Genomic DNA, 72,089 nt, shown 5'->3' with positions numbered 1-72,089 from the left:
GGACAGGTACAGGCTAAACAACAGGTTATAAGTCCTTCACAGCAGTACAGGTGGAGGTACAGGCTAAACAGCACGTTATAAGTTCTTCACAGCAGGACAGGTAGAGGTACAGGCTGAACAACACGTTATAAGTTCTTCACAACAGGACAGGTAGAGGTACAGGCTAAACAACACGTTATAAGTTCTTCACAACAGGACAGGTAGAGGTACAGGCTAAACAACACGTTATAGGTCCTTCACAGCAGGACAGGTACAGGCTAAACAACAGGTTATAAGTCCTTCACAGCAGTACAGGTGGAGGTACAGGCTAAACAACACGTTATAAGTCCTTCACAGCAGGACAGGTGGAGGTACAGGCTAAACAACACGTTATAAGTTCTTCACAACAGGACAGGTAGAGGTACAGGCTAAACAACACGTTATAAGTCCTTCACAGCAGGACAGGTACAGGCTAAACAACAGGTTATAAGTCCTTCACAGCAGTACAGGTGGAGGTACAGGCTAAACAACACGTTATAAGTCCTTCACAGCAGGACAGGTGGAGGTACAGGCTAAACAACACGTTATAAGTCCTTCACAGCAGGACAGGTACAGGCTAAACAACAGGTTATAAGTTCTTCACAGCAGGACAGGTGGAGGTACAGGCTAAACAACACGTTATAAGTCCTTCACAGCAGGACAGGTACAGGCTAAACAACACGTTATAAGTTTCACAGCAGGACAGGTAGAGGTACAGGTTAAACATGTTATAAGTCATTCACAGCAGGACAGGTAGAGGTACAGGCTAAACAACACGTTATAAGTCCTTCACAGCAGGACAGGTAGAGGTACAGGTTAAACAACACGATATAAGTCCTTCAGAGCAGGACAGGTAGAGGTACAGGCTAAACAGCACGTTATAAGTCCTTCACAGCAGGACAGGTGGAGGTACAGGCTAAACAACACGTTATAAGTCCTTCACAGCAGGACAGGTAGAGGTACAGGCTAAACAGCACGTTATAAGTCCTACACAGCAGGACAGGTGGAGGTACAGGCTGAACAACACGTTATAAGTCCTTCACAGCAGGACAGGTAGAGGTACAGGCTGAACAACACGTTATAAGTCCTTCACAGCAGGACAGGTGGAGGTACAGGCTGAACAACACGTTATAAGTCCTTCACAGCAGGACAGGTAGAGGTACAGGCTAAACAACACGTTATAAGTCCTTCACAGCAGGACAGGTAGAGGTACAGGCTGAAAAACACGTTATAAGTCCTTCACAGCAGGACAGGTAGAGGTACAGGCTAAACAACACGTTATAAGTCCTACACAGCAGGACAGGTGGAGGTACAGGCTAAACAACACGTTATAAGTCCTTCACAGCAGGACAGGTAGAGGTACAGGCTAAACAACACGTTATAAGTCCTTCACAGCAGGACAGGTAGAGGTACAGGCTAAACAACACGTTATAAGTCCTTCACAGCAGGACAGGTGGAGGTACAGGCTAAACAACACGTTATAAGTCCTTCACAGCAGGACAGGTAGAGGTACACGCTAAACAACACGTTATAAGTCCTTCACAGCAGGACAGGTGGAGGTACAGGCTAAACAACACGTTATAAGTCCTTCACAGCAGGACAGGTGGAGGTACAGGCTAAACAACACGTTATAGGTCCTTCACAGCAGGACAGGTGGAGGTACAGGCTAAACAACACGTTATGAGTCCTTCACAGCAGGACAGGTAGAGGTACAGGCTGAACAACACGTTATAAGTCCTTCACAGCAGGACAGGTGGAGGTACAGGCTGAACAACACGTTATAAGTCCTTCACAGCAGGACAGGTGGAGGTACAGGCTGAACAACACGTTATAAGTTCTTCACAGCAGGACAGGTAGAGGTACAGGCTGAACAACACGTTATAAGTCCTTCACAGCAGGACAGGTAGAGGTACAGGCTAAACAGCACGTTATAAGTCCTACACAGCAGGACAGGTGGAGGTACAGGCTAAACAACACGTTATAAGTCCATCACAGCAGGACAGGTAGAGGTACAGGCTAAACAACACGTTATAAGTTCTTCACAGCAGGACAGGTAGAGGTACAGGCTGAACAACACGTTATAAGTTCTTCACAGCAGGACAGATGGAGGTACAGGCTAAACAACACGTTATAAGTCCTTCACAGCAAGACAGGTAGAGGTACAGGCTAAACAACACGTTATAAGTCCTTCACAGCAGTAGAGGTACAGGCTAAACAACACGTTATAAGTCCTTCACAGCAGGACAGGTACAGGCTAAACAACACATTATAAGTCCTTCACAGCAGGACAGGTAGAGGTACAGGCTAAACAACACGTTATAAGTCCTTCACAGCAGGACAGGTAGAGGTACAGGCTAAACAACACGTTATAAGTCCTTCACAGCAGGACATGTAGAGGTACAGGCTAAACAACACGTTATAAGTCCTTCACAGCAGGACAGGTGGAGGTACAGGCTGAACAACACGTTATAAGTCCTTCACAGCAGGACAGGTAGAGGTACAGGCTAAACAACACGTTATAAGTCCTTCACAGCAGGACAGGTAGAGGTACAGGCTAAACAACACGTTATAAGTCCTTCACAGCAGGACAGGTGGAGGTTCAGGCTGAACAACATGTTATAAGTCCTTCACAGCAGGACAAGTACAGGCTAAACAACACGTTATAAGTCCTTCACAGCAGGACAGGTGGAGGTACAGGCTAAACGACACGTTTAAAGTCCTTCACAGCAGGACAGGTGGAGGTACAGGCTAAACGACACGTTTAAAGTCCTTCACAGCAGGACAGGTGGAGGTACAGGCTAAACAACACGTTATAAGTCCTTCCCTTCACAGCAGGACAGGTAGAGGTACAGGCTAAACAACACATTATAAGTCCTTCACAGCAGGACAGGTAGAGGTACAGGCTAAACAGCACGTTATAAGTTCTTCACAGCAGGACAGGTAGAGGTACAGGCTGAACAACACGTTATAAGTCCTTCACAACAGGACAGGTAGAGGTACAGGCTAAACAACACGTTATAAGTCCTTCACAGCAGGACAGGTACAGGCTAAACAACAGGTTATAAGTCCTTCACAGCAGTACAGGTGGAGGTACAGGCTAAACAACACGTTATAAGTCCTTCACAGCAGGACAGGTGGAGGTACAGGCTAAACAACACGTTATAAGTCCTTCACAGCAGGACAGGTACAGGCTAAACAACAGGTTATAAGTCCTTCACAGCAGGACAGGTAGAGGTACAGGCTAAACAACACGTTATAAGTCCTTCACAACAGGACAGGTAGAGGTACAGGCTAAACAACACGTTATAAGTCCTTCACAGCAGGACAGGTAGAGGTACAGGCTAAACAACACGTTATAAGTTTCACAGCAGGACAGGTAGAGGTACAGGCTAAACATGTTATAAGTCATTCACAGCAGGATAGGTAGAGGTACAGGCTAAACAACACGTTATAAGTCCTTCACAGCAGGACAGGTAGAGGTACAGGTTAAACAACACGATATAAGTCCTTCACAGCAGGACAGGTACAGGCTAAACAACACGTTATAAGTCCTTCACAGCAGGACAGGTAGAGGTACAGGCTAAACAACACGTTATAAGTCCTTCACAGCAGGACAGGTAGAGGTACAGGCTAAACAGCACGTTATAAGTCCTTCACAGCAGGACAGGTGGAGGTACAGGCTAAACAACACGTTATAAGTCCTTCACAGCAGGACAGGTAGAGGTACAGGCTAAACAGCACGTTATAAGTCCTACACAGCAAGACAGGTGGAGGTACAGGCTGAACAACACGTTATAAGTCCTTCACAGCAGGACAGGTAGAGGTACAGGCTGAACAAAACGTTATAAGTCCTTCACAGCAGGACAGGTGGAGGTACAGGCTGAACAACACGTTATAAGTCCTTCACAGCAGGACAGGTAGAGGTACAGGCTAAACAACACGTTATAAGTCCTTCACAGCAGGACAGGTAGAGGTACAGGCTGAAAAACACATTATAAGTCCTTCACAGCAAGACAGGTAGAGGTACAGGCTAAACAGCACGTTATAAGTCCTACACAGCAGGACAGGTGGAGGTACAGGCTAAACAACACGTTATAAGTCCTTCACAGCAGGACAGGTAGAGGTACAGGCTAAACAACACGTTATAAGTTCTTCACAGCAGGACAGGTAGAGGTACAGGCTGAACAACACGTTATAAGTCCTTCACAGCAGGACAGGTGGAGGTACAGGCTAAACAAAACGTTATAAGTCCTTCACAGCAAGACAGGTAGAGGTACAGGCTAAACAACACGTTATAAGTCCTTCACAGCAGTAGAGGTACAGGCTAAACAACACGTTATAAGTCCTTCACAGCAGGACAGGTACAGGCTAAACAACACGTTATAAGTCCTTCACAGCAGGACAGGTAGAGGTACAGGCTGAACAACACGTTATAAGTCCTTCACAGCAGGACAGGTAGAGGTACAGGCTAAACAACACGTTATAAGTCCTTCACAGCAGGACAGGTAGAGGTACAGGCTAAACAACACGTTATAAGTTTCACAGCAGGACAGGTAGAGGTACAGGCTAAACATGTTATAAGTCATTCACAGCAGGATAGGTAGAGGTACAGGCTAAACAACACGTTATAAGTCCTTCACAGCAGGACAGGTAGAGGTACAGGTTAAACAACACGATATAAGTCCTTCACAGCAGGACAGGTACAGGCTAAACAACACGTTATAAGTCCTTCACAGCAGGACAGGTAGAGGTACAGGCTAAACAACACGTTATAAGTCCTTCACAGCAGGACAGGTAGAGGTACAGGCTAAACAGCACGTTATAAGTCCTTCACAGCAGGACAGGTGGAGGTACAGGCTAAACAACACGTTATAAGTCATTCACAGCAGGACAGGTAGAGGTACAGGCTAAACAGCACGTTATAAGTCCTACACAGCAAGACAGGTGGAGGTACAGGCTGAACAACACGTTATAAGTCCTTCACAGCAGGACAGGTAGAGGTACAGGCTGAACAAAACGTTATAAGTACTTCACAGCAGGACAGGTGGAGGTACAGGCTGAACAACACGTTATAAGTCCTTCACAGCAGGACAGGTAGAGGTACAGGCTAAACAACACGTTATAAGTCCTTCACAGAAGGACAGGTAGAGGTACAGGCTGAAAAACACGTTATAAGTCCTTCACAGCAGGACAGGTAGAGGTACAGGCTAAACAGCACGTTATAAGTCCTACACAGCAGGACAGGTGGAGGTACAGGCTAAACAACATGTGATAAGTCCTTCACAGCAGGACAGGTAGAGGTACAGGCTAAACAACACGTTATAAGTTCTTCACAGCAGGACAGGTAGAGGTACAGGCTGAACAACACGTTATAAGTCCTTCACAGCAGGACAGGTGGAGGTACAGGCTAAACAAAACGTTATAAGTCCTTCACAGCAAGACAGGTAGAGGTACAGGCTAAACAACACGTTATAAGTCCTTCACAGCAGTAGAGGTACAGGCTAAACAACACGTTATAAGTCCTTCACAGCAGGACAGGTACAGGCTAAACAACACGTTATAAGTCCTTCACAGCAGGACAGGTAGAGGTACAGGCTGAACAACACGTTATAAGTCCTTCACAGCAGGACAGGTGGAGGTACAGGCTAAACAACACGTTATAAGTCCTTCACAGCAGGACAGGTAGAGGTACAGGCTAAACAACACGTTATAAGTCCTTCACAGCAGGACAGGTAGAGGTACAGGCTAAACAACACGTTATAAGTCCTTCACAGCAGGACAGGTAGAGGTACAGGCTAAACAACACGTTATAAGTCCTTCACAGCAGGACAGGTAGAGGTACAGGCTAAACAACACGTTATAAGTCCTTCACAGCAGGACAGGTAGAGGTACAGGCTAAACAACACGTTATAAGTCCTTCACAGCAGGACAGGTAGAGGTACAGGCTAAACAACACGTTATAAGTCATTCACAGCAGGACAGGTGGAGGTACAGGCTGAACAACACGTTATAAGTCCTTCACAGCAGGACAGGTAGAGGTACAGGCTAAACAACACGTTATAAGTCCTTCACAGCAGGACAGGTAGCGGTACAGGCTGAACAACATGTTATAAGTCTTTCACAGCAGGACAGGTACAGGCTAAACAACACGTTATAAGTCCTTCACAGCAGGACAGGTGGAGGTACAGGCTAAACAACACATTATAAGTCCATTACAGCAGGACAGGTAGAGGTACAGGCTAAACAGCACGTTATAAATTCTTCACAGCAGGACAGGTAGAGGTACAGGCTGAACAACACGTTATAAGTCCTTCACAACAGGACAGGTAGAGGTACAGGCTAAACAACACGTTATAAGTCCTTCACAGCAGGACAGGTAGAGGTACAGGCTGAAAAACACGTTATAAGTCCTTCACAGCAGGACAGGTAGAGGTACAGGCTAAACAGCACGTTATAAGTCCTACACAGCAGGACAGGTGGAGGTACAGGCTAAACAACACGTTATAAGTCCTTCACAGCAGGACAGGTAGAGGTACAGGCTGAACAACATGTTATAAGTCTTTCACAGCAGGACAGGTACAGGCTAAACAACACGTTATAAGTCCTTCACAGCAGGACAGGTGGAGGTACAGGCTAAACAACACATTATAAGTCCATTACAGCAGGACAGGTAGAGGTACAGGCTAAACAACACGTTATAAGTCCTTCACAGCAGGACAGGTGGAGGTACAGGCTAAACAACACATTATAAGTCCATTACAGCAGGACAGGTAGAGGTACAGGCTAAACAACACGTTATAAGTCCTTCACAGCAGGACAGGTAGAGGTACAGGCTAAACAACACGTTATAAGTCCTTCACAGCAGGACAGGTAGAGGTACAGGCTAAACAACACGTTATAAGTCCTTCACAGCAGGACAGGTAGAGGTACAGGCTAAACAACACGTTATAAGTCATTCACAGCAGGACAGGTGGAGGTACAGGCTGAACAACACGTTATAAGTCCTTCACAGCAGGACAGGTAGAGGTACAGGCTAAACAACACGTTATAAGTCCTTCACAGCAGGACAGGTAGAGGTACAGGCTGAACAACATGTTATAAGTCTTTCACAGCAGGACAGGTACAGGCTAAACAACACGTTATAAGTCCATTACAGTAGGACAGGTAGAGGTACAGGCTAAACAGCACCTTATAAATTCTTCACAGCAGGACAGGTAGAGGTACAGGCTGAACAACACGTTATAAGTCCTTCACAACAGGACAGGTAGAGGTACAGGCTAAACAACACGTTATAAGTCCTTCACAGCAGGACAGGTAGAGGTACAGGCTGAAAAACACGTTATAAGTCCTTCACAGCAGGACAGGTAGAGGTACAGGCTAAACAGCACGTTATAAGTCCTACACAGCAGGACAGGTGGAGGTACAGGCTAAACAACACGTTATAAGTCCTTCACAGCAGGACAGGTACAGGCTAAACAACACGTTATAAGTCCTTCACAGCAGGACAGGTAGAGGTACAGGCTGAACAACACGTTATAAGTCCTTCACAGCAGGACAGGTGGAGGTACAGGCTAAACAACACGTTATAAGTCCTTCACAGCAGGACAGGTAGAGGTACAGGCTAAACAACACGTTATAAGTCCTTCACAGCAGGACAGGTAGAGGTACAGGCTAAACAACACGTTATAAGTCCTTCACAGCAGGACAGGTAGAGGTACAGGCTAAACAACACATTATAAGTCCATTACAGCAGGACAGGTAGAGGTACAGGCTAAACAGCACGTTATAAATTCTTCACAGCAGGACAGGTAGAGGTACAGGCTAAACAACACGTTATAAGTCCTTCACAGCAGGACAGGTAGAGGTACAGGCTAAACAACACGTTATAAGTCCTTCACAGCAGGACTGGTGGAGGTTCAGGCTGAACAACATGTTATAAGTCCTTCACAGCAGGACAAGTACAGGCTAAACAACACGTTATAAGTCCTTCACAGCAGGACAGGTGGAGGTACAGGCTAAACGACACGTTTAAAGTCCTTCACAGCAGGACAGGTGGAGGTACAGGCTAAACAACACGTTATAAGTCCTTCCCTTCACAGCAGGACAGGTAGAGGTACAGGCTAAACAACACATTATAAGTCCTTCACAGCAGGACAGGTGGAGGTACAGGCTAAACAACACGTTATAAGTCCTTCACAGCAGGACAGGTAGAGGTACAGGCTAAACAGCACGTTATAAGTTCTTCACAGCAGGACAGGTAGAGGTACAGGCTGAACAACACGTTATAAGTCCTTCACAACAGGACAGGTAGAGGTACAGGCTAAACAACACGTTATAAGTCCTTCACAGCAGGACAGGTACAGGCTAAACAACAGGTTATAAGTCCTTCACAGCAGTACAGGTGGAGGTACAGGCTAAACAACACGTTATAAGTCCTTCACAGCAGGACAGGTGGAGGTACAGGCTAAACAACACGTTATAAGTCCTTCACAGCAGGACAGGTACAGGCTAAACAACAGGTTATAAGTCCTTCACAGCAGGACAGGTAGAGGTACAGGCTAAACAACACGTTATAAGTCCTTCACAACAGGACAGGTAGAGGTACAGGCTAAACAACACGTTATAAGTCCTTCACAGCAGGACAGGTAGAGGTACAGGCTAAACAACACGTTATAAGTTTCACAGCAGGACAGGTAGAGGTACAGGCTAAACATGTTATAAGTCATTCACAGCAGGATAGGTAGAGGTACAGGCTAAACAACACGTTATAAGTCCATTACAGTAGGACAGGTAGAGGTACAGGCTAAACAGCACGTTATAAATTCTTCACAGCAGGACAGGTAGAGGTACAGGCTGAACAACACGTTATAAGTCCTTCAAAACAGGACAGGTAGAGGTACAGGCTAAACAACACGTTATAAGTCCTTCACAGCAGGACAGGTAGAGGTACAGGCTGAAAAACACGTTATAAGTCCTTCACAGCAGGACAGGTAGAGGTACAGGCTAAACAGCACGTTATAAGTCCTACACAGCAGGACAGGTGGAGGTACAGGCTAAACAACACGTTATAAGTCCTTCACAGCAGGACAGGTACAGGCTAAACAACACGTTATAAGTCCTTCACAGCAGGACAGGTAGAGGTACAGGCTGAACAACACGTTATAAGTCCTTCACAGCAGGACAGGTGGAGGTACAGGCTAAACAACACGTTATAAGTCCTTCACAGCAGGACAGGTAGAGGTACAGGCTAAACAACACGTTATAAGTCCTTCACAGCAGGACAGGTAGAGGTACAGGCTAAACAACACGTTATAAGTCCTTCACAGCAGGACAGGTAGAGGTACAGGCTAAACAACACGTTATAAGTCCTTCACAGCAGGACAGGTAGAGGTACAGGCTAAACAACACGTTATAAGTCCTTCACAGCAGGACAGGTAGAGGTACAGGCTAAACAACACGTTATAAGTCATTCACAGCAGGACAGGTGGAGGTACAGGCTGAACAACACGTTATAAGTCCTTCACAGCAGGACAGGTAGAGGTACAGGCTAAACAACACGTTATAAGTCCTTCACAGCAGGACAGGTAGAGGTACAGGCTGAACAACATGTTATAAGTCTTTCACAGCAGGACAGGTACAGGCTAAACAACACGTTATAAGTCCTTCACAGCAGGACAGGTGGAGGTACAGGCTAAACAACACATTATAAGTCCATTACAGCAGGACAGGTAGAGGTACAGGCTAAACAGCACGTTATAAATTCTTCACAGCAGGACAGGTAGAGGTACAGGCTAAACAACACGTTATAAGTCCTTCACAGCAGGACAGGTAGAGGTACAGGCTAAACAACACGTTATAAGTCCTTCACAGCAGGACAGGTGGAGGTTCAGGCTGAACAACATGTTATAAGTCCTTCACAGCAGGACAAGTACAGGCTAAACAACACGTTATAAGTCCTTCACAGCAGGACAGGTGGAGGTACAGGCTAAACGACACGTTTAAAGTCCTTCACAGCAGGACAGGTGGAGGTACAGGCTAAACAACACGTTATAAGTCCTTCCCTTCACAGCAGGACAGGTAGAGGTACAGGCTAAACAACACATTATAAGTCCTTCACAGCAGGACAGGTGGAGGTACAGGCTAAACAACACGTTATAAGTCCTTCACAGCAGGACAGGTAGAGGTACAGGCTAAACAGCACGTTATAAGTTCTTCACAGCAGGACAGGTAGAGGTACAGGCTGAACAACACGTTATAAGTCCTTCACAACAGGACAGGTAGAGGTACAGGCTAAACAACACGTTATAAGTCCTTCACAGCAGGACAGGTACAGGCTAAACAACAGGTTATAATTCCTTCACAGCAGTACAGGTGGAGGTACAGGCTAAACAACACGTTATAAGTCCTTCACAGCAGGACAGGTGGAGGTACAGGCTAAACAACACGTTATAAGTCCTTCACAGCAGGACAGGTACAGGCTAAACAACAGGTTATAAGTCCTTCACAGCAGGACAGGTAGAGGTACAGGCTAAACAACACGTTATAAGTCCTTCACAACAGGACAGGTAGAGGTACAGGCTAAACAACACGTTATAAGTACTTCACAGCAGGACAGGTAGAGGTACAGGCTAAACAACACGTTATAAGTTTCACAGCAGGACAGGTAGAGGTACAGGCTAAACATGTTATAAGTCATTCACAGCAGGATAGGTAGAGGTACAGGCTAAACAACACGTTATAAGTCCTTCACAGCAGGACAGGTAGAGGTACAGGTTAAACAACACGATATAAGTCCTTCACAGCAGGACAGGTACAGGCTAAACAACACGTTATAAGTCCTTCACAGCAGGACAGGTAGAGGTACAGGCTAAACAACACGTTATAAGTCCTTCACAGCAGGACAGGTAGAGGTACAGGCTAAACAGCACGTTATAAGTCCTTCACAGCAGGACAGGTGGAGGTACAGGCTAAACAACACGTTATAAGTCCTTCACAGCAGGACAGGTGGAGGTACAGGCTAAACAACACATTATAAGTCCATTACAGCAGGACAGGTAGAGGTACAGGCTAAACAGCATGTTATAAATTCTTCACAGCAGGACAGGTAGAGGTACAGGCTGAACAACACGTTATAAGTCCTTCACAACAGGACAGGTGGAGGTACAGGCTAAACAACACGTTATAAGTCCTTCACAGCAGGACAGGTAGAGGTACAGGCTAAACAACACGTTATAAGTCCTTCACAGCAGGACAGGTAGAGGTACAGGCTAAACAACACGTTATAAGTCCTTCACAGCAGGACAGGTAGAGGTACAGGCTGAACAACACGTTATAAGTCCTTCACAACAGGACAGGTAGAGGTACAGGCTAAACAACACGTTATAAGTCCTTCACAGCAGGAGAGGTACAGGCTAAACAACAGGTTATAAGTCCTTCACAGCAGTACAGGTGGAGGTACAGGCTAAACAACACGTTATAAGTCCTTCACAGCAGGACAGGTGGAGGTACAGGCTAAACAACACGTTATAAGTCCTTCACAGCAGGACAGGTACAGGCTAAACAACAGGTTATAAGTCCTTCACAGCAGGACAGGTAGAGGTACAGGCTAAACAACACGTTATAAGTCCTTCACAACAGGACAGGTAGAGGTACAGGCTAAACAACACGTTATAAGTTTCACAGCAGGACAGGTAGAGGTACAGGCTAAACAACACGTTATAAGTTTCACAGCAGGACAGGTACAGGCTAAACAACACGTTATAAGTCCTTCACAGCAGGACAGGTAGAGGTACAGGCTGAACAACATGTTATAAGTTTCACAGCAGGACAGGTACAGGCTAAACAACACGTTATAAGTCCTTCACAGCAGGACAGGTAGAGGTACAGGCTGAACAACATGTTATAAGTCTTTCACAGCAGGACAGGTACAGGCTAAACAACACGTTATAAGTCCTTCACAGCAGGACAGGTAGAGGTACAGGCTAAACAGCACGTTATAAGTCCTACACAGCAAGACAGGTGGAGGTAGAGGCTGAACAACACGTTATAAGTCCTTCACAGCAGGACAGGTAGAGGTACAGGCTGAACAACACGTTATAAGTCCTTCACAGCAGGACAGGTGGAGGTACAGGCTGAACAACACGTTATAAGTCCTTCACAGCAGGACAGGTAGAGGTACAGGCTAAACAACACTTTATAAGTCCTTCACAGCAGGACAGGTAGAGGTACAGGCTGAAAAACACGTTATAAGTCCTTCACAGCAGGACAGGTAGAGGTACAGGCTAAACAGCACGTTATAAGTCCTACACAGCAGGACAGGTGGAGGTACAGGCTAAACAACACGTTATAAGTCCTTCACAGCAGGACAGGTAGAGGTACAGGCTAAACAACACGTTATAAGTTCTTCACAGCAGGACAGGTAGAGGTACAGGCTGAACAACACGTTATAAGTCCTTCACAGCAGGACAGGTGGAGGTACAGGCTAAACAAAACGTTATAAGTCCTTCACAGCAAGACAGGTAGAGGTACAGGCTAAACAACACGTTATAAGTCCTTCACAACAGGACAGGTAGAGGTACAGGCTAAACAACACGTTATAAGTCCTTCACAGCAGGACAGGTAGAGGTACAGGCTAAACAACACGTTATAAGTTTCACAGCAGGACAGGTAGAGGTACAGGCTAAACATGTTATAAGTCCTTCACAGCAGGACAGGTAGAGGTACAGGTTAAACAACACGATATAAGTCCTTCACAGCAGGACAGGTACAGGCTAAACAACACGTTATAAGTCCTTCACAGCAGGACAGGTAGAGGTACAGGCTAAACAACACGTTATAAGTCCTTCACAGCACGACAGGTAGAGGTACAGGCTGAACAACATGTTATAAGTCTTTCACAGCAGGACAGGTACAGGCTAAACAACACGTTATAAGTCCTTCACAGCAGGACAGGTAGAGGTACAGGCTAAACAGCACGTTATAAGTCCTACACAGCAAGACAGGTGGAGGTAGAGGCTGAACAACACGTTATAAGTCCTTCACAGCAGGACAGGTAGAGGTACAGGCTGAACAACACGTTATAAGTCCTTCACAGCAGGACAGGTGGAGGTACAGGCTGAACAACACGTTATAAGTCCTTCACAGCAGGACAGGTAGAGGTACAGGCTAAACAACACGTTATAAGTCCTTCACAGCAGGACAGGTAGAGGTACAGGCTGAAAAACACGTTATAAGTCCTTCACAGCAGGACAGGTAGAGGTACAGGCTAAACAGCACGTTATAAGTCCTACACAGCAGGACAGGTGGAGGTACAGGCTAAACAACACGTTATAAGTCCTTCACAGCAGGACAGGTAGAGGTACAGGCTAAACAACACGTTATAAGTTCTTCACAGCAGGACAGGTAGAGGTACAGGCTGAACAACACGTTATAAGTCCTTCACAGCAGGACAGGTGGAGGTACAGGCTAAACAACACGTTATAAGTCCTTCACAGCAGGACAGGTAGAGGTACAGGCTAAACAACACGTTATAAGTCCTTCATAGCAGGACAGGTAGAGGTACAGGCTAAACAACACGTTATAAGTCCTTCACAGCAGGACAGGTAGAGGTACAGGCTAAACAACACGTTATAAGTCCTTCACAGCAGGACAGGTAGAGGTACAGGCTAAACAACACGTTATAAGTCCTTCACAGCAGGACAGGTAGAGGTACAGGCTAAACAACACGTTATAAGTCCTTCACAGCAGGACAGGTAGAGGTACAGGCTAAACAACACGTTATAAGTCCTTCACAGCAGGACAGGTAGAGGTACAGGCTAAACAACACGTTATAAGTCATTCACAGCAGGACAGGTGGAGGTACAGGCTGAACAACACGTTATAAGTCCTTCACAGCAGGACAGGTAGAGGTAGAGGCTAAACAACACGTTATAAGTCCTTCACAGCAGGACAGGTAGAGGTACAGGCTGAACAACATGTTATAAGTCTTTCACAGCAGGACAGGTACAGGCTAAACAACACGTTATAAGTCCTTCACAGCAGGACAGGTGGAGGTACAGGCTAAACAACACATTATAAGTCCATTACAGCAGGACAGGTAGAGGTACAGGCTAAACAGCACGTTATAAGTTCTTCACAGCAGGACAGGTAGAGGTACAGGCTGAACAACACGTTATAAGTCCTTCACAACAGGACAGGTAGAGGTACAGGCTAAACAACACGTTATAAGTCCTTCACAGCAGGACAGGTACAGGCTAAACAATAGGTTTTAAGTCCTTCACAGCAGGACAGGTGGAGGTACAGGCTAAACAACACGTTATAAGTCCTTCACAGCAGGACAGGTGGAGGTACAGGCTGAACAACACGTTATAAGTCCTTCACAGCAGGACAGGTGGAGGTACAGGCTAAACAACACGTTATAAGTCCTTCACAGCAGGACAGGTAGAGGTACAGGCTGAACAACACGTTATAAGTCCTTCACAGCAGGACAGGTAGAGGTACAGGCTAAACAACACGTTATAAGTCCTTCACAGCAGGACAGGTACAGGCTAAACAACAGGTTATAAGTCCTTCACAGCAGGACAGGTAGAGGTACAGGCTAAACAACACATTATAAGTCCTTCACAACAGGACAGGTAGAGGTACAGGCTGAACAACACGTTATAAGTCCTTCACAGCAGGACAGGTAGAGGTACAGGCTAAACAACACGTTATAAGTTTCACAGCAGGACAGGTAGAGGTACAGTCTAAACAACACGTTATAAGTCATTCACAGCAGGACAGGTAGAGGTACAGGCTAAACAACACGTTATAAGTCCTTCACAGCAGGACAGGTAGAGGTACAGGCTAAACAACACGTTATAAGTCCTTCACAGCAGGACAGGTAGAGGTACAGTCTAAACAACACGTTATAAGTCCTTCACAGCAGGACAGGTAGAGGTACAGGCTAAACAACACGTTATAAGTCCTTCACAGCACGACAGGTAGAGGTACAGGCTGAACAACATGTTATAAGTCTTTCACAGCAGGACAGGTACAGGCTAAACAACACGTTATAAGTCCTTCACAGCAGGACAGGTGGAGGTACAGGCTAAACAACACATTATAAGTCCATTACAGCAGGACAGGTAGAGGTACAGGCTAAACAGCACGTTATAAATTCTTCACAGCAGGACAGGTAGAGGTACAGGCTGAACAACACGTTATAAGTCCTTCACAGCAGGACAGGTAGAGGTACAGGCTGAACAACACGTTATAAGTCCTTCACAGCAGGACAGGTGGAGGTACAGGCTGAACAACACGTTATAAGTCCTTCACAACAGGACAGGTGGAGGTACAGGCTAAACAACACGTTATAAGTCCTTCACAGCAGGACAGGTAGAGGTACAGGCTAAACAGCACGTTATAAGTTCTTCACAGCAGGACAGGTAGAGGTACAGGCTGAACAACACGTTATAAGTCCTTCACAACAGGACAGGTAGAGGTACAGGCTAAACAACACGTTATAAGTCCTTCACAGCAGGAGAGGTACAGGCTAAACAACAGGTTATAAGTCCTTCACAGCAGTACAGGTGGAGGTACAGGCTAAACAACACGTTATAAGTCCTTCACAGCAGGACAGGTGGAGGTACAGGCTAAACAACACGTTATAAGTCCTTCACAGCAGGACAGGTACAGGCTAAACAACAGGTTATAAGTCCTTCAAAGCAGGACAGGTAGAGGTACAGGCTAAACAACACGTTATAAGTCCTTCACAACAGGACAGGTAGAGGTACAGGCTAAACAACACGTTATAAGTCCTTCACAGCAGGACAGATAGAGGTACAGGCTAAACAACACGTTATAAGTTTCACAGCAGGACAGGTAGAGGTACAGGCTAAACATGTTATAAGTCATTCACAGCAGGACAGGTAGAGGTACAGGCTAAACAACACGTTATAAGTCCTTCACAGCAGGACAGGTAGAGGTACAGGCTAAACAACACGTTATAAGTCCTTCACAGCAGGAGAGGTACAGGCTAAACAACAGGTTATAAGTCCTTCACAGCAGTACAGGTGGAGGTACAGGCTAAACAACACGTTATAAGTCCTTCACAGCAGGACAGGTGGAGGTACAGGCTAAACAACACGTTATAAGTCCTTCACAGCAGGACAGGTAGAGGTACAGGCTAAACAACACGTTATAAGTCCTTCACAGCAGGACAGGTAGAGGTACAGGCTAAACAACACGTTATAAGTCCTTCACAGCAGGACAGGTAGAGGTACAGGCTAAACAACACGTTATAAGTCCTTCACAGCAGGACAGGTAGAGGTACAGGCTAAACAACACGTTATAAGTCCTTCACAGCAGGACAGGTAGAGGTACAGGCTAAACAACACGTTATAAGTCATTCACAGCAGGACAGGTGGAGGTACAGGCTGAACAACACGTTATAAGTCCTTCACAGCAGGACAGGTAGAGGTAGAGGCTAAACAACACGTTATAAGTCCTTCACAGCAGGACAGGTAGAGGTACAGGCTGAACAACATGTTATAAGTCTTTCACAGCAGGACAGGTACAGGCTAAACAACACGTTATAAGTCCTTCACAGCAGGACAGGTGGAGGTACAGGCTAAACAACACATTATAAGTCCATTACAGCAGGACAGGTAGAGGTACAGGCTAAACAGCACGTTATAAGTTCTTCACAGCAGGACAGGTAGAGGTACAGGCTGAACAACACGTTATAAGTCCTTCACAACAGGACAGGTAGAGGTACAGGCTAAACAACACGTTATAAGTCCTTCACAGCAGGACAGGTACAGGCTAAACAATAGGTTTTAAGTCCTTCACAGCAGGACAGGTGGAGGTACAGGCTAAACAACACGTTATAAGTCCTTCACAGCAGGACAGGTGGAGGTACAGGCTGAACAACACGTTATAAGTCCTTCACAGCAGGACAGGTGGAGGTACAGGCTAAACAACACGTTATAAGTCCTTCACAGCAGGACAGGTAGAGGTACAGGCTGAACAACACGTTATAAGTCCTTCACAGCAGGACAGGTAGAGGTACAGGCTAAACAACACGTTATAAGTCCTTCACAGCAGGACAGGTACAGGCTAAACAACAGGTTATAAGTCCTTCACAGCAGGACAGGTAGAGGTACAGGCTAAACAACACATTATAAGTCCTTCACAACAGGACAGGTAGAGGTACAGGCTGAACAACACGTTATAAGTCCTTCACAGCAGGACAGGTAGAGGTACAGGCTAAACAACACGTTATAAGTTTCACAGCAGGACAGGTAGAGGTACAGTCTAAACAACACGTTATAAGTCATTCACAGCAGGACAGGTAGAGGTACAGGCTAAACAACACGTTATAAGTCCTTCACAGCAGGACAGGTAGAGGTACAGGCTAAACAACACGTTATAAGTCCTTCACAGCAGGACAGGTAGAGGTACAGTCTAAACAACACGTTATAAGTCCTTCACAGCAGGACAGGTAGAGGTACAGGCTAAACAACACGTTATAAGTCCTTCACAGCACGACAGGTAGAGGTACAGGCTGAACAACATGTTATAAGTCTTTCACAGCAGGACAGGTACAGGCTAAACAACACGTTATAAGTCCTTCACAGCAGGACAGGTGGAGGTACAGGCTAAACAACACATTATAAGTCCATTACAGCAGGACAGGTAGAGGTACAGGCTAAACAGCACGTTATAAATTCTTCACAGCAGGACAGGTAGAGGTACAGGCTGAACAACACGTTATAAGTCCTTCACAGCAGGACAGGTAGAGGTACAGGCTGAACAACACGTTATAAGTCCTTCACAGCAGGACAGGTGGAGGTACAGGCTGAACAACACGTTATAAGTCCTTCACAACAGGACAGGTGGAGGTACAGGCTAAACAACACGTTATAAGTCCTTCACAGCAGGACAGGTAGAGGTACAGGCTAAACAGCACGTTATAAGTTCTTCACAGCAGGACAGGTAGAGGTACAGGCTGAACAACACGTTATAAGTCCTTCACAACAGGACAGGTAGAGGTACAGGCTAAACAACACGTTATAAGTCCTTCACAGCAGGAGAGGTACAGGCTAAACAACAGGTTATAAGTCCTTCACAGCAGTACAGGTGGAGGTACAGGCTAAACAACACGTTATAAGTCCTTCACAGCAGGACAGGTGGAGGTACAGGCTAAACAACACGTTATAAGTCCTTCACAGCAGGACAGGTACAGGCTAAACAACAGGTTATAAGTCCTTCACAGCAGGACAGGTAGAGGTACAGGCTAAACAACACGTTATAAGTCCTTCACAACAGGACAGGTAGAGGTACAGGCTAAACAACACGTTATAAGTCCTTCACAGCAGGACAGATAGAGGTACAGGCTAAACAACACGTTATAAGTTTCACAGCAGGACAGGTAGAGGTACAGGCTAAACATGTTATAAGTCATTCACAGCAGGACAGGTAGAGGTACAGGCTAAACAACACGTTATAAGTCCTTCACAGCAGGACAGGTAGAGGTACAGGCTAAACAACACGTTATAAGTCCTTCACAGCAGGAGAGGTACAGGCTAAACAACAGGTTATAAGTCCTTCACAGCAGTACAGGTGGAGGTACAGGCTAAACAACACGTTATAAGTCCTTCACAGCAGGACAGGTGGAGGTACAGGCTAAACAACACGTTATAAGTCCTTCACAGCAGGACAGGTAGAGGTACAGGCTAAACAGCACGTTATAAGTCCTTCACAGCAGGACAGGTGGAGGTACAGGCTAAACAACACGTTATAAGTCCTTCACAGCAGGACAGGTAGAGGTACAGGCTAAACAGCACGTTATAAGTCCTACACAGCAGGACAGGTGGAGGTACAGGCTGAACAACACGTTATAAGTCCTTCACAGCAGGACAGGTAGAGGTACAGGCTGAACAACACGTTATAAGTCCTTCACAGCAGGACAGGTAGAGGTACAGGCTGAACAACACGTTATAAGTCCTTCACAGCAGGACAGGTGGAGGTACAGGCTGAACAACACGTTATAAGTCCTTCACAGCAGGACAGGTAGAGGTACAGGCTAAACAACACGTTATAAGTCCTTCACAGCAGGACAGGTAGAGGTACAGGCTGAAAAACACGTTATAAGTCCTTCACAGCAGGACAGGTAGAGGTACAGGCTAAACAGCACGTTATAAGTCCTACACAGCAGGACAGGTGGAGGTACAGGCTAAACAACACGTTATAAGTCCTTCACAGCAGGACAGGTAGAGGTACAGGCTAAACAACACGTTATAAGTTCTTCACAGCAGGACAGGTAGAGGTACAGGCTGAACAACACGTTATAAGTCCTTCACAGCAAGACAGGTAGAGGTACAGGCTAAACAACACGTTATAAGTCCTTCACAGCAGTAGAGGTACAGGCTAAACAACACATTATAAGTCCTTCACAGCAGGACAGGTAGAGGTACAGGCTGAACAACACGTTATAAGTCCTTCACAGCAGGACAGGTGGAGGTACAGGCTAAACAACACGTTATAAGTCCTTCACAGCAGGACAGGTAGAGGTACAGGCTAAACAACACGTTATAAGTCATTCACAGCAGGACAGGTGGAGGTACAGGCTGAACAACACGTTATAAGTCCTTCACAGCAGGACAGGTAGAGGTAGAGGCTAAACAACACGTTATAAGTCCTTCACAGCAGGACAGGTGGAGGTACAGGCTAAACAGCACGTTATAAGTCCTTCACAGCAGGACAGGTAGAGTTACAGGCTGAACAACATGTTATAAGTCTTTCACAGCAGGACAGGTACAGGCTAAACAACACGTTATAAGTCCTTCACAGCAGGACAGGTGGAGGTACAGGCTAAACAACACATTATAAGTCCATTACAGCAGGACAGGTAGAGGTACAGGCTAAACAGCACGTTATAAGTTCTTCACAGCAGGACAGGTAGAGGTACAGGCTGAACAACACGTTATAAGTCCTTCACAGCAGGACAGGTACAGGCTAAACAATAGGTTATAAGTCCTTCACAGCAGGACAGGTGGAGGTACAGGCTAAACAACACGTTATAAGTCCTTCACAGCAGGACAGGTGGAGGTACAGGCTGAACAACACGTTATAAGTCCTTCACAGCAGGACAGGTGGAGGTACAGGCTAAACAACACGTTATAAGTCCTTCACAGCAGGACAGGTAGAGGTACAGGCTGAACAGCACGTTATAAGTCCTTCACAGCAGGACAGGTAGAGGTATGACTGTAAGTCGCTTTGGATAAAAGCGTCTGCTAAATGGCTTATTATTATTATTATTATTATTATTATTATTATTATTATTATTATTATTATAGGTACAGGCTAAACAGCACGTTATAGACACATTATAACTGCCACAGGATCTCCAATACAGACATCCACTGAAATGTTATCATTACTCAGAGAAGAGACCAAGACATAGGAAACATGTATTATATACACACACACATAATTTATTACAAATGATCACCATTATTACAAATCATGGCATGAACATTTCAAAAGTAAAATCCAAAATGTATTGTTGATCAGAAGAGGAAGTGTCTATCAGGTCAGGTTGTCCTCTGGTCCCAGATCTAAGAGACATTATGTCCTGTTGTCCTCTGGTCCCAGGTCTAAGAGACAATATGTCCTGTTGTCCTCTGGTCCCAGGTCTAAGAGACAATATGTCCTGTTGTCCTCTGGTCCCAGATCTAAGAGACAATATGTCCTGTTGTCCTCTGGTCCCAGGTCTAAGAGACATTATGTCCTGTTGTCCTCTGGTCCCAGATCTAAGAGACATTATGTCCTGTTGTCCTCTGGTCCCAGATCTAAGAGACAATATGTCCTGTTGTCCTCTGGTCCCAGATCTAAGAGACATTATGTCCTGTTGTCCTCTGGTCCCAGGTCTAAGAGACAATATGTCCTGTTGTCCTCTGGTCCCAGATCTAAGAGACAATATGTCCTGTTGTCCTCTGGTCCCAGGTCTAAGAGACAATATGTCCTGTTGTCCTCTGGTCCCAGATCTAAGAGACATTATGTCCTGTTGTCCTCTGGTCCCAGATCTAAGAGACATTATGTCCTGTTGTCCTCTGGTCCCAGATCTAAGAGACATTATGTCCTGTTGTCCTCTGGTCCCAGGTCTAAGAGACAATATGTCCTGTTGTCCTCTGGTCCCAGGTCTAAGAGACATTATGTCCTGTTGTCCTCTGGTCCCAGGTCTAAGAGACAATATGTCCTGTTGTCCTCTGGTCCCAGGTCTAAGAGACAATATGTCCTGTTGTCCTCTGGTCCCAGATCTAAGAGACATTATGTCCTGTTGTCCTCTGGTCCCAGATCTAAGAGACATTATGTCCTGTTGTCCTCTGGTCACAGGTCTAAGAGACAATATGTCCTGTTGTCCTCTGGTCCCAGGTCTAAGAGACATTATGTCCTGTTGTCCTCTGGTCCCAGGTCTAAGAGACAATATGTCCTGTTGTCCTCTGGTCCCAGGTCTAAGAGACAATATGTCCTGTTGATAAACAGAACTTACCGTTACCGAGATACCATACCAAGAGATAAACAGAACTTACCGTTACCGAGATACCATACCAAGAGATAAACAGAACTTACCGTTACCGAGATACCATACCAAGAGATAAACAGAACTTACCGTTACCGAGATACCATACCAAGAGATAAACAGAACTTACCGTTACCGAGATACCATACCAAGAGATAAACAGAACTTACCGTTACCGAGATACCATACCAAGAGATACCATCTTACTGACACCGAGCCTCACCAAGTGTGGACATGGAAAATTGTTTTCTGCTCTTTACCATTTTTTTATGGAAAATGGAAAACCATATGGAAATTTGCTCTTTTTGTGAAAAAGTTTATTTTTATTTTTTTATGGTCTTTATTTTGTCAGCTTTTTTGTGGGATGTTTTTTTTCCAGCTGGTTTTGTTTATTTCATCAATGCCATCACAGCTGCAGGATTCTCCAATGTTTTTTTTCTGTTTGTTTTTTTGCAGCTGATTGTTTTTGGGGGGGACCATTTCTAGTCTTTATTTTTTTTTTGACATTTCAAAAATAAATCCAAGGAAGAATCGAGAAGCAAAGCTGTCATACAAATCATTAAAATCCAGACATAAAATATTTACACAAGAAGCAACCTTAATATCACACAGTCAACACATCATTTAGTAACTTCGCCCTTCTGCGGTTCTCACTTTTAAACATTGCACAGCGTTCAACACAATGCTCTTATGGCATCATTTGATCTGTTCGGTCAATGCCATTTTTCTAAAGTCATCTGGTATCAGATCATTTCTACCCAATAAGCAAAAATAAACTGTACCATCTTAATGTTATCAAACTATTTGTACAAATGAAAAGCAGGAAGAGAAAAAAAAAAAAACAGTATTTCCATGAACCTCCAACAGTACTTTGTCTAGTAATCTATTGAATCAGTACAACAGAATGAATTAGCTGTTTAGGTTCTAACCATAGTGAAATGCACCTAGAAGTTTCAAAAACAGACAGCCAATCAGAAACTGCAAAGCAATAAAAAGTTGCGTTAGCGTTTCGTCCAATCAGGGCCGTCTTCATCTGCGCCAGGGGCGGGGCTCGTTGTCATCATCTTCCTCATCGTCGTCCTGTAGCAACGCATCATCAATCAGCGACTCTTCCTGGAACTACAAAGGGACAAGACAGGGTGAGACAAACACTTTTATAATGAATGAAAAAAGGTAGAAAGATATTCCCTGGCTATCCAAACTCATTGATCTGGCCAAACGCTACGTCCAAGGATGTTAGTTTCATTACATTTTAGTCATTTAGCAGATGCTCTTATCCAGAGCGACTTACAGGAACAATTAGGGTTAAGTGCCTTGCTCAAGGGCACGCCGGCAGATTTTTCACCTCAGGGATTTGAACCAGCAACGCTCTTAACCTCTACGCTACCTGCCGCCCTCTTCTCCTCAATGAGTCTGGATCTGAGTACCCTTCACCGAATGCCAACACATTCGGGACCGTCTGACCGGTCCAGAAACCGATGGGTTGGACCAGAGCCAGAACACACGCGTTGGTAAAGCGATTTGACATGTTTTATTGGCTTTGATACTCTGATCGGTTAGAGATGATCCAAATCGCTGATGACTTAGGTCTTGAACAACTTCTCCTGCGCGCCTCGTCACCACAAAAGGACTTGGACGACGGCAGTCTCAGACTAAAGTACGTAGTGAACGACAGAGCAGCAGAATCATTTAGTGAGGCATCAAGCTAATAGAGAAACAAACCACCTTACATTTCTGCCTCCCATTGTCTCATTTTTCATTGGATGAGTGTGGCCTTTGAGAAAGCCTTTCCCGTGAAGCGCTGTGCCCAACACACTCATTCTCCAAACACTTCTACAACCATCAGCATAAACATCCATTACTCCGTAACTGTCAAAACAACACCCCCCTTCACCTCGTCATGATCTGCCTCCTGCTCGTCAGGCTCCTGGGAGGTCAGGGAGACGGCAGGCTTGTGCCAGGACAGACGCAACTCGCTGCTGTTCAGACGAACACCGTGCACCGCCGCCTACGGGAGGGAGGGAAAGGAAGGATGGAGAGAGAGAGAGAGAGAGAGAGAGAGAGAGGGAGGGAACACAGCGGACAAGGAGGAGAGGAAGGGAGAGAAAGAGTGAGGAAGACGTGAGGACAAGGTAAAGGATGACTGGGTTCAATGTCCAGCGGTGTATCACTGGGTTCAATGTCCAGTGGTGTATCACTGGGTTCAATGTCCAGCGGTGTATCACTGGGTTCAATGTCCAGCGGTGTAACACTGGGTTCAATGTCCAGCGGTGTATCACTGGGTTCAATGTCCAGCGGTGTATCACTGGGTTCAATGTCCAGTGGTGTATCACTGGGTTCAATGGTGTATCAATGGGTTCAATGTCCAGCGGTGTATCACTGGGTTCAATGTCCAGTGGTGTATCACTGGGTTCAATGGTGTATCACTGGGTTCAATGTCCAGCGGTGTATCACTGGGTTCAATGGTGTATCACTGGGTTCAATGTCCAGTGGTGTATCACTGGGTTCAATGGTGTATCACTGGGTTCAATGTCCAGTGGTGTATCACTGGGTTCAATGTCCAGTGGTGTATCACTGGGTTCAATTGTGTATCACTGGGTTCAATGTCCAGTGGTGTATCACTGGGTTCAATGTCCAGTGGTGTATCACTGGGTTCAATGTCCAGCGGTGTATCACTGGGTTCAATGTCCAGCGGTGTATCCTTAGGTTGAAAGACGGTGTTTAACCCTTTACCTGTTCAGCCTCTGGTCTGCTCCTGTAGGTGATAACAGCCAGAAAGGAAGTATCGTCTATCTGACAGTCCTCCAACTCTCCAAATTGCTGCAGAAAGGAGAACAACAAGATGAAAGATGGAATAAAAGATGAACTCGCCGGTCTCTTAGTCCAGGAGTCTGAACTCATTCATTCACCCAAGCAAACCGATATCAGAGCACTACTGACAACCATTTGGTTTTCAACAATTTCAAGAAATTGAACAGCTATTTTCTCCAACAAACATTCCAAATGAAATTCATATAAACCAGACAGGGGTTCATTAAAACTAGTTTAAACCAGACAGGGGATCATTAAAACTAGTTTAAACCAGACCGGGGTTCATTAAAACTAGTTTAAACCAGACAGGGGTTCATTAAAACTAGTTTAAACCAGACAGGGGTTCATTAAAACTAGTTTAAACCAGACCGGGTTCATTAAAACTAGTTTAAACCAGACAGGGGTTCATTAAAACTAGTTTAAACCAGACAGGGGCTCATTAAAACTAGTTTAAACCAGACAGGGGCTCATTAAAACTAGTTTAAACCAGACAGGGGTTCATTAAAACTAGTTTAAACCAGACAGGGGTTCATTAAAACTAGTTTAAACCAGACAGGGGTTCATTAAAACTAGTTTAAACCAGACAGGGGTTCATTAAAACTAGTTTAAACCAGAAAGGGGTTCATTAAAACTAGTTTAAACCAGACAGGGGTTCATTAAAACTAGTTTAAACCAGACAGGGGTTCATTAAAACTAGTTTAAACCAGACAGGGGTTCATTAAAACTAGTTTAAACCAGACAGGGGTTCATTAAAACTAGTTTAAACCAGACAGGGGTTCATTAAAACTAGTTTAAACCAGACAGGGGTTCATTAAAACTAGTTTAAACCAGACAGGGGTTCATTAAAACTAGTTTAAACCAGACAGGGGTTCATTAAAACTAGTTTAAACCAGACAGGGGTTCATTAAAACTAGTTTAAACCAGACAGGGGTTCATTAAAACTAGTTTAAACCAGACCGGGTTCATTAAAACTAGTTTAAACCAGACAGGGGTTCATTAAAACTAGTTTAAACCAGACAGGGGTTCATTAAAACTAGTTTAAACCAGACAGGGGCTCATTAAAACTAGTTTAAACCAGACAGGGGTTCATTAAAACTAGTTTAAACCAGACAGGGGTTCATTAAAACTAGTTTAAACCAGACAGGGGTTCATTAAAACTAGTTTAAACCAGACAGGGGTTCATTAAAACTAGTTTAAACCAGAAAGGGGTTCATTAAAACTAGTTTAAACCAGACAGGGGTTCATTAAAACTAGTTTAAACCAGACAGGGGCTCATTAAAACTAGTTTAAACCAGACAGGGGTTCATTAAAACTAGTTTAAACCAGACAGGGGTTCATTAAAACTAGTTTAAACCAGACAGGGGTTCATTAAAACTAGTTTAAACCAGACAGGGGTTCATTAAAACTAGTTTAAACCAGACAGGGGTTCATTAAAACTAGTTTAAACCAGACAGGGGTTCATTAAAACTAGTTTAAACCAGAAAGGGGTTCATTAAAACTAGTTTAAACCAGACAGGGGTTCATTAAAACTAGTTTAAACCAGACAGGGGTTCATTAAAACTAGTTTAAACCAGACAGGGGTTCATTAAAACTAGTTTAAACCAGACAGGGGTTCATTAAAACTAGTTTAAACCAGACAGGGGTTCATTAAAACTAGTTTAAACCAGACAGGGGTTCATTAAAACTAGTTTAAACCAGACAGGGGTTCATTAAAACTAGTTTAAACCAGACAGGGGTTCATTAAAACTAGTTTAAACCAGACAGGGGTTCATTAAAACTAGTTTAAACCAGACAGGGGTTCATTAAAACTAGTTTAAACCAGACCGGGTTCATTAAAACTAGTTTAAACCAGACAGGGGTTCATTAAAACTAGTTTAAACCAGACAGGGGTTCATTAAAACTAGTTTAAACCAGACAGGGGCTCATTAAAACTAGTTTAAACCAGACCGGGTTCATTAAAACTAGTTTAAACCAGACAAGGGCTCATTAAAACTAGTTTAAACCAGACAGGGGCTCATTAAAACTAGTTTAAACCAGACAGGGGCTCATTAAAACTAGTTTAAACCAGACAGGGGTTCATTAAAACTAGTTTAAACCAGACAGGGGTTCATTAAAACTAGTTTAAACCAGACAGGGGTTCATTAAAACTAGTTTAAACCAGACAGGGGTTCATTAAAACTAGTTTAAACCAGACAGGGGTTCATTAAAACTAGTTTAAACCAGACAGGGGTTCATTAAAACTAGTTTAAACCAGACAGGGGTTCATTAAAACTAGTTTAAACCAGACAGGGGTTCATTAAAACTAGTTTAAACCAGACAGGGGTTCATTAAAACTAGTTTAAACCAGACAGGGGTTCATTAAAACTAGTTTAAACCAGACAGGGGTTCATTAAAACTAGTTTAAACCAGACAGGGGTTCATTAAAACTAGTTTAAACCAGACAGGGGTTCATTAAAACTAGTTTAAACCAGACAGGGGTTCATTAAAACTAGTTTAAACCAGACAGGGTTCATTAAAACTAGTTTAAACCAGACAGGGGTTCAAGAAGTCCAACTTACAGCGAAGTGTGGCAGCAGGTCCTGGAGGTCAGCGTCTGTAAACCCAGAGATCTCCAGGGCTCTGGGTCTGTGGTCTACTGTGGAGTGGGCAGGGAGACCCCTACCCCGGCACCCCCTACCCCTACCCCTGCTCCTCAGGGACCCACGGCCTCTAGCATGGGCCCCTCTGCCCCGCCCTGGAGCCAGGATCCCCCTCTTAGCTGCCTGGAGAGGAGAGGAGAGGGGGGGGACAGCCACACGATGCTCAAATGTTACCTCAACACACACACACAATGCAAGCTATAAGATGCAACAAAGAGCCATGAAGAAGAAAACGCAGTGTGTGAGCACCCCCAAGTGGCTGAACAGAGACAGTACATTGAACATGTAAGTGATTGAAGGTGAATGCTAGTTCATCAGATAGATGTAACTGTCTATCTGACCTTCAGTTGAACCCTACCTCTAACTGTAGTTGTGTGTATCTGATCTTCAGTTGAACAGCGTCTTCTCCTGACTGGATCTTCTTATAAAGGTCCAGTTCTGTGTCCAGCAACTCCTTCTGAGCCTACAGACAGACAGACAGACAGAGAGACAGAGACAGACAGACAGACAGAGACAGAGAGACAGAGAGACAGAGAGACAGACAGACAGACAGACAGACAGACAGAGAGACAGAGAGACAGAGAGAGAGAGAGACAGAGAGACAGACAGAGAGAGAGACAGACAGACAGACAGACAGAGAGACAGAGAGACAGAGAGACAGAGAGACAGACAGAGAGAGAGACAGACAGACAGACAGACAGACAGACAGAGAGACAGAGAGACAGAGAGACAGAGAGACAGAGAGACAGACAGAGAGAGAGACAGACAGACAGACAGACAGACAGAGAGACAGAGAGACAGAGAGACAGAGAGACAGACAGACAGACAGACAGACAGAGAGACAGACAGACAGACAGACAGGAGAAAACATTTCACACTCCTCTTTCTTCAAAACTGCTTGGCATATTTTCTGTTAGCTTGTTACGTTTACGTCCTTTAGCAGGACGCTCTTATCCAGAGACTTACAGAAGTGAGCGCATACATTTTTGTACTGGTTCCCCCGTGGGAATCGAACCCACAACCCTGGCGTTGCAACCGCCATGCTCTACCAACTGAGCCACACACGTGGTGTGTGTGTGTGCAGGGTTCAGTCTCCCGAGTGGCGCAGTGGTCTAAGGCACTGCATCGCAGTGCTAGCTGTGCCACTAGAGATCCTGGTTCGAATCCAGGCTCTGTCGTAGCCGGCCGCGACCGGGAGACTCATGGGGGCGGCACACAATTGGCCCAGCGTCGTCCAGGGTAGGGGAGGGAATGGCCGGCAGGGATGTAGCTCAGTTGGTAGAGCATGGCGTTTGCAACGCCAGGGTTGTGGGTTCGATTCCCACGGGGGGCCAGTATGAAAAATATAAAACAAAAATAAAAAATAAAACAAATTCAAAAAGATAAAATAAAAAAATAATGTATGCACTCACTAACTGTAAGTCGCTCTGGATAAGAGCGTCTGCTAAATGACTAAAATGTAAAATGTTCATACAGAACCAGGCTAATAATGACTAGCCATCTTTTAAATGAACATGCCCTTTGTGTTCTTACATTTATTTGAATAGATTTACTGCAACAGCAAAGAAAAAGAGACCAAATGGATTCACTGCAGATTTCAAACTGTCATGTGTTGTTCTCTGCTAAAAGGCAGAACTAAATGAACCAATACTTGATACCAAAAGCCAAGCCACGTTAAACAAACGACTAAACAAAAGGGGAGAACTGATTTTTTTTTCACTCTCAAAAATCACTTAACAAAAAAACTACAACATTGGATGTTCTACGTCCACAACAACGCTTAAACCCCATCAGGACACCATTTTTTAGGGCTGGGAAAAATCTGAGAAATGTAGATTATTTAGAAGAAAATTTTTTTTTTAAATTAAAATTATAAATGATTTAGAATCATGATCCAGAGTAGCCTACACTGATGCAGTCTGTCTGTGTGGTAGATAGTCAGTCTGATAAACACCCTGATGCAGTCTGTCTGTGTGGTAGATAGTCAGTCTGATAAACACCCTGATGCAGTCTGTCTGTGGTAGATAGTCAGTCTGATAAACACCCTGATGCAGTCTGTCTGTGGTAGATAGTCAGTCTGATAAACACCCTGATGCAGTCTGTCTGTGGTAGATAGTCAGTCTGATAAACACCCTGATGCAGTCTGTCTGTGTGGTAGATAGTCAGTCTGATAAACACCCTGATGCAGTCTGTCTGTGTGGTAGATAGTCAGTCTGATAAACACCCTGATGCAGTCTGTCTGTGTGGTAGATAGTCAGTCTGATAAACACCCTGTTGCAGTCTGTCTGTGTGGTAGATAGTCAGTCTGATAAACACCCTGATGCAGTCTGTCTGTGTGGTAGATAGTCAGTCTGATAAACACCCTGATGCAGTCTGTCTGTGGTAGATAGTCAGTCTGATAAACACCCTGATGCAGTCTGTCTGTGTGGTAGATAGTCAGTCTGATAAACACCCTGATGCAGTCTGTCTGTGTGGTAGATAGTCAGTCTGATAAACACCCTGATGCAGTCTGTCTGTGTGGTAGATAGTCAGTCTGATAAACACCCTGATGCAGTCTGTCTGTGGTAGATAGTCAGTCTGATAAACACCCTGATGCAGTCTGTCTGTGTGGTAGATAGTCAGTCTGATAAACACCCTGATGCAGTCTGTCTGTGTGGTAGATAGTCAGTCTGATAAACACCCTGATGCAGTCTGTCTGTGGTAGATAGTCAGTCTGATAAACACCCTGATGCAGTCTGTCTGTGGTAGATAGTCAGTCTGATAAACACCCTGATGCAGTCTGTCTGTGTGGTAGATAGTCAGTCTGATAAACACCCTGATGCAGTCTGTCTGTGTGGTAGATAGTCAGTCTGATAAACACCCTGATGCAGTCTGTCTGTGTGGTAGATAGTCAGTCTGATAAACACCCTGATGCAGTCTGTCTGTGGTAGATAGTCAGTCTGATAAACACCCTGATGCAGTCTGTCTGTGGGGTAGATAGTCAGTCTGATAAACACCCTGATGCAGTCTGTCTGTGGTAGATAGTCAGTCTGATAAACACCCTGATGCAGTCTGTCTGTGGTAGATAGTCAGTCTGATAAACACCCTGATGCAGTCTGTCTGTGTGGTAGATAGTCAGTCTGATAAACACCCTGATGCAGTCTGTCTGTGTGGTAGATAGTCAGTCTGATAAACACCCTGATGCAGTCTGTCTGTGGTAGATAGTCAGTCTGATAAACACCCTGATGCAGTCTGTCTGTGGTAGATAGTCAGTCTGATAAACACCCTGATGCAGTCTGTCTGTGGTAGATAGTCAGTCTGATAAACACCCTGATGCAGTCTGTCTGTGTGGTGGATAGTCAGTCTGATAAACACCCTGATGCAGTCTGTCTGTGGTAGATAGTCAGTCTGATAAACACCCTGATGCAGTCTGTCTGTGGTAGATAGTCAGTCTGATAAACACCCTGATGCAGTCTGTCTGTGTGGTAGATAGTCAGTCTGATAAACACCCTGATGCAGTCTGTCTGTGTGGTAGATAGTCAGTCTGATAAACACCCTGATGCAGTCTGTCTGTGGTAGATAGTCAGTCTGATAAACACCCTGATGCAGTCTGTCTGTGTGGTAGATAGTCAGTCTGATAAACACCCTGATGCAGTCTGTCTGTGTGGTAGATAGTCAGTCTGATAAACACCCTGATGCAGTCTGTCTGTGTGGTAGATAGTCAGTCTGATAAACACCCTGATGCAGTCTGTCTGTGTGGTAGATAGTCAGTCTGATAAACACCCTGATGCAGTCTGTCTGTGGTAGATAGTCAGTCTGATAAACACCCTGATGCAGTCTGTCTGTGGGGTAGATAGTCAGTCTGATAAACACCCTGATGCAGTCTGTCTGTGTGGTAGATAGTCAGTCTGATAAACACCCTGATGCAGTCTGTCTGTGTGGTAGATAGTCAGTCTGATAAACACCCTGATGCAGTCTGTCTGTGTGGTAGATAGTCAGTCTGATAAACACCCTGATGCAGTCTGTCTGTGTGGTAGATAGTCAGTCTGATAAACACCCTGATGCAGTCTGTCTGTGTGGTAGATAGTCAGTCTGATAAACACCCTGATGCAGTCTGTCTGTGTGGTAGATAGTCAGTCTGATAAACACCCTGATGCAGTCTGTCTGTGTGGTAGATAGTCAGTCTGATAAACACCCTGATGCAGTCTGTCTGTGTGGTAGATAGTCAGTCTGATAAACACCCTGATGCAGTCTGTCTGTGTGGTAGATAGTCTGATAAACACCCTGATGCAGTCTGTCTGTGTGGTAGATAGTCAGTCTGATAAACACCCTGATGCAGTCTGTCTGTGGTAGATAGTCAGTCTGATAAACACCCTGATGCAGTCTGTCTGTGTGGTAGATAGTCAGTCTGATAAACACCCTGATGCAGTCTGTCTGTGGTAGATAGTCAGTCTGATAAACACCCTGATGCAGTCTGTCTGTGGTAGATAGTCAGTCTGATAAACACCCTGATGCAGTCTGTCTGTGTGGTAGATAGTCAGTCTGATAAACACCCTGATGCAGTCTGTCTGTGGTAGATAGTCAGTCTGATAAACACCCTGATGCAGTCTGTCTGTGTGGTAGATAGTCAGTCTGATAAACACCCTGATGCAGTCTGTCTGTGTGGTAGATAGTCAGTCTGATAAACACCCTGATGCAGTCTGTCTGTGGTAGATAGTCAGTCTGATAAACACCCTGATGCAGTCTGTCTGTGTGGTAGATAGTCAGTCTGATAAACACCCTGATGCAGTCTGTCTGTGTGGTAGATAGTCAGTCTGATAAACACCCTGATGCAGTCTGTCTGTGTGGTAGATAGTCAGTCTGATAAACACCCTGATGCAGTCTGTCTGTCTGGTAGATAGTCAGTCTGATAAACACCCTGATGCAGTCTGTCTGTGTGGTAGATAGTCAGTCTGATAAACACCCTGATGCAGTCTGTCTGTGGTAGATAGTCAGTCTGATAAACACCCTGATGCAGTCTGTCTGTGGTAGATAGTCAGTCTGATAAACACCCTGATGCAGTCTGTCTGTGTGGTAGATAGTCTGATAAACACCCTGATGCAGTCTGTCTGTGGTAGATAGTCAGTCTGATAAACACCCTGATGCAGTCTGTCTGTGTGGTAGATAGTCAGTCTGATAAACACCCTGATGCAGTCTGTCTGTGGTAGATAGTCAGTCTGATAAACACCCTGATGCAGTCTGTCTGTGTGGTAGATAGTCAGTCTGATAAACACCCTGATGCAGTCTGTCTGTGTGGTAGATAGTCAGTCTGATAAACACCCTGATGCAGTCTGTCTGTGGTAGATAGTCAGTCTGATAAACACCCTGATGCAGTCTGTCTGTGGTAGATAGTCAGTCTGATAAACACCCTGATGCAGTCTGTCTGTGGTAGATAGTCAGTCTGATAAACACCCTGATGCAGTCTGTCTGTGTGGTAGATAGTCAGTCTGATAAACACCCTGATACAGTCTGTCTGTGTGGTAGATAGTCAGTCTGATAAACACCCTGATGCAGTCTGTCTGTGTGGTAGATAGTCAGTCTGATAAACACCCTGATGCAGTCTGTCTGTGTGGTAGATAGTCAGTCTGATAAACACCCTGCTGCAGTCTGTCTGTGGTAGATAGTCAGTCTGATAAACACCCTGATGCAGTCTGTCTGTGTGGTAGATAGTCAGTCTGATAAACACCCTGATGCAGTCTGTCTGTGGTAGATAGTCAGTCTGATAAACACCCTGATGCAGTCTGTCTGTGTGGTAGATAGTCAGTCTGATAAACACCCTGATGCAGTCTGTCTGTGGTAGATAGTCAGTCTGATAAACACCCTGATGCAGTCTGTCTGTGGTAGATAGTCAGTCTGATAAACACCCTGATGCAGTCTGTCTGTGTGGTAGATAGTCAGTCTGATAAACACCCTGATGCAGTCTGTCTGTGTGGTAGATAGTCAGTCTGATAAACACCCTGATGCAGTCTGTCTGTGGTAGATAGTCAGTCTGATAAACACCCTGATGCAGTCTGTCTGTGGTAGATAGTCAGTCTGATAAACACCCTGATGCAGTCTGTCTGTGTGGTAGATAGTCAGTCTGATAAACACCCTGATGCAGTCTGTCTGTGTGGTAGATAGTCAGTCTGATAAACACCCTGATGCAGTCTGTCTGTGGTAGATAGTCAGTCTGATAAACACCCTGATGCAGTCTGTCTGTGGTAGATAGTCAGTCTGATAAACACCCTGATGCAGTCTGTCTGTGTGGTAGATAGTCAGTCTGATAAACACCCTGATGCAGTCTGTCTGTGGTAGATAGTCAGTCTGATAAACACCCTGATGCAGTCTGTCTGTGTGGTAGATAGTCAGTCTGATAAACACCCTGATGCAGTCTGTCTGTGTGGTAGATAGTCAGTCTGATAAACACCCTGATGCAGTCTGTCTGTGTGGTAGATAGTAAGTCTGATAAACACCCTGATGCAGTCTGTCTGTGTGGTAGATAGTCAGTCTGATAAACACCCTGATGCAGTCTGTCTGTGGTAGATAGTCAGTCTGATAAACACCCTGATGCAGTCTGTCTGTGTGGTAGATAGTCAGTCTGATAAACACCCTGATGCAGTCTGTCTGTGGTAGATAGTCAGTCTGATAAAACACCCTGATGCAGTCTGTCTGTGGTAGATAGTCAGTCTGATAAACACCCTGATGCAGTCTGTCTGTGGTAGATAGTCAGTCTGATAAACACCCTGATGCAGTCTGTCTGTGTGGTAGATAGTCAGTCTGATAAACACCCTGATGCAGTCTGTCTGTGGTAGATAGTCAGTCTGATAAACACCCTGATGCAGTCTGTCTGTGGTAGATAGTCAGTCTGATAAACACCCTGATGCAGTCTGTCTGTGTGGTAGATAGTCAGTCTGATAAACACCCTGATGCAGTCTGTCTGTGTGGTAGATAGTCAGTCTGATAAACACCCTGATGCAGTCTGTCTGTGGTAGATAGTCAGTCTGATAAACACCCTGATGCAGTCTGTCTGTGGTAGATAGTCAGTCTGATAAACACCCTGATGCAGTCTGTCTGTGTGGTAGATAGTCAGTCTGATAAACACCCTGATGCAGTCTGTCTGTGTGGTAGATAGTCAGTCTGATAAACACCCTGATGCAGTCTGTCTGTGGTAGATAGTCAGTCTGATAAACACCCTGATGCAGTCTGTCTGTGGTAGATAGTCAGTCTGATAAACACCCTGATGCAGTCTGTCTGTGTGGTAGATAGTCAGTCTGATAAACACCCTGATGCAGTCTGTCTGTGGTAGATAGTCAGTCTGATAAACACCCTGATGCAGTCTGTCTGTGTGGTAGATAGTCAGTCTGATAAACACCCTGATGCAGTCTGTCTGTGTGGTAGATAGTCAGTCTGATAAACACCCTGATGCAGTCTGTCTGTGTGGTAGATAGTAAGTCTGATAAACACCCTGATGCAGTCTGTCTGTGGTAGATAGTCAGTCTGATAAACACCCTGATGCAGTCTGTCTGTGTGGTAGATAGTCAGTCTGATAAACACCCTGATGCAGTCTGTCTGTGGTAGATAGTCAGTCTGATAAACACCCTGATGCAGTCTGTCTGTGTGGTAGATAGTCAGTCTGATAAACACCCTGATGCAGTCTGTCTGTGTGGTAGATAGTCAGTCTGATAAACACCCTGATGCAGTCTGTCTGTGTGGTAGATAGTAAGTCTGATAAACACCCTGATGCAGTCTGTCTGTGTGGTAGATAGTCAGTCTGATAAACACCCTGATGCAGTCTGTCTGTGGTAGATAGTCAGTCTGATAAAACACCTGATGCAGTCTGTCTGTGGTAGATAGTCAGTCTGATAAACACCCTGATGCAGTCTGTCTGTGGTAGATAGTCAGTCTGATAAACACCCTGATGCAGTCTGTCTGTGTGGTAGATAGTCAGTCTGATAAACACCCTGATGCAGTCTGTCTGTGGTAGATAGTCAGTCTGATAAACACCCTGAGGCAGTCTGTCTGTGTGGTAGATAGTCAGTCTGATAAACACCCTGAGGCAGTCTGTCTGTGTGGTAGATAGTCAGTCTGATAAACACCCTGATGCAGTCTGTCTGTGGTAGATAGTCAGTCTGATAAACACCCTGATGCAGTCTGTCTGTGGTAGATAGTCAGTCTGATAAACACCCTGATGCAGTCTGTCTGTGTGGTAGATAGTCAGTCTGATAAACACCCTGATGCAGTCTGTCTGTGGTAGATAGTCAGTCTGATAAACACCCTGATGCAGTCTGTCTGTGTGGTAGATAGTCAGTCTGATAAACACCCTGATGCAGTCTGTCTGTGGTAGATAGTCAGTCTGATAAACACCCTGATGCAGTCTGTCTGTGGGTAGATAGTCAGTCTGATAAACACCCTGATGCAGTCTGTCTGTGGTAGATAGTCAGTCTGATAAACACCCTGATGCAGTCTGTCTGTGTGGTAGATAGTCAGTCTGATAAACACCCTGATGCAGTCTGTCTGTGTGGTAGATAGTCAGTCTGATAAACACCCTGATGCAGTCTGTCTGTGTGGTAGATAGTCAGTCTGATAAACACCCTGATGCAGTCTGTCTGTGTGGTAGATAGTCAGTCTGATAAACACCCTGATGCAGTCTGTCTGTGGTAGATAGTCAGTCTGATAAACACCCTGATGCAGTCTGTCTGTGGTAGATAGTCAGTCTGATAAACACCCTGATGCAGTCTGTCTGTGGTAGATAGTCAGTCTGATAAACACCCTGATGCAGTCTGTCTGTGTGGTAGATAGTCAGTCTGATAAACACCCTGATACAGTCTGTCTGTGTGGTAGATAGTCAGTCTGATAAACACCCTGATGCAGTCTGTCTGTGTGGTAGATAGTCAGTCTGATAAACACCCTGATGCAGTCTGTCTGTGTGGTAGATAGTCAGTCTGATAAACACCCTGCTGCAGTCTGTCTGTGGTAGATAGTCAGTCTGATAAACACCCTGATACAGTCTGTCTGTGGTAGATAGTCAGTCTGATAAACACCCTGATGCAGTCTGTCTGTGGGTAGATAGTCAGTCTGATAAACACCCTGATGCAGTCTGTCTGTGTGGTAGATAGTCAGTCTGATAAACACCCTGATGCAGTCTGTCTGTGGTAGATAGTCAGTCTGATAAACACCCTGATGCAGTCTGTCTGTGGGGTAGATAGTCAGTCCTGATAAACACCCTGATGCAGTCTGTCTGTGGTAGATAGTCAGTCTGATAAACACCCTGATGCAGTCTGTCTGTGTGGTAGATAGTCAGTCTGATAAACACCCTGATGCAGTCTGTCTGTGTGGTAGATAGTCAGTCTGATAAACACCCTGATGCAGTCTGTCTGTGTGGTAGATAGTCAGTCTGATAAACACCCTGATGCAGTCTGTCTGTGTGGTAGATAGTCAGTCTGATAAACACCCTGATGCAGTCTGTCTGTGTGGTAGATAGTCAGTCTGATAAACACCCTGATGCAGTCTGTCTGTGTGGTAGATAGTCAGTCTGATAAACACCCTGATGCAGTCTGTCTGTCTGTGGTAGATAGTCAGTCTGATAAACACCCTGATGCAGTCTGTCTGTGTGGTAGATAGTCAGTCTGATAAACACCCTGATGCAGTCTGTCTGTGTGGTAGATAGTCAGTCTGATAAACACCCTGATGCAGTCTGTCTGTGTGGTAGATAGTCAGTCTGATAAACACCCTGATGCAGTCTGTCTGTGTGGTAGATAGTCAGTCTGATAAACCACCCTGATGCAGTCTGTCTGTGTGGTAGATAGTCAGTCTGATAAACACCCTGATGCAGTCTGTCTGTGTGGTAGATAGTCAGTCTGATAAACACCCTGATGCAGTCTGTCTGTGTGGTAGATAGTCAGTCTGATAAACACCCTGATGCAGTCTGTCTGTGTGGTAGATAGTCAGTCTGATAAACACCCTGATGCAGTCTGTCTGTGTGGTAGATAGTCAGTCTGATAAACACCCTGATGCAGTCTGTCTGTGTGTAGATAGTCAGTCTGATAAACACCCTGATGCAGTCTGTCTGTGGTAGATAGTCAGTCTGATAAACACCCTGATGCAGTCTGTCTGTGGTAGATAGTCAGTCTGATAAACACCCTGATGCAGTCTGTCTGTGGGGGTAGATAGTCAGTCTGATAACACCCTGATGCAGTCTGTCTGTGGTAGATAGTCAGTCTGATAAACACCCTGATGCAGTCTGTCTGTGGTAGATAGTCAGTCTGATAAACACCCTGATGCAGTCTGTCTGTGTGGTAGATAGTCAGTCTGATAAACACCCTGATGCAGTCTGTCTGTGTGGTAGATAGTCAGTCTGATAAACACCCTGATGCAGTCTGTCTGTGTGGTAGATAGTCAGTCTGATAAACACCCTGATGCAGTCTGTCTGTGTGGTAGATAGTCAGTCTGATAAACACCCTGATGCAGTCTGTCTGTGTGGTAGATAGTCGTCTGATAAACACCCTGATGCAGTCTGTCTGTGGTAGATAGTCAGTCTGATAAACACCCTGATGCAGTCTGTCTGTGTGGTAGATAGTCAGTCTGATAAACACCCTGATGCAGTCTGTCTGTGTGGTAGATAGTCAGTCTGATAAACACCCTGATGCAGTCTGTCTGTGTGGTAGATAGTCAGTCTGATAAACACCCTGATGCAGTCTGTCTGTGTGGTAGATAGTCAGTCTGATAAACACCCTGATGCAGTCTGTCTGTGGTAGATAGTCAGTCTGATAAACACCCTGATGCAGTCTGTCTGTGTGGTAGATAGTCAGTCTGATAAACACCCGATGAAGTCTGTCTGTGGTAGATAGTCAGTCTGATAAACACCCTGATGCAGTCTGTCTGTGTGGTAGATAGTCAGTCTGATAAACACCCTGATGCAGTCTGTCTGTGTGGTAGATAGTCAGTCTGATAAACACCCTGATGCAGTCTGTCTGTGGTAGATAGTCAGTCTGATAAACACCCTGATGCAGTCTGTCTGTGTGGTAGATAGTCAGTCTGATAAACACCCTGATGCAGTCTGTCTGTGTGGTAGATAGTCAGTCTGATAAACACCCTGATGCAGTCTGTCTGTGGTAGATAGTCAGTCTGATAAACACCCTGATGCAGTCTGTCTGTGGTAGATAGTCAGTCTGATAAACACCCTGATGCAGTCTGTCTGTGTGGTAGATAGTCAGTCTGATAAACACCCTGATGCAGTCTGTCTGTGTGGTAGATAGTCAGTCTGATAAACACCCTGATGCAGTCTGTCTGTGGTAGATAGTCAGTCTGATAAACACCCTGATGCAGTCTGTCTGTGTGGTAGATAGTCAGTCTGATAAACACCCTGATGCAGTCTGTCTGTCTGTGGTAGATAGTCAGTCTGATAAACACCCTGATGCAGTCTGTCTGTGTGGTAGATAGTCAGTCTGATAAACACCCTGATGCAGTCTGTCTGTGGTAGATAGTCAGTCTGATAAACACCCTGATGCAGTCTGTCTGTGGTAGATAGTCAGTCTGATAAACACCCTGATGCAGTCTGTCTGTGGTAGATAGTCAGTCTGATAAACACCCTGATGCAGTCTGTCTGTGTGGTAGATAGTCAGTCTGATAAACACCCTGATGCAGTCTGTCTGTGGTAGATAGTCAGTCTGATAAACACCCTGATGCAGTCTGTCTGTGTGGTAGATAGTCAGTCTGATAAACACCTGATGCAGTCTGTCTGTGGTAGATAGTCAGTCTGATAAACACCCTGATGCAGTCTGTCTGTGTGGTAGATAGTCAGTCTGATAAACACCCTGATGCAGTCTGTCTGTGGTAGATAGTCAGTCTGATAAACACCCTGATGCAGTCTGTCTGTGGTAGATAGTCAGTCTGATAAACACCCTGATGCAGTCTGTCTGTGTGGTAGATAGTCAGTCTGATAAACACCCTGATGCAGTCTGTCTGTGTGGTAGAGAGTCAGTCTGATAAACACCCTGATGCAGTCTGTCTGTGGTAGATAGTCAGTCTGATAAACACCCTGATGCAGTCTGTCTGTGTGGTAGATAGTCAGTCTGATAAACACCCTGATGCAGTCTGTCTGTGGGTAGATAGTCAGTCTGATAAACACCCTGATGCAGTCTGTCTGTGTGGTAGATAGTCAGTCTGATAAACACCCTGATGCAGTCTGTCTGTGTGGTAGATAGTCAGTCTGATAAACACCCTGATGCAGTCTGTCTGTGTGGTAGATAGTCAGTCTGATAAACACCCTGATGCAGTCTGTCTGTGGTAGATAGTCAGTCTGATAAACACCCTGATGCAGTCTGTCTGTGGTAGATAGTCAGTCTGATAAACACCCTGATGCAGTCTGTCTGTGGTAGATAGTCAGTCTGATAAACACCCTGATGCAGTCTGTCTGTGTGGTAGATAGTCAGTCTGATAAACACCCTGATGCAGTCTGTCTGTGTGGTAGATAGTCAGTCTGATAAACACCCTGATGCAGTCTGTCTGTGTGGTAGATAGTCAGTCTGATAAACACCCTGATGCAGTCTGTCTGTGTGGTAGATAGTCAGTCTGATAAACACCCTGATGCAGTCTGTCTGTGGTAGATAGTCAGTCTGATAAACACCCTGATGCAGTCTGTCTGTGTGGTAGATAGTCAGTCTGATAAACACCCTGATGCAGTCTGTCTGTGGGTAGATAGTCAGTCTGATAAACACCCTGATGCAGTCTGTCTGTGGTAGATAGTCAGTCTGATAAACACCCTGATGCAGTCTGTCTGTGTGGTAGATAGTCAGTCTGATAAACACCCTGATGCAGTCTGTCTGTGTGGTAGATAGTCAGTCTGATAAACACCCTGATGCAGTCTGTCTGTGTGGTAGATAGTCAGTCTGATAAACACCCTGATGCAGTCTGTCTGTGGTAGATAGTCAGTCTGATAAACACCCTGATGCAGTCTGTCTGTGGTAGATAGTCAGTCTGATAAACACCCTGATGCAGTCTGTCTGTGGTAGATAGTCAGTCTGATAAACACCCTGATGCAGTCTGTCTGTGTGGTAGATAGTCAGTCTGATAAACACCCTGATGCAGTCTGTCTGTGTGGTAGATAGTCAGTCTGATAAACACCCTGATGCAGTCTGTCTGTGTGGTAGATAGTCCGTCTGATAAACACCCTGATGCAGTCTGTCTGTGTGGTAGATAGTCAGTCTGATAAACACCCTGATGCAGTCTGTCTGTGGTAGATAGTCAGTCTGATAAACACCCTGATGCAGTCTGTCTGTGGTAGATAGTCAGTCTGATAAACACCCTGATGCAGTCTGTCTGTGGTAGATAGTCAGTCTGATAAACACCCTGATGCAGTCTGTCTGTGTGGTAGATAGTCAGTCTGATAAACACCCTGATGCAGTCTGTCTGTGGTAGATAGTCAGTCTGATAAACACCCTGATGCAGTCTGTCTGTGTGGTAGATAGTCAGTCTGATAAACACCCTGATGCAGTCTGTCTGTGGTAGATAGTCAGTCTGATAAACACCCTGATGCAGTCTGTCTGTGGTAGATAGTCCGTCTGATAAACACCCTGATGCAGTCTGTCTGTGTGGTAGATAGTCAGTCTGATAAACACCCTGATGCAGTCTGTCTGTGTGGTAGATAGTCAGTCTGATAAACACCATGATGCAGTCTGTCTGTGTGGTAGATAGTCAGTCTGATAAACACCCTGATGCAGTCTGTCTGTGGTAGATAGTCAGTCTGATAAACACCCTGATGCAGTCTGTCTGTGTGGTAGATAGTCAGTCTGATAAACACCCTGATGCAGTCTGTCTGTGGTAGATAGTCAGTCTGATAAACACCCTGATGCAGTCTGTCTGTGTGGTAGATAGTCAGTCTGATAAACACCCTGATGCAGTCTGTCTGTGTGGTAGATAGTCAGTCTGATAAACACCCTGATGCAGTCTGTCTGTGTGGTAGATAGTCAGTCTGATAAACACCCTGATGCAGTCTGTCTGTGTGGTAGATAGTCAGTCTGATAAACACCCTGATGCAGTCTGTCTGTGGTAGATAGTCAGTCTGATAAACACCCTGATGCAGTCTGTCTGTGGTAGATAGTCAGTCTGATAAACACCCTGATGCAGTCTGTCTGTGTGGTAGATAGTCAGTCTGATAAACACCCTGATGCAGTCTGTCTGTGTGGTAGATAGTCAGTCTGATAAACACCCTGATGCAGTCTGTCTGTGTGGTAGATAGTCAGTCTGATAAACACCCTGATGCAGTCTGTCTGTGGTATATAGTCAGTCTGATAAAACACCCTGATGCAGTCTGTCTGTGTGGTAGATAGTCAGTCTGATAAACACCCTGATGCAGTCTGTCTGTGGTAGATAGTCAGTCTGATAAACACCCTGATGCAGTCTGTCTGTGGTAGATAGTCAGTCTGATAAAACACCCTGATGCAGTCTGTCTGTGTGGTAGATAGTCAGTCTGATAAACACCCTGATGCAGTCTGTCTGTGTGGTAGATAGTCAGTCTGATAAACACCCTGATGCAGTCTGTCTGTGGGGTAGATAGTCAGTCTGATAAACACCCTGATGCAGTCTGTCTGTGTTAGATAGTCAGTCTGATAAACACCCTGATGCAGTCTGTCTGTGGGGTAGATAGTCAGTCTGATAAACACCCTGATGCAGTCTGTCTGTGTGGTAGATAGTCAGTCTGATAAACACCCTGATGCAGTCTGTCTGTGGTAGATAGTCAGTCTGATAAACACCCTGATGCAGTCTGTCTGTGGTAGATAGTCAGTCTGATAAACACCCTGATGCAGTCTGTCTGTGTGGTAGATAGTCAGTCTGATAAACACCCTGATGCAGTCTGTCTGTGGTAGATAGTCCGTCTGATAAACACCCTGATGCAGTCTGTCTGTGGTAGATAGTCCGTCTGATAAACACCCTGATGCAGTCTGTCTGTGGTAGATAGTCAGTGTCGCCATTTGTGATGTTGAAGAGTTATTGGAGGGGGGGGGTCATGTTTTAAAAATGAGAAAGCCACCAAAAAAACGACGTTCCCTTCGTAACGGAACGCTTTGTATGGAAAACCAAGTTGAAGCAAAAAGATTCGATGTTGTCCTGCTCATAAGAACAGCACATGCTTTTTTATTTTTACTGCAACAAGCGCAACGGACTGGAGCAACACCATTCAATTTAAAACGGCGGGAAACAAATCACTCAATAAAAACTGATCAGATAAGAAATGAAGGAATAATTATATTGGAACTTCTAAAATGTGCTACCATAACTTCTAATGACTTTTAAAAAGGACCAAAGAGTCTAGAGGAAATGTCCAGATTTTCAAGCTAGGTTATTCCATGATGACCGAATTGCCCAACGCAAATATTCAACCAAGACGTTGAACTTTTTAAATAGCTGGTTTGCCCTTCCCATTCTCGCCTTGGCATTTACTGGTAGAAACCAGACCTTGGAACATCTTCCCCTGCCACCACTTCGCTCCACGTAACAAGCAGCTGTTTGAGAGAGCTGCACCCTCTCTCTCTGCCTGACAGGTTATCTATAGGATGTGTGTACAGCACCGTAAACAGCTGCACCCTCTATCTGCCTGACAGGTTATCTATAGGATATGTGTACAGCACCGTAAACAGCTGCACCCTCTCTCTGCCTGACAGGTTATCTATAGGATATGTGTGTGTACAGCACCGTAAAACAGCTGCACCCTCTCTCTGCCTGACAGGTTATCTATAGGATATGTGTACAGCACCGTAAACAGCTGCACCCTCTCTCTGCCTGACAGGTTATCTATAGGATATGTGTGTGTACAGCACCGTAAAACAGCTGCACCCTCTCTCTGCCTGACAGGTTATCTATAGGATATGTGTACAGCACCGTAAACAGCTGCAACCTCTCTCTGCCTGACAGGTTATCTATAGGATGTGTACAGCACCGTAAACAGCTGCACCCTCTCTCTGCCTGACAGGTTATCTATAGGATATGTGTGTACAGCACCGTAAACAGCTGCACCCTCTCTCTGCCTGACAGGTTATCTATAGGATATGTGTACAGCACCGTAAACAGCTGCACCCTCTCTCTGCCTGACAGGTTATCTATAGGATGTGTACAGCACCAGTAAAACAGCTGCACCCTCTCTCTGCCGGACAGGTTATCTATAGGATGTGTACAGCACCGTAAACAGCTGCACCCTCTCTCTGCCTGACAGGTTATCTATAGGATGTGTGTACAGCACCGTAAACAGCTGCACCCTCTCTCTGCCTGACAGGTTCTCTATAGGATATGTGTACAGCACCGTAAACAGCTGCACCCTCTCTCTGCCTGACAGGTTCTCTATAGGATGTGTGTGCAGCACCGTAAACAGCTTCACCCTCTCTCTGCCTGACAGGTTATCTATAGGATGTGTTGTGCAGCACCGTAAACAGCTGCACCCTCTCTCTGCCTGACAGGTTATCTATAGGATGTGTGTGCAGCACCGTAAACAGCTGCACCCTCTCTCTGCCTGACAGGTTACCTATAGGATGTGTTGTGCAGCACCGTAAACAGCTGCACCCTCTCTCTGCATGACAGGTTACCTATAGGATGTGTTGTGCAGCACCGTAAACAGCTGCACCCTCTCTGCCTGACAGGTTATCTATAGGATGTGTGTACAGCACCGTAAACAGCTGCACCCTCTCTCTGCCTGACAGGTTATCTATAGGATATGTGTACAGCACCGTAAACAGCTGCACCCTCTCTCTGCCTGACAGGTTATCTATAGGATGTGTTGTGCAGCACCGTAAACAGCTGCACCCTCTCTCTGCCTGACAGGTTATCTATAGGATGTGTTGTGCAGCACCGTAAACAGCTGCACCCTCTCTCTGCCTGACAGGTTATCTATAGGATATGTGTACAGCACCGTAAACAGCTGCACCCTCTCTCTGCCTGACAGGTTATCTATAGGATATGTGTACAGCACCGTAAACAGCTGCACCCTCTCTCTGCCTGACAGGTTATCTATAGGATGTGTGTGTACAGCACCGTAAAACAGCTGCACCCTCTCTCTGCCTGACAGGTTATCTATAGGATGTGTGTACAGCTCCGTAAACAGCTGCACCCTCTATCTGCCTGACAGGTTATCTATAGGATGTGTGTGTACAGCACCGTAAAACAGCTGCACCCTCTCTCTGCCTGACAGGTTATCTATAGGATGTGTGTGTACAGCTCTGTAAACAGCTGCACCCTCTCTCTGCCTGACAGGTTATCTATAGGATGTGTGTGTACAGCACCGTAAAACAGCTGCACCCTCTCTCTGCCTGACAGGTTATCTATAGGATGTGTGTGTACAGCACCGTAAAACAGCTGCACCCTCTCTCTGCCTGACAGGTTATCTATAGGATGTGTGTGTGCAGCACCGTAAACAGCTGCACCCTCTCTCTGCCTGACAGGTTATCTATAGGATATGTGTACAGCACCAGTAAACAGCTGCACCCTCTCTCTGCCTGACAGGTTATCTATAGGATATGTGTGTACAGCACCGTAAACAGCTGCACCCTCTCTCTGCCTGACAGGTTATCTATAGGATGTGTGTGTACAGCACCGTAAACAGCTGCACCCTCTCTCTGCCTGACAGGTTATCTATAGGATGTGTGTGTACAGCACCGTAAACAGCTGCACCCTCTCTCTGCCTGACAGGTTATCTATAGGATGTGTGTGTACAGCACCGTAAACAGCTGCACCCTCTCTCTGCCTGACAGGTTATCTATAGGATGTGTGTACAGCACCGTAAACAGCTGCACCCTCTCTCTGCCTGACAGGTTATCTATAGGATATGTGTACAGCACCGTAAACAGCTGCACCCTCTCTCTGCCTGACAGGTTATCTATAGGCTGTGTGTGCAGCACCGTAAACAGCTGCACCCTCTCTCTGCCTGACAGGTTATCTATAGGCTGTGTGTGTGCAGCACCGTAAACAGCTGCACCCTCTCTCTGCCTGACAGGTTATCTATAGGATATGTGTACAGCACCGTAAACAGCTGCACCCTCTCTCTGCCTGACAGGTTATCTATAGGATATGTGTACAGCACCGTAAACAGCTGCACCCTCTCTCTGCCTGACAGGTTATCTATAGGATATGTGTACAGCACCGTAAACAGCTGCACCCTCTCTCTGCCTGACAGGTTATCTATAGGATATGTGTACAGCACCGTAAACAGCTGCACCCTCTCTCTGCCTGACAGGTTATCTATAGGATGTGTGTGTACAGCACCGTAAAACAGCTGCACCCTCTCTCTGCCTGACAGGTTATATATAGGATGTGTGTACAGCTCCGTAAACAGCTGCACCCTCTATCTGCCTGACAGGTTATCTATAGGATGTGTGTGTACAGCACCGTAAAACAGCTGCACCCTCTCTCTGCCTGACAGGTTATCTATAGGATGTGTGTGTACAGCTCCGTAAACAGCTGCACCCTCTCTCTGCCTGACAGGTTATCTATAGGATGTGTGTGTACAGCACCGTAAAACAGCTGCACCCTCTCTCTGCCTGACAGGTTATCTATAGGATGTGTGTGTACAGCACCGTAAAACAGCTGCACCCTCTCTCTGCCTGACAGGTTATCTATAGGATGTGTGTGTGCAGCACCGTAAACAGCTGCACCCTCTCTCTGCCTGACAGGTTATCTATAGGATATGTGTACAGCACCAGTAAACAGCTGCACCCTCTCTCTGCCTGACAGGTTATCTATAGGATATGTGTGTACAGCACCGTAAACAGCTGCACCCTCTCTGCCTGACAGGTTATCTATAGGATGTGTGTGTACAGCACCGTAAACAGCTGCACCCTCTCTCTGCCTGACAGGTTATCTATAGGATGTGTGTGTACAGCACCGTAAACAGCTGCACCCTCTCTCTGCCTGACAGGTTATCTATAGGATGTGTGTACAGCACCGTAAACAGCTGCACCCTCTCTCTGCCTGACAGGTTATCTATAGGATATGTGTACAGCACCGTAAACAGCTGCACCCTCTCTCTGCCTGACAGGTTATCTATAGGCTGTGTGTGCAGCACCGTAAACAGCTGCACCCTCTCTCTGCCTGACAGGTTATCTATAGGCTGTGTGTGTGCAGCACCGTAAACAGCTGCACCCTCTCTCTGCCTGACAGGTTATCTATAGGATATGTGTACAGCACCGTAAACAGCTGCACCCTCTCTCTGCCTGACAGGTTATCTATAGGATATGTGTACAGCACCGTAAACAGCTGCACCCTCTCTCTGCCTGACAGGTTATCTATAGAATGTGTGTGTACAGCACCGTAAAACAGCTGCACCCTCTCTCTGCCTGACAGGTTATCTATAGGATGTGTGTACAGCTCCGTAAACAGCTGCACCCTCTCTCTGCCTGACAGGTTATCTATAGGATGTGTGTACAGCTCCGTAAACAGCTGCACCCTCTATCTGCCTGACAGGTTATCTATAGGATGTGTGTGTACAGCACCGTAAAACAGCTGCACCCTCTCTCAGCCTGACAGGTTATCTATAGGATGTGTGTGTACAGCTCCGTAAACAGCTGCACCCTCTCTCTGCCTGACAGGTTATCTATAGGATGTGTGTGTACAGCACCGTAAAACAGCTGCACCCTCTCTCTGCCTGACAGGTTATCTATAGGATGTGTGTGTACAGCTCCGTAAACAGCTGCACCCTCTCTCTGCCTGACAGGTCATCTATAGGATGTGTGTGTACAGCACCGTAAAACAGCTGCACCCTCTCTCTGCCTGACAGGTTATCTATAGGATGTGTGTGTACAGCACCGTAAAACAGCTGCACCCTCTCTCTGCCTGACAGGTTATCTATAGGATGTGTGTGTGCAGCACCGTAAACAGCTGCACCCTCTCTCTGCCTGACAGGTTATCTATAGGATATGTGTACAGCACCAGTAAACAGCTGCACCCTCTCTCTGCCTGACAGGTTATCTATAGGATATGTGTACAGCACCGTAAACAGCTGCACCCTCTCTCTGCCTGACAGGTTATCTATAGGATATGTGTACAGCACCGTAAACAGCTGCAACCTCTCTCTGCCTGACAGGTTATCTATAGGATATGTGTACAGCACCGTAAACAGCTGCACCCTCTCTCTGCCTGACAGGTTATCTATAGGATATGTGTACAGCACCGTAAAACAGCTGCACCCTCTCTCTGACTGACAGGTTATCTATAGGATGTGTGTGCAGCACCGTAAACAGCTGCACCCTCTCTCTGCCTGACAGGTTATCTATAGGATGTGTGTGCAGCACCGTAAACAGCTGCACCCTCTCTCTGCCTGACAGGTTATCTATAGGATGTGTGTACAGCACCGTAAACAGCTGCACCCTCTCTCTGCCTGACAGGTTATCTATAGGATATGTGTACAGCACCGTAAACAGCTGCACCCTCTCTCTGCCTGACAGGTTATCTATAGGATGTGTGTACAGCACCGTAAACAGCTGCACCCTCTCTCTGCCTGACAGGTTATCTATAGGATGTGTTGTGCAGCACCGTAAACAGCTGCACCCTCTCTCTGCCTGACAGGTTATCTATAGGATATGTGTACAGCACCGTAAACAGCTGCACCCTCTCTCTGCCTGACAGGTTATCTATAGGATATGTGTACAGCACCGTAAACAGCTGCACCCTCTCTCTGCCTGACAGGTTATCTATAGAATGTGTGTGTACAGCACCGTAAAACAGCTGCACCCTCTCTCTGCCTGACAGGTTATCTATAGGATGTGTGTACAGCTCCGTAAACAGCTGCACCCTCTATCTGCCTGACAGGTTATCTATAGGATGTGTGTGTACAGCACCGTAAAACAGCTGCACCCTCTCTCTGCCTGACAGGTTATCTATAGGATGTGTGTGTACAGCTCCGTAAACAGCTGCACCCTCTCTCTGCCTGACAGGTCATCTATAGGATGTGTGTGTACAGCACCGTAAAACAGCTGCACCCTCTCTCTGCCTGACAGGTTATCTATAGGATGTGTGTGTGCAGCACCGTAAAACAGCTGCACCCTCTCTCTGCCTGACAGGTTATCTATAGGATGTGTGTGTGCAGCACCGTAAACAGCTGCACCCTCTCTCTGCCTGACAGGTTATCTATAGGATATGTGTACAGCACCAGTAAACAGCTGCACCCTCTCTCTGCCTGACAGGTTATCTATAGGATATGTGTGTACAGCACCGTAAACAGCTGCACCCTCTCTCTGCCTGACAGGTTATCTATAGGATGTGTGTGTACAGCACCGTAAACAGCTGCACCCTCTCTCTGCCTGACAGGTTATCTATAGGATGTGTGTGTACAGCACCGTAAACAGCTGCACCCTCTCTCTGCCTGACAGGTTATCTATAGGATGTGTGTGTACAGCACCGTAAACAGCTGCACCCTCTCTCTGCCTGACAGGTTATCTATAGGATATGTGTACAGCACCGTAAACAGCTGCACCCTCTCTCTGCCTGACAGGTTATCTATAGGATGTGTACAGCACCGTAAACAGCTGCACCCTCTCTCTGCCTGACAGGTTATCTATAGGATATGTGTACAGCACCGTAAACAGCTGCACCCTCTCTCTGCCTGACAGGTTATCTATAGGCTGTGTGTGCAGCACCGTAAACAGCTGCACCCTCTCTCTGCCTGACAGGTTATCTATAGGATATGTGTGTGTGCAGCACCGTAAACAGCTGCACCCTCTCTCTGCCTGACAGGTTATCTATAGGATATGTGTGTGTACAGCACCGTAAAACAGCTGCACCCTCTCTCTGCCTGACAGGTTATCTATAGGATATGTGTACAGCACCGTAAACAGCTGCACCCTCTCTCTGCCTGACAGGTTATCTATAGGATGTGTACAGCACCGTAAACAGCTGCACCCTCTCTCTGCCTGACAGGTTATCTATAGGATGTGTGTGTACAGCACCGTAAACAGCTGCACCCTCTCTCTGCCTGACAGGTTATCTATAGGATGTGTACAGCACCGTAAACAGCTGCACCCTCTCTCTGCCTGACAGGTTATCTATAGGATGTGTGTGTACAGCACCGTAAACAGCTGCACCCTCTCTCTGCCTGACAGGTTATCTATAGGATATGTGTACAGCACCGTAAACAGCTGCACCCTCTCTCTGCCTGACAGGTTATCTATAGGATATGTGTACAGCACCGTAAACAGCTGCACCCTCTCTCTGCCTGACAGGTTATCTATAGGATATGTGTACAGCACCGTAAACAGCTGCACCCTCTCTCTGCCTGACAGGTTATCTATAGGATATGTGTGTGCAGCACGCGTGTGATTAATAAAATCGACATAACGAACAGCTTCAGGAATCAATCAGTTTTTTTAATCAATTATATTGCCTAGGTTTATTCATCCATCATATAGCCTACATTAAAAATAGCATTATTACAATATTTATTTTTACACTGGCCCAAGTGGGCCACTGATGGGGATGGATGGGACTGGACCGGACGGTGTCCAAAACCTCTCCTGTATGTCGAGCCCTGACACACTCAAAACAGGCCCCCCCCCCCCCCCGCCGTTGCTGCCTCTTCAGGAAGCTGGTTTTGTTTTTTGGGTTAAATGACACGTTACCGTTTGAATAAGCCATGACGATCGGGTTATAGTGGTGAGCGTACCTGAGTCTTGCTCTTGGGTGGCCCCCGTAGTGCTGAAGGGTTAGAGATCCCTTTGATCTCCTGCTGTAGTTTGGTAATACTCTTGGTGAGGGTCCCCAGCGTTGTCATAATCACTGCCTTGTCCTCTGGCTTCATGGCCTTGTTCTTCTCCAGCTTACAGATCAACAGCTGGAACATGGAGAGTAGACAGAACGGTGACACCAGCAACCTTTTCAGGGGCCAGGGGGGGATACATTTTCAGGATTACTTCTCATGCCACCTCATCTCCTCTCCTCAGACCTTCTCCTCCAATGGGTTTGGAGAAGGAAAGGAGATAGGAATCGAGGAGTTGGGAATCAAGGAGTTGGGAATCGAGGAGATGGGAATCGAGGAGATGGGAATCGAGGAGATGGGAATCGAGGACAGATGATTTGAGCCCATGGTGAGGAAAAACCATAGAGATAGATGGAGGACTCATCTTTATATCTGTGCCATTCCCAGTGTCTGTGCCAGCGTGGGCAGGGCTACAACCCATAGGAATCCCCAACCCGTTGACTACTTTAAAATGGCAGAAGCACGGTGGAAGCCCTTCACGGCGCTGCCCACGCTTAAACGGACTTTTGGCCACTAGAAACCTCTATCATTCTCTATGGGGAAAAAAACTCACCTTCTGAGTCTCGATGTGCTTCTCCAGGATTTCCTGCTTCTTTTTCCTCATTTCCTGTTGGAGCCGCAGGGCTTCCTGTCAGGGGAATCATGGGAAATATTAAAGTGATAATTCACCTCATCCACAACCATGGTAAAGTGCTTTGAGCGTCTGGAAAAGTGTTACATAAAGCCAACTGTTATGTTCAGACTCTTTCCCCAGAAGTCTCCTTATAGGATTAGAGATGAAAGACCATGACCCCTCCACCCTAACCCTCATTTCCCCCTTCTCCTCCATCTCGTCCTCCTTAGTCCCACCCTCTCCTCCTCCATCCATCCCACCCTCTCCTCCTCCATCCATCCCACCCTCTCCTCCATCCATCCCACCCTCTCCTCAACCTCCATCCCACCCTCTCCTCAACCTCCATCCCACCCTCTCCTCCATCCATCCACCCTCTCCTCCTCCTCCATCCCACCCACTCCTCCATCCATCCTCTCCTCCTCCTCCATCCATCCCACCCTCTCCTCATCCTCCATCCCACCCTCTCCTCAACCTCCATCCCACCCTCTCCTCAACCTCCATCCATCCATCCTCTCCTCCATCCATCCCACCCTCTCCTCCTCCTCCATCCATCCCACCCTCTCCTCAACCTCAATCCCACCCTCTCCTCCATCCATCCCACCCACCCCTCCTCCATCCATCCATCCTCTCCTCCATCCATCCCACCCTCTCCTCCATCCATCCCACCCTCTCCTCCTCCATCCATCCCACCCTCTCCTCCTCCATCTATCCCACCCTCTCCTCCTCCATCTATCCCACCCTCTCCTCCTCCATCTATCCCACCCTCTCCTCCTCCATCTATCCCACCCTCTCCTCCTCCATCCACCCCACCCTCTCCTCCTCCATCCATCCCACCCCCCCTCCTCCTCCATCCATCCACCCCCCCCCCCTCCTCCTCCATCCATCCATCCCACCCTCTCCATCTCCTCTCTCACCTGTTTGTTCTTCATAGCCTCCTCTGTGGCAGTGACCCCAGCAAACAGAGCAGTCTTCTGAGCTGCTTTCAGAGCAGCCATGTTGTAAACTGTCTTAGTCAGCCCCGTAGAGGTGGAGAACACCTGATGGAGAGGAGGTCCAGTTAATGGTATTATTACTACTGTTACACTGTGGACTTATATAGGAGAACACCTGATGGAGGTCCAGTTAATGGTATTATTACTACTGTTATACTGTGGACTTATATAGGAGAACACCTGATGGAGGTCCAGTTAATGATATTATTACTACTGTTATACTGTGGACTTATATAGGAGAACACCTGATGGAGGTCCAGTTAATGGTAGTATTACTACTGTTACACTGTGGACTTATATAGGAGAACACCTGATGGAGGTCCAGTTAATGGTATTATTACTACTGTTACACTGTGGACTTATATAGGAGAACACCTGATGGAGGTCCAGTTAATGGTATTATTACTACTGTTACACTGTGGACTTATATAGGAGAACACCTGATGGAGGTCCAGTTAATGGTATTATTACTACTGTTATACTGTGGACTTATATAGGAGAACACCTGATGGAGGTCCAGTTAATGGTATTATTACTACTGTTACACTGTGGACTTATATAGGAGAACACCTGATGGAGGTCCAGTTAATGGTATTATTACTACTGTTATACTGTGGACTTATATAGGAGAACACCTGATTAAGGTCCAGTTAATGGTATTATTACTACTGTTATACTGTGGACTTATATAGGAGAACACCTGATGGAGGTCCAGTTAATGGTATTATTACTACTGTTATACTGTGGACTTATATAGGAGAACACCTGATGGAGGTCCAGTTAATGGTATTATTACTACTGTTATACTGTGGACTTATATAGGAGAACACCTGATGGAGGTCCAGTTAATGGTATTATTACTACTGTTATACTGTGGACTTATATAGGAGAACACCTGATGGAGGTCCAGTTAATGGTATTATTACTACTGTTATACTGTGGACTTATATAGGAGAACACCTGATGGAGGTCCAGTTAATGGTATTATTACTACTGTTATACTGTGGACTTATATAGGAGAACACCTGATGGAGGTCCAGTTAATGATATTATTACTACTGTTATAACTGTGGACTTATATAGGAGAACACCTGATGGAGGTCCAGTTAATGGTATTATTACTACTGTTATACTGTGGACTTATATAGGAGAACACCTGATGGAGGTCCAGTTAATGGTATTATTACTACTGTTACACTGTGGACTTATATAGGAGAACACCTGATGGAGGTCCAGTTAATGGTATTATTACTACTGTTACACTGTGGACTTATATAGGAGAACACCTGATGGAGGTCCAGTTAATGGTATTATTACTACTGTTACACTGTGGACTTATATAGGAGAACACCTGATGGAGGTCCAGTTAATGGTATTATTACTACTGTTATACTGTGGACTTATATAGGAGAACACCTGATGGAGGTCCAGTTAATGGTATTATTACTACTGTTACACTGTGGACTTATATAGGAGAACACCTGATGGAGGTCCAGTTAATGGTATTATTACTACTGTTATACTGTGGACTTATATAGGAGAACACCTGATGGAGGTCCAGTTAATGGTATTATTACTACTGTTATACTGTGGACTTATATAGGAGAACACCTGATGGAGGTCCAGTTAATGGTATTATTACTACTGTTATACTGTGGACTTATATAGGAGAACACCTGATGGAGGTCCAGTTAATGGTATTATTACTACTGTTATACTGTGGACTTATATAGGAGAACACCTGATGGAGGTCCAGTTAATGGTATTATTACTACTGTTATACTGTGGACTTATATAGGAGAACACCTGATGGAGGTCCAGTTAATGGTATTATTACTACTGTTATACTGTGGACTTATATAGCAGAACACCTGATGGAGGTCCAGTTAATGGTATTATTACTACTGTTATACTGTGGACTTATATAGGAGAACACCTGATGGAGGTCCAGTTAATTGTATTAAACTATATTTATATATATTTTTTACATTATTCCACTATTGTCCCAAAATGTTTTGCATGTCAGCAGTCAAGTTTTCAAGATATTGGACTTTGAAGAAGCAGAGTGTCCCTTACCACGTCAGACGAGGCAAAACGTACATCATGATGACGAGGCAAGGGACACTTTGCATACTCCGAGTCCTCTCTCCTCACCTCCTGAAAACCCATTGGAGGAGGTGGTCAGATGGGCGGGACCTCTAGCTTTCTCATCCAATGGAGTTTTGAGGCGGTGGTGGTGAGGAGAGAGGACGCAAGGAGTATGCAATTGAGATTCTCCCAATGCTTCTTCAAAGTCCAATATCTTGAAAACTTGACCGCTGACATGAAAAACATTTTGGGACTGTATCAACAGTGGACTAACGGAAAAAAAAATACCAAAAGATAGTTTGAGTGGATTTTTCCTTTAAAAAAGGTACAGTTGTAGAAAATTCCCCATTAGCCAATCTCTATCCAATCTACCTCGGAAGAGGCGGGATTTCCTACGAAAAATCAGTCAAGGAGTGGGAGAAGGGAATTTTCTACAAAAGAGTTACCAAGTAAAGTCACTCAGGGAGAGAGAGACACTTCTAGATCATTCCACCATCAGCACAGAGAACTGTCAATATATTGAAAAAGAGAAGAGGAGGACCGTTTTTTTCCCCCCTCACCTTTCCTGCCGGTCCACTAGGGTTACTTCCTGGTTTAGAGGGGAAGCCCAGCCTCTCCTTCACCGATAGGTTAGATTTGAAGGCATTCTGAGAGGCAACACTAGAGTCTTGGTTGGGCTCTGAGCTGTCAGAAGGCAGAGGGCCCAGGCGGTCTTTGACTGACTGTTTCAGACTAGTGGCTGGCTGCTGCACCTGCTGGAGTTCACACAACAACAACAACAACAAACAAACAAACAAACAAACAAACAAGGTCAACAACATAACATAGAAGGTCCATTACGTTGCTGTTTGACCCAACCAGCAGGAAAAACTCTGGGTCCTAAAATTAGAGTCTAAAACTGAGGTCGCTAATAATCAGTGGCATTGGGCAAAATGGCCGTCTGATGAAAAGGTGCTTCCTAAATCCAAGTGCACCACTTTTGACCCCCCGGTCCATAGGGCTCTAGTCTAAAGTAGTGCACTATTATAGGGAACAGGGTGCTATTTGGGATGTAGCCTTACCATGAGTGAGTGTGGTTGATGGTGTTGCTGCCCCTGTGGTCCTGTCCCCTGTGGTGGTCCCGTCCCCTGTGGTGGTCCCGTCCCCTGTGGTGGTCCCGTCCCCTGTGGTGGTCCCGTCCCCTGTTGCGGTCCCGTCCCCTGTTGCGGTCCCGTCCCCTGTTGCGGTCCCGTCCCGTCCTCACGGTGCCAGTGGACCCTAATAAAGCGGTTGTTGAGAACGGCCTCGGGACTCTGCATGGCCCGTTTAGCCTCCTCGTGACAGCCAAACTGGATCAGGGCACCCTCCGGGTCACTACCATAGGTCACCTAGAGGGGTGGGGGGGGGGGGGGGGGGGGGGGGGGGGTTAGGTTAACCCTCACTCACTGAGCAGTAGTGCACTATATTGGGGAATAGGGTGCCATACTTCCAAAATCATTACAGCCTAAAGCAGAAAGGTGTTGTTAGCCGACCAGTCCCCAACCTGTAAGTTGACGATCGTCCCGAACTTGCTGAAGTGTTGGTTAAGCTTGGAGATGTTGTTGAGTTCCGGTGGGATCTGTCGGACCGTCAGCTTGGTGTTGGACCCAAACGCAGCCCTCTGGTTCTGGTGGTGAGGGTTCTTGTTGTGGAACCCACCCTGGAGGTTCTGCTGGTTGAAGTTAGGTCTGACAGAACACAAGGAGATTACAGGAACGGCTCCTGTACTGGTTTGTGTTCAAACATGGTTTTTTTTTTTTTGTGTAAAGGTTATTGACATGTTACATGAACTAAAAATCAAAAAATGGGACTTAACTGTTGTCCTATTGTTGTGGTTCTATGATGGTCTATGTAACCCTAACCCTGTCATTCAACTGTCTCATGTCTTCAGACTATAACCCTGTCATTCAACTGTCTCATGTCTTCAGACTATAACCCTGTCATTCAACTGTCTCAGGTCTTCAGACTATAACCCTGTCATTCTACTGTCTCATGTCTTCAGACTATAACCCTGTCATTCAGCTGTCTCATGTCTTCAGACCCTAACCCTGTCATTCAACTGTCTCATGTCTTCAGACTATAACCCTGTCATTCTGCTGTCTCATGTCTTCAGACTATAACCCTGTCATTCTGCTGTCTCATGTCTTCAGACTATAACCCTGTCATTCAGCTGTCTCATGTCTTCAGACTATAACCCTGTCATTCAACTGTCTCATGTCTTCAGACTATAACCCTGTCATTCTGCTGTCTCATGTCTTCAGACCATAACCCTGTCATTCAACTGTCTCATGTCTTCAGACCATAACCCTGTCATTCAACTGTCTCATGTCTTCAGACTATAACCCTGTCATTCTGCTGTCTCATGTCTTCAGACTATAACCCTGTCATTCAACTGTCTCATGTCTTCAGACTATAACCCTGTCATTCAACTGTCTCATGTCTTCAGACTATAACCCTGTTTCATGTCTTCAGACTATAACCCTGTCATTCAACTGTCTCATGTCTTCAGACTATAACCCTGTCATTCAACTGTCTCATGTCTTCAGACTATAACCCTGTCATTCTGCTGTCTAATGTCTTCAGACTATAACCCTGTCATTCAACTGTCTCATGTCTTCAGACTATAACCCTGTCATTCAACTGTCTCATGTCTTCAGACTATAACCCTGTCATTCAACTGTCTAATGTCTTCAGACTATAACCCTGTCATTCAACTGTCTCATGTCTTCAGACTATAACCCTGTCATTCAACTGTCTCATGTCTTCAGACTATAACCCTGTCATTCTGCTGTCTCATGTCTTCAGACTATAACCCTGTCATTCAACTGTCTCATGTCTTCAGACTATAACCCTGTCATTCTGCTGTCTCATGTCTTCAGACTATAACCCTGTCATTCAACTGTCTCATGTCTTCAGACCCTAACCCTGTCATTCTGCTGTCTCATGTCTTCAGACTATAACCCTGTCATTCTGCTGTCTCATGTCTTCAGACTATAACCCTGTCATTCTGCTGTCTCATGTCTTCAGACTATAACCCTGTCATTCAACTGTCTCATGTCTTCAGACTATAACCCTGTCATTCTGCTGTCTCATGTCTTCAGACTATAACCCTGTCATTCTGCTGTCTCATGTCTTCAGACCCTAACCCTGTCATTCAACTGTCTCATGTCTTCAGACTATAACCCTGTCATTCTGCTGTCTCATGTCTTCAGACTATAACCCTGTCATTCAACTGTCTCATGTCTTCAGACTATAACCCTGTCATTCTGCTGTCTCATGTCTTCAGACTATAACCCTGTCATTCTGCTGTCTCATGTCTTCAGACCCTAACCCTGTCATTCAACTGTCTCATGTCTTCAGACTATAACCCTGTCATTCTGCTGTCTCATGTCTTCAGACCCTAACCCTGTCATTCTACTGTCTCATGTCTTCAGACTATAACCCTGTCATTCTGCTGTCTCATGTCTTCAGACTATAACCCTGTCATTCAACTGTCTCATGTCTTCAGACCATAACCCTGTCATTCAACTGTCTAATGTCTTCAGACTATAAACCTGTCATTCAACTGTCTCATGTCTTCAGACCATAACCCTGTCATTCAACTGTCTCATGTCTTCAGACCATAACCCTGTCATTCAACTGTCTCATGTCTTCAGACTATAACCCTGTCATTCAGCTGTCTCATGTCTTCAGACTATAACCCTGTCATTCAACTGTCTCATGTCTTCAGACCATAACCCTGTCTCATGTCTTCAGACCATAACCCTGTCATTCAACTGTCTCATGTCTTCAGACTATAACCCTGTCATTCTACTGTCTCATGTCTTCAGACTATAACCCTGTCATTCAACTGTCTCATGTCTTCAGACTATAACCCTGTCATTCAACTGTCTCATGTCTTCAGACTATAACCCTGTCATTCAACTGTCTCATGTCTTCAGACCATAACCCTGTCATTCAACTGTCTCATGTCTTCAGACTATAACCCTGTCATTCTGCTGTCTCATGTCTTCAGACTATAACCCTGTCATTCAACTGTCTCATGTCTTCAGACCCTAACCCTGTCATTCAACTGTCTCATGTCTTCAGACTATAACCCTGTCATTCAACTGTCTAATGTCTTCAGACCATAACCCTGTCATTCAACTGTCTCATGTCTTCAGACCCTAACCCTGTCATTCTGCTGTCTCATGTCTTCAGACTATAACCCTGTCATTCTGCTGTCTCATGTCTTCAGACCCTAACCCTGTCATTCAACTGTCTCATGTCTTCAGACTATAACCCTGTCATTCAACTGTCTCATGTCTTCAGACTATAACCCTGTCATTCTGCTGTCTCATGTCTTCAGACTATAACCCTGTCATTCAACTGTCTCATGTCTTCAGACTATAACCCTGTCATTCTGCTGTCTCATGTCTTCAGACCCTAACCCTGTCATTCAACTGTCTCATGTCTTCAGACTATAACCCTGTCATTCTGCTGTCTCATGTCTTCAGACTATAACCCTGTCATTCAACTGTCTCATGTCTTCAGACTATAACCCTGTCATTCTGCTGTCTCATGTCTTCAGACCATAACCCTGTCATTCAACTGTCTCATGTCTTCAGACTATAACCCTGTCATTCTGCTGTCTCATGTCTTCAGACCCTAACCCTGTCATTCAACTGTCTCATGTCTTCAGACTATAACCCTGTCATTCTGCTGTCTCATGTCTTCAGACTATAACCCTGTCATTCTGCTGTCTCATGTCTTCAGACTATAACCCTGTCATTCTGCTGTCTCATGTCTTCAGACTATAACCCTGTCATTCTACTGTCTCATGTCTTCAGACTATAACCCTGTCATTCTACTGTCTCATGTCTTCAGACTATAACCCTGTCATTCAACTGTCTCATGTCTTCAGACTATAACCCTGTCATTCAACTGTCTCATGTCTTCAGACCCTAACCCTGTCATTCTACTGTCTCATGTCTTTAGACTATAACCCTGTCATTCTACTGTCTCATGTCTTCAGACTATAACCCTGTCATTCTGCTGTCTCATGTCTTCAGACTATAACCCTGTCATTCAGCTGTCTCATGTCTTCAGACTATAACCCTGTCATTCTGCTGTCTCATGTCTTCAGACTATAACCCTGTCATTCAACTGTCTCATGTCTTCAGACTATAACCCTGTAATTCAACTGTCTCATGTCTTCAGACTATAACCCTGTCATTCTACTGTCTCATGTCTTCAGACTATAACCCTGTCATTCAACTGTCTCATGTCTTCAGACTATAACCCTGTCATTCAACTGTCTCATGTCTTCAGACTATAACCCTGTCATTCAACTGTCTCATGTCTTCAGACTATAACCCTGTCATTCAACTGTCTCATGTCTTCCGACCATAACCCTGTCATTCTACTGTCTCATGTCTTCAGACCATAACCCTGTCATTCTACTGTCTCATGTCTTCAGACCATAACCCTGTCATTCTGCTGTCTCATGTCTTCAGACTATAACCCTGTCATTCTGCTGTCTCATGTCTTCAGACTATAACCCTGTCATTCAACTGTCTCATGTCTTCAGACTATAACCCTGTCATTCAACTGTCTCATGTCTTCAGACTATAACCCTGTCATTCAACTGTCTCATGTCTTCAGACTATAACCCTGTCTCATGTCTTCAGACTATAACCCTGTCATTCTGCTGTCTCATGTCTTCAGATCATAACCCTGTCATTCTGCTGTCTCATGTCTTCAGACCCTAACCCTGTCATTCAACTGTCTCATGTCTTCAGACCATAACCCTGTCATTCTGCTGTCTCATGTCTTCAGACCCTAACCCTGTCATTCAACTGTCTCATGTCTTCAGACTATAACCCTGTCATTCAGCTGTCTCATGTCTTCAGACTATAACCCTGTCATTCAGCTGTCTCATGTCTTCAGACTATAACCCTGTCATTCTGCTGTCTCATGTCTTCAGACTATAACCCTGTCATTCTGCTGTCTCATGTCTTCAGACTATAACCCTGTCATTCAACTGTCTCATGTCTTCAGACCGTAACCCTGTCATTCAACTGTCTCATGTCTTCAGACTATAACCCTGTCATTCAACTGTCTCATGTCTTCAGACTATAACCCTGTCATTCTGCTGTCTCATGTCTTCAGACCCTAACCCTGTCATTCAACTGTCTCATGTCTTCAGACTATAACCCTGTCATTCAACTGTCTCATGTCTTCAGGTCAAGGTTGGGTTCAGTTCAGTTTGTACCCGCTTCAGGCAGTTAAATGAATTAAATGAAAACAAAACAGAGTCTTAGTTGTCGGACGAAGGTGTGTGTGTGTTCTTACTAGTCGGACCAGGGGGTGTGTGTTCTTACTAGTCGGACCAGGGGGCGTGTGTTCTTACTAGTCGGACCAGGAGGCGTGTGTTCTTACTAGTCGGACCAGGGGGTGTGTGTTCTTACTAGTCGGACCAGGGGGTGTGTGTTCTTACTAGTCGGACCAGGAGGCGTGTGTTCTTACTAGTCGGACCAGGGGGTGTGTGTTCTTACTAGTCGGACCAGGGGGCGTGTGTTCTTACTAGTCGGACCAGGAGGCGTGTGTTCTTACTTGTCGGACCAGGGGGTGTGTGTTCTTACTAGTCGGACCAGGGGGTGTGTGTTCTTACTAGTCGGACCAGGGGGTGTGAGTTCTTACTAGTCGGACCAGGGGGTGTGTGTTCTTACTAGTCGGACCAGGGGGTGTGTGTTCTTACTAGTCGGACCAGGGGGTGTGTGTTCTTACTAGTCGGGACCAGGGGGGGTGTGTGTTTTTACTAGTCGGACCAGGGGGTGTGTGTTCTTACTAGTCGGACCAGGGGGCGTGTGTTCTTACTAGTCGGGACCAGGGGGTGTGTGTTCTTACTAGTCGGACCAGGGGGCGTGTGTTCTTACTAGTCGGGACCAGGGGGTGTGTGTTCTTACTAGTCGGACCAGGGGGTGTGTGTTCTTACTAGTCGGACCAGGGGGCGTGTGTTCTTACTAGTCGGACCAGGGGGCGTGTGTTCTTACTAGTCGGACCAGGGGGCGTGTGTTCTTACTAGTCGGGACCAGGGGGCGTGTGTTCTTACTAGTCGGGACCAGGGGGTGTGTGTTCTTACTAGTCGGACCAGGGGGTGTGTGTTCTTACTAGTCGGACCAGGGGGCGTGTGTTCTTACTAGTCGGACCAGGGGGCGTGTGTTCTTACTAGTCGGGACCAGGGGGCGTGTGTTCTTACTAGTCGGACCAGGGGGTGTGTGTTCTTACTAGTCGGACCAGGGGGTGTGTGTTCTTACTAGTCGGACCAGGGGGTGTGTGTTCTTACTAGTCGGACCAGGGGGTGTGTGTTCTTACTAGTCGGACCAGGGGGTGTGTGTTCTTACTTGTCGGACCAGGGGGCGCGTGTTCTTACTAGTCGGACCAGGGGGCGTGTGTTCTTATTAGTCGGACCAGGGGGCGTGTGTTCTTACTAGTCGGACCAGGGGGTGGGTGTTCTTACTAGTCGGACCAGGGGGCGTGTGTTCTTACTTGTCGGACCAGGGGGTGTGTGTGTTCTTACTTGTCGGACCAGGGTTTCATGGGGGGCATCCCTCTGTCGTTTGAGACAGCTGATCTCTTCCTAGAGTCGGACTCCAGAACGATCCTCATTCTGTTGCTGTTGGGCATCTTATCTGGGAATTCATAAAAATAAAAATAAAATGTGACTGGATGGATTAGATCAGACCAGTCAGGTTAGTGAGCCTCCCTCCCCATCGCTGTCCCAGCTTCCCTCTAAATCCACATCTAGACTAGTTGTGTTGAAGGTCCCTCCCCATCGCTGTCCCAGCTTCCCTCTAAATCCCCATCTAGACTAGTTGTGTTGAAGCTTTGTACCTCTGTCCCAGCTTCCCTCTAAATCCCCATCTAGACTAGTTGTGTTGAAGCTTTGTACCTCTGTCCCAGCTTCCCTCTAAATCCCCATCTAGACTAGTTGTGTTGAAGGTGTGTACCTCTGTCCCAGCTTCCCTCTAAATCCCCATCTAGACTAGTTGTGTTGAAGGTGTGTACCTCTGTCCCAGCTTCCCTCTAAATCCCCATCTAGACTAGTTGTGTTGAAGGTGTGTACCTCTGTCCCAGCTTCCCTCTAAATCCCCATCTAGACTAGTTGTGTTGAAGGTGTGTACCTCTGTCCCAGCTTCCCTCTAAATCCCCATCTAGACTAGTTGTGTTGAAGGTGTGTACCTCTGTCCCAGCTTCCCTCTAAATCCACATCTAGACTAGTTGTGTTGAAGGTGTGTACCTCTGTCTCTGTGAGGCAGGTCCTCCCCCATAGTCAGTCCTATGAGGTTGGGTCTTTGGGCGTTGACCCTGTGGCGGTACACAGGTCTGGATGTGTTGGTGAGGCTGGGAGCTTCAGGGTTATACATGTCAGAATCATACTGGTCTGGGGGAGAGAGAGAGAGAGAGAGAGAGAGAGAGAGAGAGAGAGAGAGAGAGAGAGAGAGAGAGAGAGAGAGAGAGAGAGAGAGAGAGAGAGAGAGACAGAGAGAGAGAGAGAGAGAGAGAGAGAGAGAGCGAGAGAGACAGAGAGAGAGAGAGAGAGACCGAGAGAGAGAGAGAGAGACCGAGAGAGAGAGAGAGAGACAGAGAGAGACAGAGAGAGACAGAGAGAGACAGAGAGAGAGAGACCGAGAGAGACAGAGAGACAGAGAGCGACAGAGAGCGACAGAGAGAGACAGAGAGACAGAGAGAGACAGAGAGACAGAGAGCGACAGAGAGAGACAGAGAGACAGAGAGACCAAGAGAGACAGAGAGAGACAGAGAGACCAAGAGAGACAGAGAGAGACAGAGAGACAGAGAGCGACAGAGAGAGACAGAGAGACAGAGAGACCAAGAGAGACAGAGAGACAGAGAGACCAAGAGAGACCGAGAGAGACAGAGAGACAGAGAGCGACAGAGAGCGACAGAGAGAGACAGAGAGACAGAGAGCGACAGAGAGAGACAGAGAGAGACAGAGAGAGACAGAGAGAGACAGAGAGAGACAACAACACTGACTCAAAAGAGAGAAGACATTTAACTTCCACATTATCCCTTCCCCTCTGAAAAGACACACGGATACAGATGTTGGAGAAGTTGATAACTGTAGGGCACATTATGCAGCGGTTAGGGAGGAGTAAGTGCCTTGCTCAAGGGCACAACGGCAGGAGATGGCACCTAGGATTTGACACTAGCAAACCCTCTGGTTGTCAACTCTCACACACACACACACACACACACACACACACATAGCTCCATCTCAAACCTACCTGGTGAGAAGAGAGGCGGTGGGACCTGGGGGATGGAGGATCGTATCCCTGTGGTTACGATAGTGGGAACGGAGTTAGGAGGAGCATCCATCCCTGATGCCTGGAGGGGGGGGCCTGGTGGGGGGGGGGCACAGAATTAAATAAAACACTAGAATGGTTTCTGATTTATTCCTGACCAAGACGGCTGCCATTGACAGAACATTCTAGAACTACGCAAGTCTGACAACAACCACTCTAGTGAATTATTGTCTCTATGGAGATCTCTATAGGAGGGCAAACACCCTACGGGCTACGGTCAAAAGAAGTGCACTCTACAGGGTGCCATTTGGGATGCAAACGATGCGTCTTAAGCCAAGGGGCGTTTTATGATAAATAGATCCACTGATTTCCTACCTGGCGGCAGGCTGCTTGGCAGGGGCACAGGGGGGCGGAGGTTGACGGGCGCTGGGGTCATGAGAGGGGGAGGTCCTGGGGGGGGCGGTAAGCTTGGGGGGGGCTGGGCGACCCCCGGGACAGGGGGAGGGGCTTGGAACATGTTGGGCAGATTAACGTCCTCCACCACCACTGGATCAATACCGTGGTCGAACGGGCAAATGTCCCCACGCATACAGAAACCCTTCTCTGGAAGACAACACATCAACACTATACAGTAAACAGATAAGACTGCACACAGAAACAACACCACCTGTCATGGCTCCACGCATACAGAACAAACCATTGTCGAGAAGCACAGATAGAGGACAGTTAGATACAGAAGGCCTTCTCCGGAACAGAAGAAATACAATCACTCCAAACCTTCTCCTTGTCCTCAGTCATACTGGACATTAAAATACAGTCTTGGTGTAAAAACAAAACATCTTTAGGCACGTGAACTTCCTTCCTGCTTACCGTCGTAGTCACGGCAACGTTTCCTTTGCTGAGGGGGCGGACCCCGGTTGAAGGGCGGTGGCGGAGGGGGCCGGTCTAGTGCGTGTTCCGTGTGGAAGTCCGACCAGCTGTCCGTCACAGAGGTGTTGCTGTGGTTACCTTGAGGGGCGATCACCGTGATGGTGCTGCTGAGCGTCGGCACGGGGAACGTGGTGGTTGCCGTGGGGATCGGCAGGAGGCCGTCACCAGCTCCAACCTCCTTCCCCCGGTCTCCTCGGTCGGCCTCATACTTTGACTTCCCAGCATCCCGCTCTGTGATCAGAAGGATAGTGGAAGTGGCAGGAAGTAGGACAATGTAAACAGTCATGATATCTAGAGCAGGAGGTAGAGCGGCTGGGCGTGCATGCTTTTGTTCCAGCCCAGCACTAGTCGAACAGCCAGACATACTGACTTTCAAATAATCAACTGATCATGGTCTTCCGTCTTAACCTTGATTATTTTAAATCAGGTGTGCTGGAACACAAGCCTACACACAAGCAGAGTTGGTCTCCCTCCCTCTCTTCTCCTCCCCTCCCTCTCTTCTCCTCCCTCCTCCTCCTCCTCCTCCTCCCTCCCTTCTCCTCCCTCCCTCCCTCTCTTCTCCTCCCTCCCTCCCTCCCTCTCTTCTCCTCCCTCCCTTCCTCCCTCCCGCCCTCTCTTCTCCTCCCTCCCTTCCTCCCTCCCTTCCTCCCTCCCGCCCTCTCTTCTCCTCCCTCCCTTCCTCCCTCCCTCCCGCCCTCTCTTCTCCTCCCTCCCTTCCTCCCTCCCTCCCGCCCTCTCTTCTCCTCCCTCCCTCCCTCCCTCTCTTCTCCTCCCTCCCTCCCTCCCTCTCTTCTCCTCCCTCCCTCCCTCTCTTCTCCTCCCTCCCTCCCTTCCTCCCTCCTTCTCCTCCCTCCCACCCTCCCTCCTACCCTCCCTCCTCCTCCCTCCCTCTCACCTCTGCTCCTGGAGTGACTCCTGCTGTGACTCCTGCTGCTCCGGTCTCTGTCCCGGTCCCGGTCCCTGGCCCGGTCCTTGCTCCTGCTCCTGCTGCGGCTGTAGCTACGACCCCGCCTACGGTTGTAACGGTCCCGGTACGAGTCCCGTCTCGGGGGGTTGCGGTCGTAATCGTTTCGCTTCCTGGTACGGTCGTCCCTTTTACGGTCATCCCCTCGTCTGAGAAACGATAGAGAAGGGGAGGAGGGGGAGAGAGAGAGGGGGGGAGGGGGAGGAGGGAGAGGGGGAGGGGGAGGAGGGAGGAGGGAGGGGGGAGGGGGAGGAGGGAGGAGGGAGAGGGGGAGGAGAGCGAGAGAGGGGGAGGAGGGAGAGAGAGGGAGGAGAGCGAGAGGGAGGAGAGAGAGCGAGAGGAGAGAGAGAGAGAGAGGGGAGAACACAGTCATTTAGCCAACAACCCAGTGAACAGTAGGGGAGGACAGAGACAGGTAGACTGGTACATTTGACCAGGTGTGGGTATTTATGCTTCTGACTCAAATAGCACCCTATTCCCTATATAGTACACTACTTTACACCAGAGCCCTATGACACCCTATTCCCTATATAGTACACTACTTTAGACCAGAGCCCTATGACACCCTATTCCCTATATAGTACACTAATTTAGACCAGAGCCCTATGACACCCTATTCCCTATATAGTACACTAATTTTGACCAGGTCAATTTAATAGGGAACTATTTAAGATGTTGTCATAATAATAATATGCCATTTAGCAGACGTTTTTATCCAAAGCCACTTACAGTCATGTGCGCATAAATTTTTAGGTATGGTTGGTCCCGGGGATCGAACCCACTACCCTGGCGTTAATAGCGCCGTGCTCTACCAATTGAGCTACAGAGGACCATGTTGACACTGACCTGCTGTCTCTGCTGTACGGGGAGCTGGACGGGGGACTGTAGTTCACTCTCCTGGAGAACTTCTTGCCCCGGTCCTCCTCACGACTTGGCTGGAAAACACACCCAAGGTTGGAATGAGATACTCAAAGTACCAGTAGATGAATTGCATTGATCTCATCCTGTTTACCATTTACAAAACATCCCACTTCATGTTTACAAAGAATACTATTGGACAATAGATCTCTACTGTTAGGACTGTGGAGTGTGAACTTTCCAATGCCAGCTATGCAGAGGCACTAGACTCTACCGCAGGTGTGTTTCCTGTAGCATCACTGTTGAAGAGAAGACGGGTCGGTTTCCCCTCCCAGACACAGAGTAAACATGCCCTCTAAGTGTTGCCGCCTTTGGACATGACTCAGCCAGTCACCTCATCTTTCCTCTGGTCGTCCTTGTCCGTCCTGGTCGCCTCTGCTTTGACCGCGGAGCCTGGCTGATGGTCTTGCTGAGGTAGGTAGCTTTTGGCGTTCACAGCTTCGAACAGTCTATCAACAAAGGTCTGCGTCTCTGGCGGAGAAGACAGGAGAGGAAGACGAGGGGAGGAAGACGAGGTGTGAGCGTATCGTATAGTATTGGGCTGACACTGACACATTGCATATTAAGGTCGCGACTATACATTTGTTTGAAGTAAGCCTACCTTTCTGTAGAAATACATCCAACTGGTCGATGCACAGGGCTTTGAGCTCCGTCTCACTTTTATCTTTCTTCACCAAGGCAACGACGTAGTTAGCGAGGGCAGAAGGGTCCGCATCACAACTAGAGAGGAAAAGTGTTGGCACAAATACAGAGTTAGCCAGACAACCCTAGCTATACAATAACACAATTAGTTAGGATATATTCTTACCATACCGAGAAGACCAATCGATTACAAGATAACAGACCATTTCTCAACTATAAACTCCTATTTTTGTTTTAAATATCTAGCCACAATGATAGAAACATTAACTAGCTAGCCAGTTAGCATCCAACGATGCTAGCCATGTCTTCAGTCATGTCGTTGCATCTGGTGCTGGCAAGCTAATGTTGCTAACGTTAGTCATCTAGCTAACGTTATGTAGCTACTTACATTGGTTCGAGGGTTTTGAAAAGCCACGTTTTCAAGGCATCTAGGTTTTCTATGATCATCTTCAGACACCAGTCAACGTCTCTTCCACTCAGTAGCCAGAGTTTAATTCTCCTACGGAAATGGCTCAGCTCCGAAATGACAAGATACAGTGTGTCCAAGACAAGAAGTCAGCAAGCTAACATTAGCTGTTAGCTAGCGCCTTCTCTCAAACCTGCCTGGCTAGCTGTTTATAACGGTTCTCTTCAACGCAAAGGCCCAACGACTTGCTGTAGCTAGCTATATTGTCTTGTGTGTTTCTTGCTTTTTAAAATTCTAGCAATACAAAGGGGAAGACAATTTGTTGACGAGAAACTATTCCCTCAGCTAGTTTGAATGTTCATGCAGTGCAGGCCTCCCCTCATTGCAAATAAATGGAGACTATTTACTCCGTGTACTCTCGCTGACAGATATCGCGAGAATAACAAGAACGGTCACATTGTAACTTGGTATTTGGTATTCTCTCGCTGACAGATATCGCGAGAATAACAAGAACGGTCACATTGTAACTTGGTATTTGGTATTCTCTCGCTGACAGATATCGCGAGAATAACAAGAACGGTCACATTGGAACTTTGTATTTGGTATTTATTAGGGTCCCGATTTGCCGATACAAACGCATCAGCTACTCTTCCTGGGGTCCACATTAAACATAGTACATAGTACATAGTACAGAACATTATTAGTCAAGGACTGAAATACATACATTTAAAACGTCACACATAGCCTACATATCAGTACATATGCACACTATCTAGGTCTAATACATAGTACAGCGCAAATTACAATACACACTATATAAAATGGCTGTGTCTCTTCACAGTCCCCTTTGGGAAGTAAGGTGTTATTTTATCTGGTTTTAACTGGTTTTATTGGGGTGGCAGAGAGTTCCATGTAGTCGTGGCTCTATTTAATACTTTGTGTTTCCCAGCCTCTGTTCTGGACCTGGGGACTGTGAAGAGAACTCTGGTTGCAGGTCTTGTGTTGTACCGATGAGCGTCCGAACTATGTGCCAACAGCTTAAACAGACAGCTTGGTACTGTGGTGTCGAATAACGATGCTGTGTTGCTGTGTTGACAAGGAATCCGCTGACACAGCACTTGATTATAAACGTTTATTATATCAGAGATTTCAGCATCATTTTACAGATTTCTGCAGAATCTGGAGAGCAAAAAACCCAATCTCAAAATATGATCACTCTCCCCGTCCCTTTGTTAAAACATGGTATATATATCCTATGCTTCATGTAACATAAGATGGCGTGACTTGAATAAACCAATCTCTGGCCTTATACATATCCCAATGTCCTCTGTTTTAGGGGGGCCCCTATAGTAATACTTTCAAGATGTTTCAGCAAAGCAGAGCAAAGTTCATCTAACCAACAATATACAAACCTCAGCCATAGTGGTAGAAGTTTCAGATACTACAGTACCTTCAACACATCAATACCTCATACAGATACTACAGTACCTTCAACACATCAATACCTCATACAGATACTACAGTACCTTCGACACATCAATACCTCACACAGATACTACAGTACCTTCAACACATCAATACCTCATACAGATACTACAGTATCTTCAACACATCAATACCTCACACAGATACTACAGTATCTTCAACACATCAATACCTCATACAGATACTACAGTACCTTCAACACATCAATACCTCACACAGATACTACAGTACCTTCAACACATCAATACCTCACACAGATACTACAGTACCTTCAACACATCAATACCTCACACAGATACTACAGTACCTTCAACACATCAATACCTCACACAGATACTACAGTACCTTCAACACATCAATACCGCACACAGATACTACAGTACCTTCAACACATCAACACCTCACACAGATACTACAGTACCTTCAACACATCAATACCTCACACAGATACTACAGTACCTTCAACACATCAACACCTCACACAGATACTACAGTACCTTCAACACATCAATACCTCACACAGATACTACAGTACCTTCAACACATCAATACCTCACACAGATACTACAGTACCTTCAACACATCAATACCTCACACAGATACTACAGTACCTTCAACACATCAATACCTCACACAGATACTACAGTACCTTCAACACATCAACACCTCACACAGATACTACAGTACCTTCAACACATCAATACCTCATACAGATACTACAGTACCTTCAACACATCAATACCTCATACAGATACTACAGTACCTTCAACACATCAATACCTCACACAGATACTACAGTACCTTCAACACATCAATACCTCACACAGATACTACAGTACCTTCAACACATCAATACCTCACACAGATACTACAGTACCTTCAACACATCAATACCTCACACAGATACTACAGTACCTTCAACACATCAATACCTCACACAGATACTACAGTACCTTCAACACATCAATACCTCACACAGATACTACAGTACCTTCAACACATCAATACCTCATACAGATACTACAGTACCTTCAACACATCAATACCTCACACAGATACTACAGTACCTTCAACACATCAACACCTCACACAGATACTACAGTACCTTCAACACATCAACACCTCACACAGATACTACAGTACCTTCAACACATCAACACCTCACACAGATAGTACAGTACCTTCAACACATCAATACCTCATACAGATACTACAGTACCTTCAACACATCAACACCTCACACAGATACTACAGTACCTTCAACACATCAATACCTCACACAGATACTACAGTACCTTCGACACATCAATACCTCACACAGATACTACAGTACCTTCAACACATCAATACCTCATACAGATACTACAGTACCTTCAACACATCAATACCTCACACAGATACTACAGTACCTTCAACACATCAATACCTCAGTACCTTCAACACATCAATACCTCACACAGATACTACAGTACCTTCGACACATCAATACCTCACACAGATACTACAGTACCTTCAACACATCAATACCTCACACAGATACTACAGTACCTTCAACACATCAATACCTCACACAGATACTACAGTACCTTCAACACATCAATACCTCATACAGATACTACAGTACCTTCAACACATCAATACCTCACACAGATACTACAGTACCTTCAACACATCAATACCTCACACAGATACTACAGTACCTTCAACACATCAATACCTCACACAGATACTACAGTACCTTCAACACATCAATACCTCACACAGATACTACAGTACCTTCAACACATCAATACCTCACACAGATACTACAGTACCTTCGACACATCAACACCTCACACAGATACTACAGTACCTTCAACACATCAACACCTCACACAGATACTACAGTACCTTCAACACATCAACACCTCACACAGACACTACAGTACCTTCAACACATCAATACCTCACACAGATACTACAGTACCTTCAACACATCAATACCTCACACAGATACTACAGTACCTTCAACACATCAATACCTCACACAGATACTACAGTACCTTCAACACATCAATACCTCACACAGATACTACAGTACCTTCGACACATCAATACCTCACACAGATACTACAGTACCTTCAACACATCAATACCTCACACAGATACTACAGTACCTTCAACACATCAATACCTCACACAGATACTACAGTACCTTCAACACATCAATACCTCACACAGATACTACAGTACCTTCAACACATCAATACCTCACACAGATACTACAGTACCTTCAACACATCAATACCTCACACAGATACTACAGTACCTTCAACACATCAATACCTCACACAGATACTACAGTACCTTCAACACATCAATACCTCACACAGATACTACAGCACCTTCAACACATCAACACCTCACACAGATACTACAGTACCTTCAACACATCAATACCTCACACAGATACTACAGTACCTTCAACACATCAACACCTCACACAGATACTACAGTACCTTCAACACATCAATACCTCACACAGATACTACAGTACCTTCAACACATCAATACCTCACACAGATACTACAGTACCTTCAACACATCAACACCTCACACAGATACTACAGTACCTTCAACACATCAATACCTCACACAGATACTACAGTACCTTCAACACATCAATACCTCACACAGATACTACAGTACCTTCAACACATCAATACCTCATACAGATACTACAGCACCTTCAACACATCAACACCTCACACAAAGAAATAAAAATGTATGCACTCACTAACTGTAAATCGCTCTGGATAAGAGCGTCTGCTAAAATGTAAATGTGTTCTTCTATCAGTTTTTTTAAACTGGTTTTATTGTTAGCTTGAGTTACCTGGGGTGGCAGAGTTCCATGTAGTCATGGCTCTATTTAATACTTTGTGTTTCCCAGGACCTGGGGACTGTGAAGAGACCTCTGGTTGCAGGTCTTGTGTTGTACCGATGAGTGTCCGAACTATGTGCCAACAGCTTGAACAGACAGTTCGGTACCTTCAACACATCAACACCTCGCACGAAGACCAATAGTGATGCAGTCAATCTCTCCTCAACTTTGAGCCAGGAGAGACTGACATGCGTGTTACTGACACTTGCTGCTTTGTTCTGGACCAACTGCATTTTTACCTGTCTCCTTCTTTGCTGCACACGACCACACAGCTGGGAAGTAGTCCAGGTGCGACAAAACTAGGGCCTGTAGGACCTGTCTGGTCGACTGAGATGTCAAGAAGGCAGAGCAACGTCCTATCATGGACAGACCTCTTCCCTTTTAACAACCATTGAGTCTATATGTTTTGACCATGACAGCTTGCTATCTAGGGTTACACCCAGCAGTTTAGTCTCCTCAACTTGCTCAATAGCCACATTATTCAACAATAGATCTAAACGAGGTTGAGCGTTGAGCGAGTGATTTGACCCTAAAATTATTCTTTGAGTTTTTGAGATATTTAGCACCAGCCTAATGCTAGTTACCCATCCTAAAACTGACTGGAGCTCTATGTTAAGGGTGTCAGTTATTTATTTTACTGTTGCAGCCGACGTGTATACTGTTGAGTGATCAGCGTACATGGACACACAGGCTTTATTCAAGGTCAGTGGAAGGTCATGACTAAAAACAACGGTAAACCACACTCAACTGAATTTGCATGAGAGAGGCTTCCATTAACGAAAACCCTCTGTGTTCTATTAGATAGGTAACTCTCTATAAACCCTCTGTTCTATTAGATAGGTAACTCTTAATCCATAATAAGGATGCAAATCCATGACACCTACGTTTTTTCAGCAATAGGTTAGGATCAATTACATCAAAAGCTGCACTGAAGTCTAACAGAACAGCTCCCACAATCTTCTTACTGTCGTGTTCTTTCAGCCAATCATCAGTCATTTGTGTCAGTGCCGAGCATGTTGCGTGCCCTTCCCTATAAGCGTGCTAAAAGT

At 45.8% G+C, this 72,089-nt stretch overlaps 1 protein-coding gene across 1 annotated transcript; it reads right to left on the bottom strand.

The window, feature by feature from the left end:
• Positions 1-20,482: 20,482 nt before the first annotated feature.
• rbm26 (RNA binding motif protein 26) lies at positions 20,483-67,035 on the bottom strand. The gene is made up of 21 exons (XM_084192983.1): positions 66,618-67,035; positions 66,189-66,307; positions 65,922-66,058; positions 65,516-65,604; positions 64,601-64,818; positions 63,646-63,936; positions 63,151-63,378; positions 62,758-62,871; positions 61,752-61,895; positions 61,032-61,143; positions 54,975-55,158; positions 54,514-54,819; positions 54,013-54,207; positions 51,287-51,409; positions 50,313-50,387; positions 49,667-49,834; positions 27,392-27,496; positions 26,953-27,156; positions 24,317-24,403; positions 23,478-23,591; positions 20,483-22,702 (listed from the first exon to the last, which is right to left on the bottom strand). Exons 1-21 carry the CDS (start codon positions 66,674-66,676, stop codon positions 22,613-22,615), a joined length of 3,162 nt encoding a protein of 1,053 aa, XP_084049109.1. The 5' UTR covers positions 66,677-67,035; the 3' UTR covers positions 20,483-22,612.
• Positions 67,036-72,089: the final 5,054 nt, after the last annotated feature.

The sequence above is a fragment of the Coregonus lavaretus genome (assembly GCF_964263955.1).
Source record: "Coregonus lavaretus genome assembly, contig: HAP1_SCAFFOLD_702, whole genome shotgun sequence".
NCBI classification, from domain to species: Eukaryota; Metazoa; Chordata; class Actinopteri; order Salmoniformes; family Salmonidae; genus Coregonus; species Coregonus lavaretus.
Note: the sequence above shows the minus strand (reverse complement) of the source record. Positions and strands in the feature narration are given on the sequence as shown.

Bases quoted from the DNA above. Each gene is read 5' to 3' on its own strand.
- rbm26 (XM_084192983.1), bottom strand. From the start codon at position 66,676: ATGATCATAGAAAACCTAGATGCCTTGAAAACGTGGCTTTTCAAAACC. The intron at 64,819-65,515 runs GTCAGTGTCAAC...ATCGTTTCTCAG, and splicing joins CCGTACAGCAGAGACAGCAG to ACGAGGGGATGACCGTAAAA. The intron at 62,872-63,150 runs GTAGGAAATCAG...CCCCCCCACCAG, and splicing joins GCCAAGCAGCCTGCCGCCAG to GCCCCCCCCTCCAGGCATCA.